This window comes from Eublepharis macularius, chromosome 8, assembly GCF_028583425.1.
Source record: "Eublepharis macularius isolate TG4126 chromosome 8, MPM_Emac_v1.0, whole genome shotgun sequence".
Lineage (NCBI taxonomy): Eukaryota > Metazoa > Chordata > Lepidosauria > Squamata > Eublepharidae > Eublepharis > Eublepharis macularius.
In genome coordinates, this window is record NC_072797.1 from 40,421,997 (window position 1) to 40,494,085 (window position 72,089).

The 72,089-nt window shown below is 43.4% G+C and overlaps 4 protein-coding genes across 4 annotated transcripts; all 4 read right to left on the minus strand.

Moving 5' to 3' along the window:
- Positions 1 to 6,920: 6,920 nt before the first annotated feature.
- S100Z (S100 calcium binding protein Z) lies at positions 6,921 to 10,655 on the minus strand. Its single transcript, XM_054987286.1, has 2 exons — positions 10,515 to 10,655; positions 6,921 to 7,079 (listed from the first exon to the last, which is right to left on the minus strand). Exons 1-2 carry the CDS (start codon positions 10,653 to 10,655, stop codon positions 6,921 to 6,923), a joined length of 300 nt encoding a protein of 99 aa, XP_054843261.1.
- A 7,559-nt stretch (positions 10,656 to 18,214) lies between these two features.
- On the minus strand, positions 18,215 to 31,436 carry F2RL1 (F2R like trypsin receptor 1). The gene is made up of 2 exons (XM_054986863.1): positions 31,269 to 31,436; positions 18,215 to 19,946 (listed from the first exon to the last, which is right to left on the minus strand). Exons 1-2 carry the CDS (start codon positions 31,339 to 31,341, stop codon positions 18,847 to 18,849), a joined length of 1,173 nt encoding a protein of 390 aa, XP_054842838.1. The 5' UTR covers positions 31,342 to 31,436; the 3' UTR covers positions 18,215 to 18,846.
- Positions 31,437 to 47,078: 15,642 nt separating this feature from the next.
- On the minus strand, positions 47,079 to 48,089 carry LOC129335092 (proteinase-activated receptor 1-like). Its single transcript, XM_054987555.1, has one exon. It carries the CDS (start codon positions 47,976 to 47,978, stop codon positions 47,079 to 47,081), a length of 900 nt encoding a protein of 299 aa, XP_054843530.1. The 5' UTR covers positions 47,979 to 48,089.
- An 8,387-nt stretch (positions 48,090 to 56,476) lies between these two features.
- Positions 56,477 to 57,457, minus strand: LOC129335093 (proteinase-activated receptor 1-like). Its single transcript, XM_054987556.1, has one exon. It carries the CDS (start codon positions 57,359 to 57,361, stop codon positions 56,477 to 56,479), a length of 885 nt encoding a protein of 294 aa, XP_054843531.1. The 5' UTR covers positions 57,362 to 57,457.
- Positions 57,458 to 72,089: the final 14,632 nt, after the last annotated feature.

Consider the following 72,089-nt stretch of genomic DNA (forward strand, 5'->3'; position numbering starts at 1 on the left):
AGGTTTCATTCCTGATTGCGAATGTTACTACATAACCTTCTCTGCACTCTGTGAAGATCAAGTTTAACAATCTGCTATTTATTTATTTAACAGTCTGCATAGACGTTTCTCAGGAGAGGCATCTCTGCTAGGATGTGAGGGCCCCGTGGCTGCAACATCTGTCACCCCACTGATTTCCAGGGTTGATTTGGCTAAGCGGGTGTCCCCTTCCTCCCTCACCGCTCCATGTACACCCTTCCTGAAGCTGCACATCACTGCTATCCTATGTAGACCTATGGGCAATAAGTGCCAAGGGTGAGCACCAAAGGTCTTAATGGGTAGGTTGTGAAGCTACAAGCAGCCTGTACTCTGATCTTAGCTGGGTATCATCATTTGGATGTTTGTTTTTTTCTTTTTATTTATTTATTTACTTTATTTATACCACACCCTTGTTCCCAATGGGAACCCAAGATGGGTTCTCCTCCATAATTCTCCTCTCCTCTGTTTTATTCCCACAACAACCCTGTGAGGTAAGTTAGGCTGAATGCATGTGACTGGCCTAAGATCACCCAGCAAGCTTCCAGGGCAGAACAAGGATTCAAACCTGGTTCTCCCAGATCCTAGTCCAACACTCTAACCACCACACAATGTTGGCTCTCTTTTTAAAAAGAAGGTGCAGGGAGTTCAGAGCAACTAGATGCAAAGGAGCACACAACTCCTTTACCTTGAATAGCTATGCAGGAAAGGGCATTTCGACAGTCGCAACTTCTTTTACCTGGGAATGACAATTTGAACTGAACACCATGTTCTGGAAATGACTGAACCAACACTGAAGATAACTCATTGATTCTGTTACTCACCTTTAAGGCCTAATGGCCCAATGAAATATTACACGGCTTCATATAATAATTATAATGTAGGGCTTCTGCTTGTCTCACTGACAATGGAGCTAGTTAAGCAGTTAATGAAGTGTTTATTAAGAAAATATGCAGCACCTGAACATTTTAGGGTAAAATGAGATGAGACACTGGATTATCCATAAATAGGCTTACTAAATAGCATCAGGAAAGGATTCATACTGGGGCTGCAATGTGTGTGTGTGTGTCGGGTGTGTGTGTGTGTGTCTCCCCAGGCCATTTTTCAACCTCAAATGCCTTGGCAGAAGCATACAGGCATTCTGAATGTTGTTCCAAGGAGGGCAAATAATAGTTCTTGAGGACCTTTTGAGGAAATGATGCAGGGGAAAAATCATGCCCTCTTCTGTGCTTGCTACTTAACAATGACAAAAATCCATTGCCCTTCCTTCTGCAGTATTGGAAGGCAGATATAATAAAACCCCTTATCTGGAAAGGCTTTGCTCCAGTCCGCTAAAAGAGGTGGAAACTATAGAGCACATGTTTTTTAGCTGCCCATATTATAAAGGAAGCACATTATTAGGTAAAATCTCTGGTTTCACTGAAAAAGTTAGACTTGATTATCTCCTATCTGATAAGAATGTCAAGATTATTCATCAAGTAGCCAGATATTGTATTGTCGAAGGCTTTCACGGCCGGAGAACGATGGTTGTTGTGGGTTTTCCGTGCTGTATTGCCGTGGTCTTGGCATTGTAGTTCCTGACGTTTTGCCAGCAGCTGTGGCTGGCATCTTCAGAGGTGTAGCACCAAAAGACAGAGATCTCTCAGTTTGACACTGAGAGATCTCTGTCTTTTGGTGCTACACCTCTGAAGATGCCAGCCACAGCTGCTGGCGAAACGTCAGGAACTACAATGCCAAGACCACAGCAATACAGCCCGGAAAACCCACAACAACCATAGCCAGATATTACTAGGTGATATTCAGGTCTTGGAAATTATATTGTACTGTAATTAGATCTTAATTTTAAATTGTTTTATTTGCTCCATTGTATGCCTTGAATTTTCTTTTTTAGTAAATGTGTTATGATTGGTCAAATGACCATAAAGAAAGAAAGAATGAATGAGTCGACTGAAACAAGAGTTGACTGAAACTGAACCCAACAAAGACGGAGGTCCTGTACTTGAGCCACGGGGGACTGGGTTCAGGACTCCAGCTCCCGGCCCTCAATGGGGCACAGCTTGTGCCAGCTCCAAGGGCCAGGAGCCTGGGGGTGATCCTGGATGCCTCCCTGAAAATGGACGCACAGGTTGCAGCGGTTGTCAGGTCTTCTTTTTTCCACCTGTGGCAGACCAGGCAACTTGTCCCCTACCTGTCTACCTGTGATTTAACTACAGTGATCCAGGCAATGGTCATCTCTAGGTTAGATTACTGTAACTCGCTCTATGCGGACCTACCCCTGAGCCTGACCTGGAGATTGCAGCTGGTGCAAAATAAAGCAGCGCGCGCGTCATTATGAAAACACCAAATAGGGCGTATATTACACCAATACTGCACGAGCTGCATTGGTTGCCAGTGGAGTACCAGATCAGGTTCAAGGTTCTGGTATTGACCTATAAGGCCTTGTGTGGACTGGGGCCAGCGTACCTGAGGAACCGTCTCTCCCCGAATATTCCTGGGAGGACCCTCCGATCAGGAGTAAAACAATTGTTATCGGTCCCTGGCCCCAAGGAGGCCCACCTCGCTTCGACTAGAGCCACGGTTTTCTCAGTCCTGGCTCCTACCTGGTAGAACACTCTGTCTACTGAGACCAGGGCCCAGCAGGATTTACTATCTTTCCGATGGGCCTGTAAGACAGAGTTGTTCCACCAGGCTCATGGCCTGAGGTTGGGCCTCCGCTGGCCGGAGGATGCAACATCTACTCCCCCTCCCTGTGAAAGCTGCCCACCACTGTTTGTTTTTCAGCTGCTGTTACTGTGCTGCTATATCTAGTTGTACTGCTGTATTATTTGTTAATAGTTGTATTGCTGCCACCAGGCAAAGAGTGCTGCTATTTTATATGATGTTTTAATGTTTTAATATGGAATGTTTTAAAATGATTTTAAGGTTGTTATTCGCCCTGAGCCCGCTTGCAGGGAGGGTGGAATACAAATATGATATAAATAAATGAATGAATGAATCGCATCTGGTTTGACAAGTTAAATCTAGTCTTGCAAGGCCTTAATACTGAGAGTGAACTTCATAGTACTTTCAGGAAGTTTTTTTCCTTTCCAGATCTACTCCCCCCTCTTGAGCTGATTTCTCTACTTGGGAATTCCAGATACAAATTTACAAAAGATAAATCCACTTTTGGAACCTGTGGCAGTTTGTTGAGGTACAATTAGGAACAGAATGATAACCAGCGGGGGGAACAACTAAACACCCCCACAACTGCTCCATTCAAAATTGGCCTGTGCTGAAGAAGCTGTCAGGGTTTTATTAAACACCTTGCATGTAATGTGTTACTGGGCCCTGAGCTATTTGTTCAAATTCAATGAACTTCCATGTCCTAGAGGGAGGAAATAAGGGCATGTCAAAGTGGGAAATCTTCATTTCTTTACCTTTACTTTCCACACTCTTGCCCTCGTTTCTGAATTGCCACCTCCATGAAGGTTGCTCTACAGTGTCAGCTGTTCCTCTTTTTGAGCTAGGAAGAATCAACTCAAGGAGAAATGTTATAATTACATTTCCAGACTCAACAATAATTGGGGTGGGACTGAAAAAGCCTTCTCCTGTCTTCTTCCCTCGCTTTATCTTTTCCCTGTTTATCTCCCTTAATCTTTTCCCTAGTTACTTCATGCTGTATTCGGTGGGTCATACCCCAGGATTTCCTGCCTGTGCAAATAACACAACAGTATGTTTCCAGGGGGAGGTGTTGTTCAGGGAACATGTTTCCTATATCATTTCTTTTCTCTGCAGTCCCTTAAGCTGCAAAGGAGAGCTTTCCTCACAGGGGACTTAACCTTGGGGATGAACACTGGAGAGCTAATTTCTTGTAAGGACAGTTGCTGCGGCTCCCACAGGCCTCAGACTGAGGAGAAGCAACTTCTGAAAAACCACTCAACAGTTAAGGGCTTAAACCTGGGCATGGTTCTTGGCTGCCAGTGGAGTTGCCAATCTCCAGGTGGGACCTGGGGAGCTCCTGGAATTATAATTGCTCTCCAGATTACAGAGATCAGTTCCCCTGGAGAAAACAGCGGCTTTGGAGGACAGACTCTATGACATTAACCCTACCTATCCCCAAACCACTCTCTCCCCAGGCTCTACCCCAAATCTTCAGGAGTTTTCCAACCCAAAGCTAGCAAGCCTATCTGCCAGTATTCCATGGAAGCAGTATTCCATGGAAGGCAGCCTACTATACACCACTCCGTGTCTGGATGGTTTGGAAACTTGAGTAGGGGAGAGCTGTTTTCAAAACTTGATATCCCTGCGTGGGTCCCCCTGCTATGCAACAGCCCCTTCTTCCCTTGTCTGTGTCCTGTTTTGGCAGTCTCCTTGTCCGCACGCAGCACAGCCACATTTCTGTTACTGAGAAAGATGTCAATCCACGCTTGAACAACATTATTTCTATGAAAACGAACATATTTCGTTCTTGGTTCTTACGGGCTTAACTCAGCTCTGGGCCAAATTACCTGACTACAACACAGAGGAAAAGATTAAACAGCTTGGAATTTAGGCACACCATGAAGTCCACTTCTGCAGAGCAAGAGGGTGGGAGATACAGTTGCCAGCTCCAGACTGAGAAATTCTTGGAAAATTAGGGATGCAGCCCAAGGAGGGCAAGATTTTTGTAGGGGAGGGACCTCAGAAAGACATAATGCCATAGATTCAACTCTCCAAAGCAGCCGTTTCCTCCAGGGGGACTGGTCTTTGTTGTCAAGAGATCAGTTACAATTCTGGAAAGTCTCCAGGTCCCACCTGGAGGTCGGCAACCCTAGCAAACATAAAATAATGTGTTTTCACTCCAAACAAGGAGATAAATGTTGGGTCTTATTCCCGACATGAGTTTGATTTTTTTTAAAAAATGTGAGACAGGTGGAACTGTTTTGAAGCATCTATGATTTTACTAAATAGCCAGAAGCTATAAGAGGAGGAGCAGTACATTCTTAGATTGCTTCCACAGACCTCTACCTTGCCTTCAGAGCTGCAACAGTTCTTTTGAGAGTGTCCACGCAGCATAGGCATCCAGTTGTCCACTGCCAGGTCAAACCTGCTTAGGTGATGTCTTTCTTAAAAGTTCATATTCAAAGTGGGTTTGTGGGAAGTGTGGATGGGAAGCTCCTCCCAGCCAAATCTATTTCCTCTCATATCCACTACACCCTCCATAGTGTGCTTTTTACTGGCCTTTTAAAAAGTATCAGTATTTGTTGTATCATACGCAAACTACCAATAAAAAAGGCAAGCGCCCACTACAGGAAAGGGGAAGGAAGAAACGGGGGACGGGAGGAGAAATTTGCACCAGCAATGAGATCAAACCATCAGGAAACACTCCTGTGCAGAAGAGGCCATATATAGTTATGGTAGCTCATCATATTACTCAGCTTTTTTGTTGCAAGAGTCAAATGATCTTTAAAGCATTTGCCTTTTGAAAGAACAGCTTGGGATATTTTTGTTATAAAGCAGATGAAAATAATTAAATCACTGTTAAAATGAAACATTTAAAACAACTGAAACATTGAAAAGTTAAGTATCCATCCTTTTGTATTTGCTCCTGAAGCAGGGTTGCCAGGTCCCCTTACCCTCATGGCAGAAGGGGGGACCCAGCACTCACCTTATTCTCCCTCTTCACACATGTGTGCTTCACACAGGGCTGATTTGGGCCCCAAATGGGCCATTTGGGCCAAATCGGCCCTGCGCGAAGCATGCTAGTGCTCCTAGGGAGATGCGATGACATCACTCCCGGGAATGTCGTCACTGCATCGCTCTGGGAGCGCACCCTAGAGTCCTGTTCCCCCACCTTCCCCCCTCCTCCCACTGGCCAGGTGAGTGGTGGCAGCGGTTAGAGGATGGGAGCAGGTGATCTGTAAAGATGACTGTAAAGGGGTTGGAAGGGATCAGTTTGGACTGAAGCACTTTGTTTCTGACAGGCTTGAGACATACACAGGCCTCTTCAATTCAAAGTACCTTCTGAGCCTCACCCCACCCGCCCAGTCAAGTACCTTAGGCCTCTTTTTGTGCAGCGATTGTGCACCAACAGTAGGGGGTCAGTGTATGCAGCTAGTGGAGGTTTTAGAATAGGTTTTCCAGTTGCCCACCACTAGTCGTTTGCCCAGTTGTCCACTGATTGTTGGCGATTGGTAGGAGGTGGCAAACCTTCCCGCAATTGCCCGGCACTGGCAGGCAACCTGGGAAAGTGACATTATCGCGCCGGGCGCAGGCATGCTTCAGTGCTTCACTAGGGTCAATTTTGACCCCAAACTGGCCAGAATTAGTCCCGCGCAAAGAATAGGAGCATGCCCGTGGCCGGCATGATGATGTCACTTTCCAGAAGTGATATCATCACACCTCTCAGGGAAGAAACTTCAAAGAGTAAGTCCCCCACCTCCTGCCAGGAGGGCATAAGGACCTGGGAACCATACTCTAGAAGGGTGTCAATCACTGAGAACAAAACAGGCTGGGCTGGAGAAGGGACAGACATAAGAGAGCTCCAAATCAGCTAGGTCATAGCTTCACCATATCTGTTTTGTGTCAAACATTTGTGCCCTCTTCAAAAATTCATCCTAGGTGGCTTCACCCCAGGATAAGGATTTTTTAAAAAAGTTCTACCTTTACTGTCCTCTCTTATGACAAAGGCCCAGTTTGAACAACAGAAGTTTTTATCTGCACATTATATTTTCCACTTTATTTTCTTGTGGTCCCTCATGTTTTTGTAGTTCTGGTGGCTATTTTATACAAGAGGATGGGCCAAAAGCTAAGAAGGTAATATTTCTGCTTGCGCCATCATTTATAAAATCCATCTCTTTCTCACACAAGTGAGTCCCATATGGCCAGATAAGACTGACATGAGAGCTTATACAGCATGGCAAACAAACAAATTTCACTTACCATTTCTAGTCTCCTTTTTTCCTCAGTTGCTCCTCAAAAAAATCATTACATGCAACAGTTAACGCAGCAACCAGAACCACAAATTCATTAAAATCCACTTCATTGTCTTTATTGCTGTCAAGATCCTTCATAATCTTATCAACCAACTGGGGATCCTTTTGACACTTCATAGACAAAAAATAGATGTTAAAATATATTGACACACAACTTGATCCTAGTTACTGAATCTTTTGAGGCAGTGAATTGCTTTAGAGTTCTCCTTTTCTTGTGGATATGCATATATGCTGTTTACAACTCTTAAGGGACTCTGTACATATACCACATGACATTTACCATTGCTACAATATAGCCCGCAGTATTTGCCTCAATAAAAAGATGAGTCAGCTCTACACAACACATTGTTTATTTGTAATATTTTTGGCAGTATAATTAAGAAGCGAAGGGTGGAACTACATGTTATGTATAGTTCTATTATTCTTTTCATGATGGTTTTTGTGGTTTTTTAATGCATCTGGAAACAATGCGATTTGAATCTAAATTAATCAGGTATTCATAAATAATAAGAATAATAATAACAAAAGCCTACAAAAAAGTTCTTTTTAAACATTTGCCTTTGCACCCCCACCCCCCTGAGAAGGATCCCCTCATACCAAGCTATTTTCTCTTGCAGGGGAAAAAAGGTTGAGGGCAATTTTCAGCACCTTCCTCAACCCCCCAACCCAGTTCCTTTAAGCCGAATAAAATCTATACTTTCAGTCCAATCCTCAAAGCTTGGAAGTGAATCTAGCTTTCATTCAGAGCACTGGGCATCTATAGAGACATATTAATAAGGTGGAACACAGGACAAAGAAAATTTAATCCAAGAAAATTGATCACTGGTTATTTTTTTCCTTTACAGAGCTGCTGATTTTTAAGACTGGGTTTTTAAAAAAAGGATTAATAGACCACAGGATACTACATATATCAGATCTTTTTTAAAAAAAATACAAGAATTTCAGTAGTGTGTAATTTAAGAACAAAATACAGGAGCACAAATCATATTGGCACTGATAATGTGTCTTGGAGCAAGAGCTCTTCTCAGCAGACCCTCTGTTTAGTACAGATAGGACAACTATATTTAGCATTTCCAATCAACCTGTGAATATAACACCATGCAGCTTATGGCCTGAAGAATTACTTAAAGAATAAGAACAGTTCCAGATCATGGACCAATGTCAATCTGCATATGCTTGCTCATCTTCCATTGTAATGACTCAAACTGTCAATTCATCTCCTTCTGAACCATACAGTTAACATGGGCAAAAGAGATACCATCAGAAAGCTGCATGTGAAGTGGAGATAATCGATTGTGTCTGGGGGCTTGTAACCTTTCACTTGGATGAGGGAGCCCCCAAATACCCCTTTACCCTAGCAACTGCAGAGCTCTACTTTGCCCTGTTTCAGGGAGATGTCAGTGTTTATGAGTCAACAGCTGCCATTACTCCAGCCACACCCTCCTCTCAGACCTGTTTGGATGCCTAGCAACCAAAACACCTCCTACAAGGAGAGGCAAAAATTGCCGTCCTTAACAGTTACAGGGAAAGAGGAGAAGGAGGGGCTGGTGTAAGGGGCAGTGAACAGAGAAAGAGTCTGAAGAATTCAAGAGGGGGAACAAGTCAAAGGAAAGAAGAAAGCTAGGGCTTGGCTTTGCCCACCTATTCACCTACAAACAATGTTTAGGGATACATTTTTATATTTGCATCACCACCACTTAGTGGGTATCTCTCTAATACATGTATTTGTACATATAATTAAGGCAATTACTGTCTTCTAAAGACCTTTGCATCTCCTGAGTCATAGATTGAATTTGACATTGATGGCTAGACCCATAACAGATTAATCATACTGAATCATCTTTTTAAAACTGTTACTGAATTAAATTCTCTTTTATCATACCATTAATGAAAATGGACATTCTTTCTGAAATTAACCAATACTAACTCAGTTGCCTCTGTGCAGCTATATAACCTGCTCGCTCTTAGCTAACTCTAAGACATTTAGGGATTGTAGCCTACCACAACCCTGCTGTCTTCTTTCCTCGCCTTATCAAAGTGAGGGCAATAGATTGCACCTTTTGCTTATTCCAAAATTTGGAGCTTTTGGACACAGAGGTTCTACTTAACCATTGGATGTGATTACCAAATAGAACCTAACAAGATAGTATACCTGCAAGTATCAGATCCTGGGAACAAACAACTGTGAATTACCATCATCTTCACATGCTGTTTGTGCGGTGCCGGGGGCATCAGATTAGCCACTTTTGGAAAGAGAATGCTAAACCATGTGGAACAAGATCTGATTTGGCAGAGCACGTTAAAGTGAACAATTGTATAGAGCATGGAGAAAGCCACATGGATGCAGTGTGGAAGCAGTGCCAAAGCCAACTCTCTTCTGGTTACATAATTTCCCATGCAGGACCAGAGGAGTTAGCCATGTTAGTCTATAGTTGCAAAATAGTAAAAAAAATCCAGTAGCACCTTTAAGACTAACCAACTTTATTGAGACATAAGCTTTCGAGAACCACAGCTCTCTTCGTCAGATGCATCTTAAAGGTGCTACTGGACTTTTTACTATTTTTTACTATTTCCTGTACAGAGCAAGTGTGTTATAGTGGTTAGTGTCAGAACCTGGGAGACCCAGGTTCGAATCCCCGCTATGTCATGGAAGCTCGCTGGATGTCCTTGAACTAGTCACACTCTCTCAGCCTAACCAACATCACAGGGCTGTTGTGAGGTTAAAATGGAAGAGAGGAGACTTGGGTCTCCCTTGGGGAGAAAAGGTGGGGTATAAATAAATTAAAGAAATGAATAATAAAATAAATGCAGAGCCAGTGGCCAGCCCAAGACCAGTGGCCCATAAATGCAATGGTTTTGTCCAATCTACAAAGACAATCGCTTATTGTTTCATGTTTAGTTTAACACCAATTACATCCGAGCTTTTTAGAACTCAAAAGTGATAGTATCCAGAGGGCTGACAACTTATGATGGCTGCAGCGTTTTCCTCCACAGTGCTTAAGGCAGTTTGAAAGAGGAGGTTTCTCCACTCCTGGGGTCTGCATCAGTGGCGTTTCATCATCTGATGGCCACAACTTCACAGAGTGAATTCTACTAGGCAGTGTAGTCAGGGTGGAGAATGGGATATAACGAGATATATGCCAAAGAGATGATGACCTCTGTAAGAGCTACAGAGGCTGATCAATGGCGTTAGAACTTTCCAAAACTAGCAAGCAATTTGCATAACTGGAAGTGCGATTTGAACCCAACATTCCCACATCTATGTCAGATCTCATTTTTAATCCATTGCACAAGGATGGTCCTAAGCTTTCTAACAACAAAACAGTCCAAAAGCCCTAAGCATTCAAGTCATCAGAAATCAGGCCCACAGACATGGCAAATTATAGTATGTGCACACAGTACAGTGGCTGTTGCAGAAAACACTTGACTGCACATCTGACTGTATATCATATCTGTTTCACAGATCCTTCCATAGTTGTTTCCCTGCACCTTCTTAGGTCACCTCATTAAATATTAAGCAAAATAGATTTAACAGCCCCATCTTACCGAAAGGAAGTCAGTGAGTTCACTGGTGAGGAGTTGTTTGAGTTCTCCTTTATTGAGTTTATATTTATCCCCTTCCTTTGCTGAATAGTGGTGAAAGATCTTGATTAAGGTGTCCATCGCATTCTCCAGCTGTGTCGGCATACTGCAAAGGATAAGGACTAAAGACTGGTGGCAACCGTGCATGAACTGTCTAAAATACAATCATTTCCTCTGTGCAAAGAAATAAATGCAACAACCCAGAAAAACAACACAATAGTGTTAGGTTTCAGGTGGGTAGCCATGTTGGTCTGTATTGGATGAGCAAAGCTTGAGTCTAGTAGCACCTGAAGACCAAAAAAGAACTTCCAGAGTATAAGCTTTTGAGAGTCAAGCTCCTTGATCAGATATAAGAAGGAATCCCATCTTCTGACTGGGAAAAAAAAGAGCCTGGGATCTCTATTCCTATTAATATCTGATGACGGAAACTTGATTCTCCAAACCACATACCCTGAAAACTGTTTAAGGTGCTACTGGACTTAAACTTTGCTTATTATTGCATGTAGCTCTCTGCAGCACTGAATATTGCCATTGGATCAGGTGCCCAAATTGCTGTATACAATGATAAATTAGGAGAGAACTTCCACAGATTTAGTCTGGAACAAAATGTTACGCATTTGTTTCATTGGGTGCAGTGATCGGTTGGGAGATGCTGCAAATTTACTTGGTTGCTTAAGGAAAGACAATGATTTCCTCTCATGCAAAGAGAGAAATGCAACAACCCAGAAAAGCAACAGAGGATAGCAGTATACCATACAGCAAAATCATTCCAACAAAACATTCAAGCATTATTCCCTACCTGTTCCAGCTAAAGCAGATTGAAAGCCAAGTATTTTCTCCAAGTGCAGACTGTATTCAACTTTATCTTAAGGGTTCCACCCTATCCAACCAATTTCCCTTGAGTTTTCAGAAGGAAATCACCAATGACAAAAAGCCCCGACGATGCCTGGCTTTCACTTTATTTGTGACTGCTTGTTACAAATCAACAGGTGTGGAAGTCTTGCCCCAGGTGGCCTTCCTGGGGGTGGCTGACTTTCCTGAGCATTCAGTAAGGAGATGAAATTTACCAGTTCATTAAAACACTGAGGACGGAAATGGCAATTAGTTGCTAGGAAGCCAATAAAAAATAACTACAAATATAGAAATGATGAAGAAGAGAATGCCTTCTCTGGCTTTTGGCAGTCTAGAAGCACACATCTCACTGGGGGGGGGGGAGTCTCCGCCTCAGTTCAGTTTAATAGGAAGTATAATCCTTCAAAAGTGTTAGCAGATCATCAAGGGTTTTCTATAAGATGTTTTGGTGGTATGCAGGGCACAATGGCTAACTAGTTGCATCAATAAAAGGCATGTGATTTCAGGAAACGTCACACAGAAAACTGTATAACAAAAATAGCACACCTCTTTTTCACTAAGCATGCTATTGCTCAGTTATTATTTTGCCAGGAAGTAAAATAATAAATGAGTGGTACTAATGAGCTCCTGGAGATATGATTAAGAAAGCCTGAAGTGGGCCTCACCAAGGAGATCCAGGATTGCTAGAGAAGGCGTAGGATCTTCCCTAACTTGGCCACTTTGGGGTGTGTGTGTGTGCCTATGGTATTAAATGAGGTGTTTGCAGGATAGGTGATTACTCCATGTATAGTCCTTTATTCATTATCCTGTTTACCACACAAACAATAGTAATTGATGTTCTAGGAGGGAGGTGGAAAGTGATATTTACATAATAGCAGCAGTTTAACTTCTGGAAAAATTTATAATGAACTGGCCAGACGACTAGCTGGATCCTCTTGGAGTATTTGAATTAAACTGGAGAATATCATCTGAAGCTATTTCATTAGTGAAGCACACTTCCAGTGGGGGCGGGGGGAAATTTGCCAAGCAAAAAACTATGATATAATATTTAAGGGCATGGAGTGTGTGGTGGTTTTTATGTGAACTGTAAGTCGAAATATTTTTGTTTGGAGTGTGGCTCCCCCTTGTGTGCATAGCTTCCCGGCTACTTTTATTTATGTAGAAATTAATCTCTCATCTTTGTACTACCCAGGATGTACAGTTCAAGGCACCTAACAGGGTTTAAAAATCTAACAAATTAAAACAAGCAAAATAGAACTAGACAAAAACTAAACATTTAAAGTCAATTAATTTAAACCAAATGTTTTTATTTATTTAAAACATTTATACACCTGCCTTCTTCACAAATAACTGGGAAATAACACAGGTAACGACAATAAAAAGTACAAAAACATAAATCTTAAAAAAAAGAATTAAACAACTAGAAGAAAAAAAATTCTAATCAACTGCAAGAGAGAGTGCCGTCAAGGCACTCACAAAGCAGGCATTGTGAAGAGTCAGAGGCTCTTTTATTAAGTCCACTGAACAGCACAAGAGATAAGAGCAAGAATCCAGTAGCACCTATAAGATTAATAAAATTTGTGGTAGGGTGTGAGCTTTTGTGAGTCACAGCTCACATCTTCAGATACCAAGTGGTGCTATAGGTTATTGGTGCTACTGGACTCTTGCTCTTTTCTACTGCTACAGACAAACGAAGTTATCCATCTTTATCTAGCACAAAAGATGCCGATCTTCTCACGTCCTCTGGAAGGTTTTCTCATTGCATGGGAGCAACCACCCCAAATGCCTGCCCGTGGGCTGCAGTGGAATGTCCTCTTGCAGTGCTGAAATGATTAAAAGGCATTGCTGCGCTGAACGGAATTGCCATATAGCTTCATATCAGAAGAAGTGGCCCCAGGCTGCGAAGGGCTTTAAAGATAAGCACCAGCTCCTTGAACTGGGCTGGAAAACCAACAGGCAACCAAAGCACGATTGGCAAAATAGGTGTGATGTGATCCCAGCATCCAACCTCAATAATAAATGTGCTGCTGCATTTTGAAATAATTGTGGTTCCCAAATAGTCTTCAGGAGCAATCTCACATAACACACATCACACTAGTCAAGTCTTGAGGTTACTCCTTGAGGTTACTGTTGCATGGATCAGCATGGCCAGATCAACAATCTCCAAAAAAGAGGAAAGCTTCAAAATAGCCCTAGAACCATAGATTGCAGACCCCAAGATTGGAGGGATAACATGGAACTAGGACACCACACCACCTTGCCCAAAGCCCTGTTTGTTGCACACGTCTCACTAGAAAAAAACAGAAGTCTCAGCCTGGGTTTAGTTTAATAGAAAGTGTAATCCTTCAAAAGTGTTAATAGATCTTCAGTTTCAAAACTTAGATCAAACTGAACAGCTGATCAATATGTTTACATGGCCAATAATCATGATGCTGTTTGGATACACTGCTCTTATTTGTGTGCAATATTAAAAGTCCCAAAGGAAAATGAAGCCAAAGACAACACATTGTCCTGGCTGCATGAGACGGTTAAGGACTGGGTTAAGGCACAAGGCAGTTTCAAATAAGTTAATTGCTGTGGCTTTCTGTAGTGTGATTCTAAAACCTCAACTAGCTGGCATGAACATTGCGGAAAGGAGTCCCCAGGCGCAAGAACAAAGGATCAAATCAAGAATAATACTTTTAACAAAAAAAATCCTGGGACACAAACCATAAGATAACATCTTGTCTAGTTCATTAAAATTTCTAGGTACAGTAGTAAATTTTTTCCTGCTCACTTTTTTAAAAAGTTTTTTTATTAATCTTTGTTGCAACAAGTAACTTACAAGCAATAAACATCATTACATATCTGGTTCCTGCTCACTTTTTATAAACAACATGTAATATGAGAAATAACCAAAAGAGGGAGTCTCAATAGTGTTTAAACTAAATTCAGGATAATGGAAGAATCCAACATACCTCTGACCGCAAAGCAGTACTGTAGATATTCCTAAAATTTGTATGGGATTCAGCATCAAATGTTCTAGGAAAGTAGGAAAACATGATCCAGAGCTTTGGAAAGTACATCAGCAAAATCCTTGCTGTGAAAGAAACTTATGATGGTCATGCCAATCTGTTAGCTCTTTTTAATAATTGGATTTCATCTATTTCTAGTAAGAAAATTTTGCTACTAAACCACATTGATTAGACATGGAAAAAACTGTATTGTAGTACTTTGTACTTCACAAAGGGGTGTACACAGATTGTGTTATAATGCACAGTGGTTATGTAACCTTTGTTGTCCCAGTACCCCAAATATGTTTCAATACTGTACCTGTTATTGCCACATTTGGTTAAAAACCATGTTCCATTTATCCTCTTCAACTTTGAATCGTGTGTGCTATAGTCAACCATGCATAAGATTCCATCATATTCAAACAAGCCATGGGATTGTAAAAATTGGGCGTGCTGACATTAAGAACAGGCATTCTGTAGCAAGAAGCGACAGTAAATCTTGCTCTGCAGCATTCTTGCCACGGCCAGGTAAATCTACACTACCTGCTCACTGTGTATAATTCAGAGTCCACCCATTCCTTCCTACAAGCTGGCAAATCTCTGGGTGCTTTGTTATTCATTACATAACGCCATTGATATGTCTTTATGATATGCTAGACAATTTGCCTGACCCATGCACACAAATATTTTAGAATTATAAAATGAAAGTGCCTGAGCTTTCCCAGTTACACACTTTAAAATAGATGCATGGCCTCCCTAGGGCTGCCCAAGTCCTCAGGCTGTTCACACAGTACTTACTCCCTTGCCACAGATTCAGGCTGGAATAATGACCATGCCAGAAACAGTTGCTTACGTCATGCACACACATGAGTGGGTGGGGAGCTCCATGCATACAGCACAACACACACACACACACAGACTTTGGCACAAAGTACATGTGCAATTTCGCACCTAATGCCTACCCTTAGTCTTATTTTAAGACATTTTCAGAGTAAAATTTGCTTAGTTGATATTTAATGATGTCAGGTAACACAGTTACTGATGACTCAGCTGCATGTGACCCAATAAGGCAAACAGAGGTTCCTTGGGGCTGTTTCAGGTCAGGAAAACAGCGCTGGGAAGAGATGCTTATACCCTTTCCTTTGTGCCACACTCCTAATGCAAATTAAGTCCCTATGTGCCTCAAGGGGGGGGGGGGAGAAGCAGAGTTCAGAGCAAGAATATGGAGGAAAAGGCTTTCAGTTTAACCAAGAACTTTATAGTTATTGCTCTGATAGACACTTTGGAAGACTCTTTCAAGCTGTTTATTCATTTCCTACCTTTCTTCCATGATGGAATACAGGACTCCCTGAAATCCTCCCCATCCAGGAAACAAGCAGACTGACACCAGCAAGGGTGTTGTTTCATGTACCAGATACAACTACACCCTCAGACCTGACAGAATGTCAGGTGCTGCATGCTCCATATTTGAAGACTCTTCACATATGTTTTCAGTCTATGCTACTTCACGTAGACTGGCAAGGATCCATCTTTTCAGCAGTTGTATAAGCTGTCCCTTGTGTTTGAGCAAAACCTAAGGTAAATAGACCACATGAACACTCAAATAGCATCTCACCAGAAAAATGCAGGGGCTCATTTGATGAAGTTGAAAAGGTAGATAACTTTAAAGGAGCTTAACAGTAATGAAAGCAGAACATTAAAACGGATTTTGATCTGTCCAGGGGCGATATTGTCCTGATTGTCCATGGGCAATAAGAGTCTTGGGGATAAAACTCAAAGGGAACTCAAAGAGTGGAACTACAAAAAACCACACAGTGAGTTTTGGGTCACTCTGCTCGCTGGCTCTTTAACAAAGCGCTGAACCAATGCTAGGCAGGTGCATGATAGCCACGTGGCCTCAAGCTGACCAGAAACACAGACTTTATGCCATGTCTTGTGGCTGCACAGGGAGCAACACCCCAGTTTCTTTGGAAATGGAACCTAAACAGCATCACTTGGCCAAAACAAACTGCTCTGACCATTTTTTTTGTCACCTCCTGGAAACAAAAGATTCTTCCAAAGAGCTGATAACTTGTCATTTTTACATCTGCAGGAGAGAGTGCCCTTTTGAAACAGAAGCTTTTATGAACTTGAGCCCACTTTGTCAAATGCACGAGTTGGAACCTCAGCCACAATTGACATTTAAAAATGGAAATATCAAGAAACCAATGGGAGAACATCCCAGAATACTCTGTTGCAGGCTATTGTTCAACAAAAGAATTTCACAAGGAGACTCTGTAACTTATTTTTTTAAAAATGAGTTCTAATTCAACCGCTTCATGCTTATTGCATTTCCCAAGGCTGAAATAAAGACCAGTGATTCCTCAGTCGTTACAAATGTTGTCTTAGCTAAACTAGGGGAAATTGTGTTACCTCTAATTGTGGCTATTGTGAATGGTCACTGTGCTTGTCAGTGTGAGAGAGAAATACCAGAGAAACCCCCAACCTCCCTCCCCCACACTGTTTGTTCATGAGTCACTGCCTCCAAACTGGAAGGAAGTTTCAGAACAGTGACTCAGGCAGCAGGAATAAGTCCCTCTGAGGGTGGGCAGTTCCATTGTGCCTTTATATCTGGGCTAAGAGTGTGATCCAGTCACCCCTGATGCAGAGCTATTACAAAAGCAACCAGACTCCGATTAGGAAGAAGCGAGGCTAGAGCACTGAATCATACAACTACTCAATGACTGACCTTCATTGGGGATGGATACTTTTGGCTGACTAGAGCAGTCATGGTCCATGAATGTGCTCTTAGGACATACAGGAGTGCACCAGCATATGGTTAGAGAATAGCTATTTTATGCCTTGGAATGTCTACAAAAAGTTGGGGAATTGTGTAACCCTATCGATGTAATCTGTTTAAGTATGCTAAAAATGCCATTATCAAAACTTTTGATCCATTTTTTAAAGAACTAAATAAAAATTGAGCATCTCAAGGGAAAAGGTCCCCCTTGTAGGATGTACTTGTTTTCTACATAACAAGGGATAAATAATGGAGGGGGACTCTGAAAAATGTGATCTCACACCTCTAGCCTAAAACGTTGTGATCCATTCCACCATTCTTTGATCCTGTTTCCACCTAATTCTTCTGCATTCCTAAACCAGGCTGCCTTGGGGAATGGAAAGGGTTGCTGAAGTATCATATTAGTGTACAAATGGTGAGAAATTTAAATTTAAAAGAAAAATTGGTTCAGAATAATGTAATACACCCAGACATTGGTTGCAACAAATCTGAAAGCATCAAGTGACGCTTTAGAACAAGAAGTGCCATCACCAAGGCAAATGTGTCTATTACTGACAGCCAATGTGATGTAGGGGCTAGTGTTGTTCAGCCAGGGCTTGATGGGCATCAAAAATCCCTACCCAGCTCTGAGGCTGTTTGGGTGACCATGCGCCAATTGCCCTCTGCCATCCTTGTCAGAATAAAATGGAGATGCATTTATTCCACCCAGAGCTCCTTGGAGGAAAAATAGGATAAAATATAAAATATGTAATATTGGGAAGATACTGTTTGTTATAATGACATCCCCCATCCCTTTCTGACTTAATGCTTATTTGACCAAATATTTCTTAGATTTGAAAACTCATTAATTGAAGCCACCCCATTAGACTCAAGGTTTAAGAGGCCTGGTAAACTGAATCACTGACACTTCAATATTCTCCAAGTTAGAAAATTTCATGGTATATTTAAATGAGACACAAGAGAAATGAAGTATATTCAAGATCCTCTTTATATAAAAAAGTTTAAGCTACTGGAAGCAAAACTGCTACAAAGTAGTTTGAGAAAAGCATATCATTACATGCTACATGCAAAATAAACAATACTAATTAAATAATGTTTAAAATAAAATGGTGTACATGGATCAGTGCAAATGATGAAAACACTATCTTCCAAGTCCTTCATAGATTCCTATATTGGCAACAAATAGGTTTGGCAAACATATGAACAACTGGTTTCCATACTGCTACATGTGTATTGTAAGATACAACTTCGTCTCTTATTAACAAAGAGTACCCTACTAAAGACTGCTTTCCTATTAAACAGGTCAGTGACTATGCAAGACTTCTGCTATCTTCTGATACAATGTACTGGGGTATTAACAATAGTCCACTTGGCTTATCAGCACACACTTGAGGTCTTTTTTTTTTTTTTTTTTACACACAACTGGTCTGCAAAAACAGAGCCCTTCTGATTTCTTTTAAGCACAGCGTCACCATCAGGTCTACTGCCTATGTCTCCACTTGAGAACAAGCATGTTAGCATAAGCCACTGGAGTTCACATAGGGAAACAAAAGCAGCAGTCGCCAGTTCCGACCAAGTTCTAGCATGCTTGGATCTTTGCTTGAGCTCCATTTCAAAAAACAGAAGGCTCTCTGCCATCATGTCGAAGCTTTCCTGCCTTCCCCATATATACTTAGTAGGTCGACTTAGTGGTGTTTGAACTAGATGAGTAAGAGGGGGATTTCCGCAGGTATCTGTTTGAAGAGAGGGAGACTTGCATCCTCTTTGTGGTTCGCACACTTCTACAGCGAAGTGCATTTTTAAGATTGCCCCTAAAGTCTTTTGAAACAAAGTAATAGATGAATGGATCGATGCAGCTGTTTAGAGTAGACAGGCACAGTGCCGTTATGTACAATGCATATACATTGCCAACGTGTTGGTTTTTGATTTGTGAGTAGTGCACCACCAGTAGGATGTTGCTAGGCAAAAAGCAGATCAAATACATGCAAAGTACTGTAATGATGAGCTTGATTGCTCTTTTCCGTTTCTTCCCAATGTTTACATCTGTAATGGAAGCATTCAGAGTCTTGATCATGAGAATGTAAGCAGCAGAAGTAAGAACAGCTGGGAAGAAGAAGACCCCAATTGCTAGAGAAAGGAAGTAATTATACATGTCATTAGCCAAGACCGTCTCAGGCAAGACATCATGACAAGTAGTGATGCCGAGGTCAGAAAGATAAACCGTTTGGTCAACAAGGTATAACGGAATGGTGCCCAGAAAAATTAGTATCCATATTGCAACGGAAATTCCCACAGCAATGTCAGACTTCTTTCTTGAGTGAAGAATGGGGTTCACAATTACCCAATACCTTTGTACGCTGAGGCAGGTCATAAAAAGAATGGAGCAGTACATATTTCCATAGAAGAACCCGACCAGTACTTTGCAAAGGCCTTCACCAAACATCCAGTTATTGCCATTAATGTGGTATGCAATCTTCAGGGGGAACCAGACCATAAAAAGAAGATCTGCCAGTGCCAGGTTAGCCATATAGATCACCGCCGGGTGCTTCTTTTTTGTTCTCACCAAGAAGACCCACAGAGCCATGGCATTGCTTGGTAAGCCAATGATGAACACCACAATATAGATCACAGGCAGGAAAACTGTGGTCAGTTTCCCAGTAAGAACTTGGGCTGCAAAATCATCCACACCATACGCCTCTTTGGAGGTATTGGTTGTATTGATCTCTTGACGAATGAAAGTTCTCCCTTTTGATTTGCTGGTTTCATCTATCCCTGGAGGCAGGGGGGACAAAGGAGAGAGTAAATTGGTACATTCCTAACATTTGTTTCAAAAGTCTAGATGCACTCATTAAACTCTATTTTTATTATCCTCCCCTTTCATTTCCCCCTCATTTAATGTGCCACACACCAAGGCTGGTGTTGGACGCAAGGCTGACCCAGCAGAGAACCAAGGGAAGAAGTTCTCTCATTTCTGCCTCACTAGACAGGCATAATGCGACATATGTCAGGGTAGACCACAGCACAGCACCCAGAAAGAGCAGCTGAAGCATGTGGGGATTGGGAAAGAAGCAATTTGCCCGACAGCCCCCTGACTTACCTGGCTGGATCATAGCAGCCCCAACCAAGCTATGGCATATAACACAGAAAATAGTAAAGAACGAAAAATATCTTCATGTCAGTTAAATCATACCCACCTCCTTCCCCTCCCTCTGCACGGAAGATAATCAGGCAAAGAAATCTGAATATTAATTAATGTTATTTTTTGTTATGATAACATTAAAGTAGCTATTTCACTTAGTTATTCAGTTACCACACCAATTTCTCCATTGACCTCACCAATTAATGCCGACGATGATGCAGCAGTTAGGAACAGAATTGATCAATCTAGCTATGAATCATTGATAGATAAAGGAGGAAACATAAAAACCTGGCAAGAAATCCAGGCCTATGGCAAAAACATTCCTTGGTTGACTTATCACCAAATCATATCAAACTGAAGGATCAAATTCTTAAAGAAGGCGGCAGACTGAGAGAAAAAACACAATATGAACCAGGGCTCATTTCGAGGGGGAATGCAGTTCCGGCAGTTCTCCATAGGGGTCACTTGTCTGGTGGCCCCGTCCACTTGATTTTCAGCCATTCTGGGCCCATTTCGGCCTGGATCGGGCAGTTTTGTCACGAATTGGGGCCAAAATGGCCTTGATCGGGCCACTGCCAGGTGGGAGAACACTCCCCTGTCTGGCAGCAGCTGAATCCCGGCCATTTTGGGCACCGATCCTGGCCAATTTGGGCCCAAAATGGCCAGGATTGGGCCCAAAACAGCCAGGATTGGTCCCGAAACAGTCAAGATCGGGCCTCTGACGGGTGGTGGATCACTCTCCCGCTCAGCAGCGGCCCCATCCTGACCATTTTGGGCCCCTTTCAGCCATTTTCAGCCCCCTTTTGTCATTTTAGGCCCAATTTCAGCCCTGAATGGCCAGGATTGGGTCCAAAACAGGCAGGATAGATTATGTCAGGAGGTGTGGCATATGCAAATTAGTTACACTAATGACACACTTCTGGTGATGGCAAGGGGTGTGACATACGCTAATGACATATGCTAATGAGTTCCTGCAGCGCTTTTTCTACGAAATGACCCCTGATATGAACTATTAATATCTGGAGACTTGTCGCATCTTTTGGGGAAGATTTACAAAATATTACTGCAACACCATACAGAAATGGAGCAAGTTAAAACTTGTTATGATAAAATGGATGCAAATTTTTGGGGAAACTATTCTGTTGGACGTATGGGAAAATTTATGGATTAAGGACATAAAATTTACAGGTTGCCAGGTATTGAGAGAAAAATGGTATAAAATGTTCTTTAGATGGCACATCACTCCCAAAGGTAAGAGCCCCGTGGCGCAGAGTGGTAAGCTGCAGTACTGCAGCCCAAGCTCTGCTCACGACCTGAGGTCGATCCTGGCGGAAGCCGGGTTCAGATAGCTGGCTCAAGGTTGACTCAGCCTTCCAGCCTTTTGAGGTTAGTAAAATGAGTACCCAGTTTCCTGGGGGTAAAGCGTAGATGACTGGGGAAAGCAATGGCAAACCACCCCGTAACAAAAAAATTTGCCAAGAAAATGTCGTGATGCGATGTCCCCCCATGAGTCAGTAATGATTCGGTGCTTGCACAGGGGACTACTTTTACTTTTTTTTTTTTTTTTACTCCCAAAGATATTGCAAGGATTAGAAAGGGTTACAGTGGACATTGTTGGAAATGTCAGAATATGGATGCAACATTTTACCATATTTGGTGGACTTGTAAGGAATCACGAAAATACTGAATAAAAATACATGAAGAGATGCAAAAGATCCTTAAACTCAGATCTGAATTAAATCTGAAAAGTACCAATGAATGTGAGAAATATGGTGACGGCAGCGAGAGTATTATTTGCAGGTAGATGGGAAAATGATGCCTGTCCTGGTCTCAGAGTGGAGAGATAAGATTTATGAATATGCTTCAATGGACTTACAAACTAGATCGATAACTGAGTTCTGGAAACAATGGAAGGATTTCTTCAAATGCTTAGGCTAAACTAATTGACACCGAAGCTTAGAGGGAGGGAGGGAGGGAGGAAGAGAGGGAGGAGAAATGATATGTAGTTAGGTTTACGGAAACTTCAATGTATTGCTTGTTTTCCTTCCAAAGGTATTATACCTATATTGTTTATATGCTTATTGGTTGTATAAGATTGTATAACTTTCAATTTCTCTAATTTAGAATCTGTATAACTTTTATATTATGCACTAACTTTACTTCAATTTCTTTGCTTTAATAAAATTCTTAATTATTAAAAAAACAATTATTCAAATACTCATTGCTCCATAATAGACCATCCTTCATTCCAAAGAATGGAAGAAAATTCTTTAAAAATACCTCAGTTTGGCAACTCTGCTAGAATTCACTTTGCTTTGGAACAGCACATCTATTAAAATAAAGGAGCAATTATTCAAGCTTGGTTTCAGTAACAGGACCAATTAAACATCTCCCCTCTTGTGCCTAACATGTAACTGAGATAAGCTGGATGAATTTTAAAGGTAAACTCAAGCTAGAGACAGAGAAGGCTCTGCAGAGAGGCTATTTAGCTGGGCCTTTCCTCTTTGTTTCTGGAACAGGATGTCTGAACCCACCCACTACGAGTCTCACCACACGAGACAAAATACACTCAAATTACACGGGTAATTGGAGTGAATTTTGTAATTCGAGTGTATCTGAGGGTAATTCAAGTGTATTTTGTTTCGTGTGGTTTGACCCTCAATCTCTCCTCGTCTTTAAGAGGTGATCTGCTGGGAGCATTTTTAAGTTAAACTCACAATAGAAGTGTGAGCTAAAGGACAAGAGCACAAGGCTCTTAGCCTTAGCTGTGTAGCCAGGTGCAGTCATCGCCTACACCAAGAGAGCTCCACCCATTAAGTATCTGGAGACCAGGAACAGCTGGGATAGAAACACCATCTGTTGGACAGCACTAATATAAATATATCATAATTACAGCCCTGGACTGTTGTATGGTTTCTCTGTAGGGTAGCCATCCCCCCACCTGGGGCGGGAGATCACCTAATCCCCCCTCCCCTCCGCACCAACTTACCTGGCTGGTGGGGGGGCGCTCCCTGGGGTGCTCCCTTCCCGGTTGGCGCAGCATGCCCCTGGGTGCGGGACGCGCTCCCATGCCACAAGAGTGGGCAGCAGCAGAGAGAGAACAGGTGGCGCTGGCAAGAGCAGGCTGCTCTCACCGCCGCTGCTGCAGCCACCACGGCCCACTCTCTTGCTGCGGCCGCCCCTGTGCAGCCTGCACCAGCAGGGACAAGGGGCACAGTGGCAGCAGCAGTGAGAGAAAGCTGCCTGCTCTCTCTTCCCCTCCCCAGCATGCGTGACATCGTCACACAGGGCACCCTTTGACCCTGCATGATGACATCACACCATGTCAGGGGAAAGCCCCTTTATCCTTAGATGTGAGTTTGCCCAGTGTAACACAGTTTATAGCATTAGATACAGTGAACCTAGGCACACAGAACAAAAAAATGTTTTTTATTCTAAGAAACTCAAACTTTGCAAGCAACTATAAAATAACAAATCCTTACTAAAAGGCAAATTAGGGCTAACATAACTGAAACAAGTAGATTAGCTGACTAATACTCCCACAGCTCAGCCACACTAACGGACTCCATTGCATGATAACAGGTCTTGCGATGTTTAGATCAAAGTAGTGGTCCAGCAGCATCAATAGCAGGAAAAGCCGCACCCCTCCTCATGGCTGGAAACAGTCCCACCTTAAAGCGAATCCAGCCAATCAGGACAAACCATCACTTAACAATGCGCGCGGTCACAACAGCAGTCCACTTAAACATGCGCGTGGTCCAGTGGGAGACTTGAGGGACCTGGCAACTTTATTTCTCTGTGGTGCAAATGTGAGGTATTTGTGGCATATCTTTATGGTCCTCTACCTGGAGTAGGATGAACAGTGTATGTATTCCTCTCACCTCTTTGCCAATATTATGCAATACCAGCTCGGTGAGGCACAAAACTGCACTCTCCATTGGTATGTTGCAGGAAGAGGGAACTGAGCTGGTTTGCATAACAGAGTCATGGTTGAAAGAAAGTGATACAGTGTGTCTGTCCCAATCAAATCCACCTGGTTATGCAGTCCTCCACCAACCCTGAACAGGGGGCTGGGGAGGAAGGCCTGCTGTCATCCTCTGCGAGTCCTTCAACTTCCACAGACTCCCTGTACAAACTGTAGCTGATATTGACTGTATGTTCCTTACACTGGAAACTAGGGGGTAGATTAGGTATTCTGCTTGTTTAGCAGTTGCCTAGTTCCACAGTAACACCATTTCTTCTTCTTAATTACTGTTTCCAGGACTAATAGCGAAGTCACCGACTAAAAGGGAAACCTAGAGTTTACTGTCAGAGTTACAACATGGTTTTACTACAGCTGTCAAAACTTTAGCCACACAAAAAGTGTGTTTATCTTCATCTCTGAAAGAGCCAAGAAGATTTAGCTTGAAGAGAGGTAAAATCCTACTTAAACAGAGGAAGAATCAATTTAGCTCTCCAATCTAGAAATTCAGAATATAGAATCAATTTTGTTAGTGCCACATCTACAGAGTCTGTTAGAGTATGGAATACCACAAAACCTTCCAAACAGCACTGCCAACAAACGCACAAGCATAAATGTCCCTCTGTACTTTGGGAGAGTTAAGTCAAACAAATAGTTTAGCGTTTTAATCGGAGGAGAGATACCAACTGAAAAAGAAGTACATGCTCTGCAAGATCTAACCAACATGCTCTTATAATCAAGATCCCTCAAAAGGCTTTTGATTAACTTAATTCACTACTACTCAAAGTTTCTCTCATATCATGGGCGATGTCCGTACATCATCATTTGTATTCCAAATATTCATCCTGAACACTTGTATGATGATCCAGCCTAACTAATCCTAGAAGACCTGGTTCTAAGTTTGATTTCAGGATCCTAATTTTTAAGTAAGCACCCTTACTGACCTAGCAGAGGTGCCCTCAGATGTGCTGCTGGAATCACCTAAACTGATTGTTCTGGGTGACTTCAGCTTTCATGCCGAATGCTCCACATCAGGGCTGGCCCAGATTTTATAGCTTCTTTGGCTGCCCTGGACCTCTCTTAAATTGTGTCAGGAGCAACACATGAAAGAGGCCACACCTTGGACTGCGTCTTTGAGGGAAGGTCTTCTTTCAGGAGTGATTCGGCCTGAATCATAGTCTGACCATTATCTATTAAAAGCAAGGGCCCCAACTCCTGTGAAAGAGGTCTGCTCATAGAGGCTCATGGATTCCACAACACTCTGTGGGGGGGAAGACTTAGAACATGAAGCTCCTTGAAACCACTAACAAGATTCCTCCTTGTCAACTGCTCCTGATCTTGGGGCAGAAGTCAGCCATGTGATTGACCAAGGAATCGGGTGACCTAAAGAGGGCTGGAACATGTCCAAAGTCAACTCTGAGACTCCAGCTGAGGCAGAACACCGTAGCTCAATTATTATCCGAAGCTAGATAGAGCATGCACATTACTTCCATTTTGCAGTCACTTCACTGGCTACCCATCAGTTACTGAGCTTAGTTGAAGCTTTTGGCTATCACATACAAAGCCCTTCATGGCCTTGGTCCTTCATACATATGGGATCGCCTTTCCCCCTATATTCCACCATGGCAGCTCCACTCATCTGAACAGGGCTTCTGCAGACACTATCCTGCCAATGGGCAAAATCAACCTTGCCCCGTACACCTTATGGAACTGCCAGCCTGAAGAAGTCAGAAAAGTTCTCACTCTCCTGGCTTTCCGTAAACTATGCAAAACCAAATTATTCAGGAGGGCTTTTTTACATAGGTAATAGGGCTGTGCTGTAAGAGAGCCAGAGGGATGCTCTGGTAAAGGGAAAAGGACAGCAGACTACACTATTGTGTACTGTCTGTTGCTGTAAGTAGGTTCCTACTAAATAGTTTCTGCATCATTTAATATGTTGTCTTAAATCTCTTATGTTTTGTTTCAGCATTGTTTCAGCTCAGTATTGGATTTCTGCTTGTTTCCCCCCCAAAAAATTTCTGCAATCCATATCCTTGTGTATTGTTTATTGAATTTCCCAGCTGTCACATTGACTTACACTGTGAGTCTCAGTGAGAAAGGCAGACTATAAATAACATGCATATATAATTAAAAAAAACATTCTGAACTCCAGTCACAGGTTCTGTTCCCTACAAAGAATATAGGGCTTGTGTGGTCACTTGCAAGTTAAAAGTTAAAGCCAACTTTTAAGTCAATTTATTTTTTAAAAGGACTATTTGGTAGTAAAAGAAAAACTGACACGAGCAGCACTCCTATTGAAAAAAGATTCTTCTTTTCTAAGAGAATGAGTGTCCTGCCTGTTGCCTGGTGGTGATCTGGAAGAACTGTTATGGAAGACTAAGACACAGAAATGTGTGGCACACGCTACTGCCAGAGTGGAAAAGGCCTAGTCCACACTGAGGTGCTACGACTACACTGCATTGGTCCCATCACAGATGGGGGCATGATCAAATGTTTCCAAAGAAAGGAAGAAAACCATTCCTAGACATAAGAAAGTAGTACAGAACCAAGATCTTCTTCAGTGGTAAAATATCAAGCAATACTTGATGATAATATGCATGTGGAAGCAGAGCTATGGGGTCATTTATAAAAGAGAACCAGAAGGCAGGAGTAGAGGGGCTTTTTGTACCGTCCACTTTTCCCCTTCCCTCCCCAGACCCAATTTCCTCCATGGTCATTCCAATGAGAATGCTGCTCCATTCCGCCTCCTCAACCATGGTGGGAAGGGGCGGGGTTTGTGGGGAGCCCCATGTATTGGGAGGCATGTGCCCATCCTGACACTTGTGGGTGGAGCCATGCTGTCATGGAGAGGCAAGGAGGAAGAGAGGGCTCTTAAAGGCCTACTGGATCCACCCTTGCCCCTTTTGTCCTGCATGAAAAAATAAAAGTACCATTGGGAACACACTTTCCACCCCATAAACAAACACAAGGATGCTGAAAATTGGACAAAATACTTTTTACTGTCTGCTGTTAACGGAGTTCCCAGGTGCCCACCAGTGGCAGGCAAACTACTGGGGGTTTGCCCCCTTGCCCGCCGATCCACCAGCGATTGGCGGGAGATGGCAAGCCCTTGGAAGTCACTCGCCACTGGCAGGCATTGCATAGGTTTTACTTTACAGTTAATAGGGAATGAACTCTGCAACAGCAGGCCTCTTGTTACATGGCCAAATTCATTACATTTCCAAATTGGCTAGACTTATTACTACCAGATGCTAACTGGGCCCAATGACTAGAGGCTTACTCATTGAATAGTTATTCATGCAAATCCAGGGCCTTTTCGTTGTTGCTGCTGCTGCTCAGGACAGGCCATGCTGTGTGCAGCATATACTTGAAACTACTTGAAAAACCAGAATGAAAAAGGTCTCTGTTTTCACTTTGAGTAAGAGTGTATACAAATAAGAGAAGGAAGTTGAAGGCGAGGTAAACTGAGACCAAATTATAGCCATACCGAATCTTATCCTCTAGAAATCTAATCCCCCAGCCTTGCCCAGGAAGTCATAGCCAGAACTCCATTCCCTCTAACTACATTTTAAATACACTCTGTTTTAGTTCCCACCGTAAGTAACTTAGTGTTCCTCTTTTTTAACTATACAGACTAACTATAAAAGGAATTGTTGGCTTCATCCATGCTGACAAAATCAAACATTCATATTACGGCAGTTCCTGAAAAACACCTGCCTACAATAACTGATTTAGGGTCCCAATGAAGCATAGATAGGACCACAGTATCAATCTACTTGCCATTAGCGGATGCAATATATGATGATCAAACTGCATTTTTTTAAAAAACAGTGTCAAACATAGTAGAGAAGTTGCAATGATAGTATAGAATCACTTTGCATGATATGTTCAGCCACTGACTGAAGTAGCTGTTTTCTGACCTGAAAAAATGAGATCATTACAACTAGTTTTCATAGAATCTGCCTCATGCGAGTAATAACCACGGCCAACCTTGCTTAGCTTTCCAAGATCTGATGAGATTGGACTAGCCTGGGCCATCCAGATCAGGGTGTTATGCAAGAGTGCTACCTTTATAGCTGCAACAGGGTCTAGTTTCTCAAGAATTTCCTAGGAGTGGGATGATGTTATTTGTTTACAAGATTCAAAAAAAGATCAAAGTGATACAGAACAGTCAGTTTCCATTAGCCAGAACACAGATAAGTTATTCAGGCTGGAGCTGCTGAGCGACCCCAGGCAGGGTCCCAGTGCAGGACAGTAAGGCATGCCTGTTCCCATCAAGCACCTTGTGCTCGTTTTGGTCACTGTGAGAGGACCCAAAGGGAATCTATGTTTGGGAGCCCACACTGGCATTGAACAGCCCTGATTCTGGTGTTACTAGCTTCTTGTGCACACAGGAATCAGGAATCTGAACAGTGCCCTAAACCGTGGGTCTTCAGATTTCCAAACATGGGGCCCAACTTTCATCCCAATGATATCATAGTCACATGGCAGTCTCTGTATTGTCTATGCTAAAAAGAATTCGCCCCACTGCTGAGTGACCGACTTCTCTTTGCCATGCTACTGGTGCTCAGCATGCATACAAAAAGACACAAGATGTCCTTGCTCTCTATGCATGTGTACTAGCAACAGGTCTTCTAAAAGGCAGCGAAAAAAAGTTTGCTCTATAGGACTGATGCAGCAGGTAAAGCTCCACAGCCCACCAGAGAGTCCTACTGAGTATGAAGATAGGGTTGCCAGCTCCAAGTTGGATAATTCCTGGAGATCTGGGGGGTGAAACCTGGAGAAAGTGGGGTTTGGGGAGAGAAAGGACCTTGGCATGGCATAATTCCATGGAGTCTACCCCCCAAAGTAGCCATTTTCTCCAGGTGAACTGATCTCTGTGGCCTGGAGACCAGTTGTAATTCCTGGAGATCTCCAGCCACTACCTGGAGGCTGGCAACCCTATTTGAAGAGCAAATTTAAGATTTCAAGTACTGAAGAAAGCCTTGTCCCCATGGCATATGCCCCATGGCATATTTATTTATTTATTTTTAGCCCCCCCCTCCCTGAGAACAGGCTCAGGGTGGGGTACAATAAAATGCTAAATGAGCATTTTATATATAAAATATATAGATTTTAAAATGGCAGCCCCCTCCAGTTTCCCGAATCATAGTATAAATGAACCAAGAGGAGTGGGTGGGGGGCATAGTTTAATAATATTCCGATGGCTGCGTGTATAGGGAAGCAGATGACTTTGTCGCCCCCTGGAGGGAGACCAGTAAGGAGGGTCCTAAACCAATCAGAAAATCAAAGACTGGCCTCAACCACATGCCTGGTGGAACAACTCCGTCTTACAGGCCCGCAGAAAGGACGTAAGGTCTTGGCCAGCCTGGGTGTCCTCTGACAGAGATTTCCACCAGGTTGGGGCCAGGACTGAAAAAGCCCTGGCCCTGGTCGAGGCCAGCCGGGCCTCCCTGGGGCTGGGGACCACCAGCAAGTGGGTGGGGGCAGGCAGGGGAGGAGTAAACAGACTCTCCCATCCCTCACTCACAACTGAGCATATTGGTTGTTCCAGGTGCACTTACCTCACATGGGGACAGCATCCTATGCATGTAGCACTCCATTCCTGAGAATGTTCAAAAACCACATTCCCAGCCACAGGGACAGAGCCAACACTTGCATAGTTGGCCACTGTACCATATGCACACAGAAGCAATGGGCCAGTGTACTTGGTCACGAGTGCAGTCAGCATGCTCACTCTCACTTTCCTGCAATGCACATTGCCCCTTAAGACGTGCATATCATTTGTACAGGACTACATAAAAACTTTGAACTGAAATGTACAGGTGCCTTCAGAGATGTTAATCTGATTTTTGAATTGCATTCTGCCCCTCCGCCCCGCCCCTAAGGTTCTTTGCAAGCTTATCAGGTGTTCATCAATGAAAAGATCAACAGTGTTGGGACATGGTGCCCCAACACTCATTTTCCTCCAGTATCGATCCTCCCCCTAACAAACAGCAGTGCGGAGGGTGTATTCCAGGGCACACTCACTTCGTAGGGGGGGGGGGAGAACTATGAAATGCAACAGGCGTGGTCAGTTCTCCATGAAAGCTGTGTGAACACCTTCTAATCCCGCCCCAATCGTCTGTAATTTAGAAAGCAGATAAATCAACGTGGAAAGGCTTTAACAAGAAAATCTTACAAACTCTTACTTTCAAACATGTGAATGCCAGTTATATCTACCCAATAGTGAAAGAAGAGTACTCTGCATATATTCAAGAAACTTCTTTATTTACTTGACATGCTTTTAAGGGATAGCCATGCTCTGAAAATAAAGACTCTAGGTCTGATTAGCAGGATTTGAGTCCAGTGGCACCTTAGAGAGAAACCAACAAGATTTTCAAGGTCTGAGCTTCTGAGAGTCAGAGCAATCTTTTTCAGCTATAGTATCTGACCAAGGGAGCTTTGACTCTCAAAAGCTCAAACCCTGACAATCGGGTTGGTCTCTAAGGTGCCACTGGACTCAAATCCCGCTGTTCTACTGCAGTCCAACACGACTACCTACCTGAAACTAAGTCTGATTAGTATTTCGAGATAAGCCTTTTAACATTCTTCTTTATTTCTTAGAAAAGGAGAACTGAAGCTGAGGTACAGAGTTTCGGAAATAAATTGCGCTTATTGACAACATCCCTAAACCTCCACTCTGACACTTACTCGGGATCAAGCCCTTTCTCAACCCAGTGGGATCTGCACCTACGAAGAGCTCCGCTTAGAACCGCGCTGCGCTTCTATGCGAGCCGCTCGGGGAACTCGGCCCAGAGAAGTTCGACTTCCGCTCTGAGCAAACACGGGCAGAACTCCTGCGGCCAGGACCAAAGTGCGCCCTCCCCAACCTGCCGAGGGCAAGGGCTAAACGAGGCGGCGGCGGCGGCGGCGGGCAATCGTTAGACCCCGCGCCGCCTCTCCTCTCGCCGCTTCGTCCCCACCCAGGTTCGTCCCCATGCTTCCTTCTCACCTGCGTCCGAAGCGATCGCCAACGTGACGCTCGCGACCAGGAGCCACAACCGCGCCGGGCTGAGGCGCCCCATCTCCGCAGCTGCCGCCGGAGCAGCGACAAGAAGACGCTCAACGGCTGTTTCTGCGGCCGCGGCGCCTCCGGAGTTTCCCCGATACCTCGGCGGGAGAGAGGGGCGCGGCAGAGGCGGGGCCTGAGCGCCCCTTGGTGACGACAGCCGTAACAGCCCCGCCCCGCGTAGCGTCATCACAGGTGTGCTTCGCTTCCCGGAGGAGCCCGCGGCAGGGGAGCGGGGCTGCTTCCGACCTCGGCAGTCTGCAGCGAGGCGCTGCGCGGGTGGACTTTTGCAAGCGAGCGAAGAGGAAGGCGGGGAGACGGCGCCGACGCGGCTGTCCTTGATAACAGCGCAGATGGCGCCGTAAACTTCTAGCCCTCAGAGGAGTACTGGCTTGCGACTGGGGAAACCAGGCTTTGAGGGGCCCCTCTACCTGGAACTCAATTTCGGCCGGCCAGTCTTCTTTTTTTTTTAAATCATGCCTACCTCATAGAGGTGTTGTGAAGATACAATGGGAGGGGAAGAACAGTCCAGTACACCCCAACATCTCCTGTACCACCTCGGTGAAGTCCAGGATGGCAGCAGCAATATCGGTGGAGGAGCGGGGTGCCTTCTGCCTGTGGCCACCAGGATGGGCGCTGGAGGCAGCCCCTTTGCAGCTGGCCCTGGACCCAAGTAGCAGCAGCATGGGTCTGGGAGGTGATGTCTGTGTATTTTAATCCTGTCGTTCCTCCATGGAGCTCAGGGTAGTAGTGTGCATGCCCCTCAAAGTGTTTTGTCTTCACAATAGCCCTGCAAGTTAGGCTAGCTGGAAGTCACTTACCGGGTCAGTGGGGATTTGAACCCAGGTCTCCCAGGTCCTAATCTGGCTGCTATACCATCACCACCTCTCATGTTTTAGGTGGGCCTGCAGTAAAAGAGCAGGACTTAAGAGTCCAGAGGCACCTTAGAGACCAACAGGATTTTGAGGGTATGAGCTTTCGAGTGTCAGAGGTCCCTTCTTTAGAGCCTGGACTCAGATCCTGCTGTCTTCTCATGTTGTTGCCCTCTGATGATTTGGCACCCTAAAAAGCTGCTTGGGGTACTTGCATGGTGTGCCTGACCTATATGAGAACCTTATATAGCATCTTGAGCTCCTTGGAACAAGGATCTGATAAAAATGCCTGTGGTCAAGTAGTCCAGACCTGGCCGCTGCCTGCATAGGAGACTTCCTGGGAATTCAGAGCGGTGTGGTGCAGTGGTTAGAGCGGCGGAAACTTGCTGGTTAGTATTATACTAGGATCTAGGAGAACCAGGTTCAAATTCCCACCCTGCTGTGGAAACTTGCTGGACGGTCTTGGACCAGTCACACACTCAGCTAACCTGCCTCTCAGGATTGTTGTGAGCATAAAATGGAGACGGGGAGATGTTGTAAGCTGCTTTGATCACCAGTGTGGAGAAAGGAGGAACACGCATGAAGTAAATAAATAATATAAAAATAATTCATTTGAAATATGTGCTGGAGGAGAGTTTTGCAGATACCGACTAATAAGTGGATTTCAGATCATATCAAACCTGAATTCTCCCTAAAAGCTAAAATGACAAAACTGAGGCTATTGTAGTTTGCGCACATCATGGGAAGACAAGATTCTCTGGAAAAGTCAACAATGCCTAGAAAAGCAGAAGACAGTAGGAAAAGAGGAAGACCTAAAATGAGATGGTTTGACTCAATAAAGGAAACTTTGTCCTCCAGTTTGCAAGATCTGAGCAAGTCTGTTAACGATAGGACATTTTGGAGATCTTTCATTCATACAGTCACCATAGGTTGGAGGTGACTTGACAGCACATAATACACAAAAAATAACAGATAAATAGTACATACATTTCCTGATTTTGATTTTTGTGTTCTGATTAAATGCAAGTTGTTATTTTTTAATTGTAGAAAAGTGTTGTAACAGATCCATGTGGATTAACTTTTCAACACAATGAGTCATAAAGATAATGTTGAATGTAGTACAAGGATGGAATAGAGACAGGCAAGTTTCTACAAGCACAAACTTAGTCAATAACTCCAGTCTGTATGAGTCAAGAGCTAGCGTCATTAGTGTTTTAATCCCTTAGCCAGAGATAATGTGAGAGACCTGGCAGTTATATGATGCGCATGCACACACAGGCTAGGCCACCCAACTCCCAACAAGTGCGCTGAACAGCACGCAGGGGCCATTCTCCCAAGGGAATGAGGCTAGACAAATAGGACCCCACATGCACTGGTTTGTTTGTTGGCACACGGACATCTTCATCAGTAGATTTTTTTGGAGGGGCACTAAGACAAAAAGTGTTGCCTACACCCTTCTCTAGCCTATTTTAGAGCTTCATACACTTTGCCTCCCATTCTTTATTTTTTTTTCTCTCCTGAGAATTTATTCAGCAATAAAAAGTGGTTGTATGTGGGGAAAAGCTTTTCCTGGAACTACAGGTTATACTGATATTTTGCAAAGATATATGTACCTCTTTGGAGACCGTGATATACCCTTATTTGTATTAACCAAATCAACATTAACAAACCATTAGTGTAGCACTCTTCAAAACCAAGTGGATTCAGCGAGCAAAATGTAGCTAGGCTTGCCGCTAAATACAGTACGGGCATGATTTCCCATACACTGTGTGCGCTTTCAGGATTGTGGCCTTAATGGATACAAAGAGATTAACCACCAACTGCAAACTGGAACCAGATTTAAAGAAATCAAGTCAAGTTGGCTGGGACACTACAAAAACACATTCTGGAAGTCAAGGCCGCACAGTGTTTTAACTTGTATTCTTTTCACCAAACCCACAAGACAAAGAGTTTCTCAAGTAACAGTCCCTCTGAAGTAGCAAGATGAAAGCCTTTAGCTAGCTGGAAGGCATGGTGGAGCTGTCACCATATGATAACACCTAAATTATTTTGAGGCAACTATGGCTCAATGACTAAAGCATTGAACTTGGTCACCATAAATCTTTTCAAATCCTGACTCAGTTACGAATGTCACTAGGCAGTCATAGGCAAATTACAACTTAGCTTAACCTGCCTTACAGCATTATTAAAGAGCTGAAACGGAAGAGAAAGGGAAGGATACAAAGGCAACTAAATAAACATTGGCCATGAAAATGCTCTTCCATTAGTACGTTTATTACTATACACTGATAAAGTCCTTGGTTCTGTAAATAATGCCAATGGGATTTGGTAACACCCATGTTATCTCCTCAGCGCTGTAACTGCTGTCAAAATGGTTGTACAAATAAAGCTAGGAAATGGAATGCAAACCTGATATAATTTTCCTTTTCAAACTTCAGTTTTTCATATCTTCCCGTTACCATACTCAAGCAAAAGTAAATGAGAGTTGGAATTTCTTTATCCTTCATGATCAGGCATTTTCACAATATGTAGAATATTCTAAATCCTTGAGAACACTTTGAACTTGAACAGCGGAACAGTAAGAGAAAGGAAAGGAAAAGGAGAGCTACCTGACAGGCAATTCTGTGGTTCACTGGTTTTAGTCAGTAACAAAACAACCTTCCATCTGGCTGAGAATAACACCGTTTCATGAGTGAGGGCTGTAAATGCATGCACTGGAACATGGATGCAAATAATTATCTTCTAAATAACTGGTCCATGTTGTATCAGATTAGACTTCCTTCTCTCTGTATATAGTCTACTCAATAATGGCCAAACCTGTCCTCTCCCTGATGTAGTCACTGCCTCCATCTTTCCTGTTACTATGTATGTCCAGATTTCATCAGTTTTCTTTTAAAAATCTTATTTTTTTCCCAACCACAGTGTTGTGATTGCTTTTTGGAAAATAACTTCTAGTGTCTTGTTGGAAGTGGTAACCACATGGATTTTTCACATTAAGTGAGAGGAGTAAAAGAAATGGCCCGACTCTTCCCAACCCATATTGTAAAGATGTGTAAAATACTACCCTCCTTTTAAAAATTAATGAAAGGAGCTGGGCTGAACCTGTATATAATGCACATTTTTTTTCACTATAAAGATTCCTGTTACTGGACTGAAAAGTAAGTGAGCCTTATGGTAAAAGTCAACCCCCAAATCCATCAAAAGGTATCAAATTTCAACAAAAGTATTGTGTAGATTTTGTCTTTGCGTTTTGATATAGACCAGCTTTTTAATATTAAAATACTTTCTGAGAACCACAATATTTGTTTGATCCACATATACGGCACTACTCATCATCAGCTTGCTCTTTCTCACTCCCATCTCACCAGTCCCACAACAGTATAGTAGTCATTCTGTTTTAGTAATGTAGTCTTACCAGTATTCCCATTTCATACACATTTTGGATCACACTACTATCATAGCTAATAATTTTTATTAGATGTGCCTTTCTGAAACCTACCCAAACCAGTCATCAGTTATATAAAATGTAATTTCTTAAATTTAGTTTAAAGATTTATATACACCATTTGATCAAATGTTTACAACAGATTAAATAAAACAACCCTACCCCTTTAAAAAAAACCAACTTTACTCGCTGCCGGCAGAGGCCAGAAGGGACTTGTCATGAACAATTAACGAATTGTGTGTAGAAGGGCTTTTTGGCCATCCTGAATCAACAGCCAATCAATTTCATTTCGTAGCCCTAAACTCTGTTGTTATAAGAGACAGAAATTCCCAGTCTCTGTTATCCACACCATGAGTAATTTTATAAATCTCTATAATTTTCCCCATTAATTGTCCCTTTTTTCTATACAAAAAAGACCTAAACATTTTAGCCTTTTTTCAGCCAAGATACTCCAACAACTGGATATTTTCTGCAGTTTTTTCCCCTCTCTGAGATCACACTTTCAATATGTTGAACTAGATGGACCCTTCTGATATTTGTATGTCACCATGGATACTAGAGATGATCAAATATTGCAGGCAAATGTGTTGGTCTTCAGACAAATTCCAAAAATGATAGTCATGTAATACCTTTTATTAGGGCCAACCAAAATGCCACAAAATGGTGTGTACATGCATATTTCAAATTCTTAGGTGGAAGGAGGAGAGGAAGAAAGGATGTTGTCCTAGGTCCTGGAGACAAAGCCCCAAGTCTTCCATTAAAGTCTTAAAGGAGAATATAGAATGTGCTGTAGATGAAAGTGGAGGCATTGGTTCAAAATTGGTTCTCAAGTTGCACCAATAATTGTTGGTACGAAGGAGAGACGGCAGTTAAATAAATGTCTCTCCAGCACTAAATGAGGCACAACGGCCCTCTTTAAGGCATAGAAAAATGGGGAAATGTGGTGGTCACATATTATCAAAGTTGTCATATATTATGAAATGTTTTATTAGGTAAAGAGTCAACAAAAGTAATTTGTAAGTCATGAAGAGTTCTATGGGAGTTGAAAGCTGCTTTGTGACACACATGGTTATATGATATTTTGATTGGTCCTTATAAAAGGTATTACATTACTTTGTGTTTGGTCATGGTCGTGACCTCATCATTTCAACAATATGTGAAATGGCTCCAAAAAGACAGTGAAAAATCACAAGATGTATTCTTTGTAATACTGAATGACTTGACTTTACATCAGTTAAAAGAAAACACTGAATTACCAAAACATGATCTATTCAACCTAGTTATATATTTTTCCAAGAAAAAACATGATTGTGTTGATGACAGGGCAGAACACAATGAAACCAGTGAAAAGGACTGTGGAATTATGCAGCTGGGAAGTGGACCTTTTTCAGAGTTAGTGATGCTTGAATCCTGTTTCCCAATGCCTTATAAGGGTATTCTTAATATGCTAGGCTGAAAAGCACAAGAATTCCTGTGAATTACTTACAGCACAATCCAAAACAGAGTACCTATCTAAATCCATTGAAGTCAAGAAGGCTTCTGTTTGGGATTACCCTGTTAGGATTACAGCTTCTTTATAGTACTTTGCACTCATCTAAATAATATTTACTTCAGTTAAAAAAAGGGTTGTCTGGCAATCAATGAGAGGACTGGGGTGGGGAGATGGGGGGGCATGATGTACACTGCATCCCTGTGTCACTTCCAGGACATAGTATAGCTCTGGGAATCATCAGAAACTTTATGGTAAAACAATATAGTTTCTGGCAATGCCTAGAGCTATCCTCTGTCACTTCTAGGTTTTTTTTTTCCTGGAAGTGATTTAGCTGAAATGGTCTATTAAAAAAATTTCCTGGTGGCAGGCAACAGAACCTTGGGGCAGTGAAAGAACTGGCAAGCCTAGTTAACAAACAGAAATTTGATTAAATGCAATGACTTCACTAAATGTGGTGCAGTTATTAGGGCGCTGGACTAGGACTCGGAAGTCCTGGTCTTACTGGGTGGCCTTGGGCAAGTCACATGCAGCCAAACTAACCTCACAGAGTTGTTCTAAGGATAAAATGGAAGAGGGTACGCTGCCATGAGCTCCTTGAAATAAGGGCAGAATAAAAATGCTCTGTATAAATAAATAGATGAAGATCAAAAAGGGGAAAGGTCTTGCTCTACTGAAGTCATAATACAAGCTGAGGATTTGTGGACCTGTGAAAGAATTTGACTTTGCAAATAATGCTCATTTGTTTACCTTTGAAAATGTTATACAATGACAAAGGATTTCCAGCAAGGAAGAAAGCAAAAATATTCATATGCCTCTAATATAAATATTTAAGACTGGAACAGACAGAGCTTTGTAGATGAGAGAGGGGACGTTTGCTGCTTGATTAACAGTGAAATCCCAAACAGAGTTACTCCATTCTAAGCCCATTGATTTCACTGGGCTTAGACTGGAGTGATTCTTCTTAGGATTTCACTGTAAGAAGCATTAAATTCTTTGTACTATCAAAAAAATGTAAATTATGATCCTGTGGGGAGAACTTCAATACATAACTAAATACAGAACAAAACAGAGTATGTTTGATGTTTTTCTTATTGCTATATATATTTTCTACTCCATGTCTCTTTTGGAAATTCCCTGCAAATAAATACCCTCTATGCTTGAGAAAAATATTTCAACTATTGCCCCATATAGCTGCAACACTCCCTTTTGTTTTTTGTTGCAAGGGACAACACTGCTACCCCAGTAGAAATTTCAGTGAAATCCTAAGCAGAGTTAACTCCAGTCTAAGCCCACTGAAATCAATGGGCTTAGACTGGAGTAACTCTGCTTAAGATTTCAGTGTTTATATCTGGTGACTATGGGTATAGAATGCCCATAATCCTCACCAACTCTAAGAAATCAGATGCCGTTCTTTCTTAATCTGGTTGTCTCTATTGCATTGACCGCAGAATAGGTAATGCAATCTCTTTTATTATTGAGTAATTGCAAATACCAGTTATTGGCAGGGATGTGGGGGGGGGGAGTCACCACTGGTTCTGTTTGTGGGCTTGCTGGAAGCATTTGTTTGGCCGCTCTGGGAACAAGGATGCTGGACTAGAGGGACTTTGATCTAATCCAAGAAGGCTCTTTTTATGTACTTAAGAGAATCTAAACAGCTTCAGATGGTTCAGTGCAGCACATCTTAATATATGGCCTAGTCCTATGCATGTTTATCTTGAGTTCAGTGAGGGTAATACTGAATGCCAGGAGCACAGCGTTGACCCCCACCTGCCTTTCTTATCACTACAGAAGATGTAGTGTTTGAAGGCCTATTTGTAATGTGAAAGTGATGAAATGATTCCCTTGAGGTCACTTTTGTGGCTGCATTTAGAGTATGGAGAGCTAACAGCAAATCCGTAAGTAGGGAACTGTTGCCCAACCAGCTTGTAATCGTCTCCATAATTTATGAAACTATCGAGAGAATTCATACTTCTCTTGCACAATTTTGGACCAAACATACATTTAGAGAGATGTCTGAAGAGCACCAAGAAATAGTTTTATTTAGAATGAATACTGAATTTCCCAGGACACTGTTATGTGTATACCTAATTCCAGATCATCATTCACAGAAATGAATGGCCTTTTCTGCATGCAGTTTTTTTGCCATCTCTGACCTCATACAGCTTCAATGTCTTCTCCAAGTTCTGCACGCACGGTCAAAATACCCCAGTTCAGTCTCCAAACAGCTTCCCAGACCTTTTTTTTTTTTTTTGCATTCTGCACAGTGAAAGGCTGCATCAGCTGCAAAATTAGTTTCCCCCTGGGTTTCTGGGTTTTTTCTTCCTGCACACATACCCTGATTTTTTTTAAAAAAAACCAGTGAAGTTAAACAGCAGCTTTTTTGAAGGGCAGAATATTTTCTCTGGTGTCAGCCCTAGTCCTGCCTTTCACCTTTGTCAAGACAGGATTGTGCAGGAGGGTGTTGCGATTCCAGCTTTTAAAAAATCTGGATAGTTTCCCCCCTTTTTAATAACTGTGTTGCTTAGCCAATCAAAACAAACTTTTCTTTTAATTTTTGGAGCTCAAATGGGGTGAAGTGGAGGTTAACCACAACTCCTCTAATGTCCAAATGTTGCATTGTTGCAATGTGCAAAAAAAAACAAACAAAATCCACAGGGATGAAACTACTAACATTCGTCTTCCCCCAGGAATCCATAGCAGAAGTGGAGCATTTTTAAAGTGCAGAAATAAAAGCTAGACACCCCTTCATATCATCTTCCTCAAGTGTAGAATTATAGAGTCCAAAAACGGATCCAGAAGACACCACAGTGTGTGTAGTCATGATAATTTTCCAAGATAATTTTCCAGAATATCTAACATGGTGGTACTTTTCTCAGCGTTTCCTTTCCTGTGAAGCCTTTGATTTTAACGCCCCCCCCCAATTCTTCATACTCAACTGAAACAAATCATAAGGAAATGCAACATTTCTGTTAATGCTTGTTGCTTCTCTGACTTGCCAAAAGAAACTCCTTGCTTGGGTGGGAAAGACAACAATTTTGCTCATGAAACTATACTGATGTCGCTGTATATATATTTATAACAATCTCATGAGAGATGTGGTTTCACTTTCATGAAATGGACATGAGGGTTTTATGTTCCAAAGTGGGACAGTCGTGCATTTTATTTATTTTTTTACTTACTTCCTCTTCCTCTTACTTACATATTTAATGTATCATCTACCTTTCTTGCTGAGACTCAGAGCTGATCACACCAGTGCAATAAGAACAACATAAAACATACAAGCAACAGTGAATAAAACTGGATTACAAAATTAGAGGACAGAGTACTAAATGCATACAAGATAATATAGCTTTCTTTCTTTTTTTCTGGGAAAAAGGCTTTTTCAGGGCTTTTTTCTGGGAAAAGAGGTGGTGGAACTCAGTGGGTTGCCCTCGAAGAAAATGGTCACATGGCTGGTGGCCCCGCCCCCTGATCTCCAGACAGAGGAGATTTGAGATTGCCCTCCGCGCCACAGGCACAGAGGGCAATCTCAACTCCCCTCTGTCTGGAGATCAGGGGGCGGGGCCACCAGCCATGTGACCATTTTCAAGAGGTTCTGGAACTCCATCCACCGCGTTCCAGCTGAAAAAAAGCCCTGGCACTAACAAATACAACACAGCTGAGTTGCAAAACTAGAGGACAATGCAGTAAAACAAGTATAATGTACACAAGGAACAAAACAATTGAAACAGCTTATATTTCACAGACATTATTTCTTCTCTATTATAAATATGCTCTCCTGAACAATTCTGTTTTACACATTCTGTGAAATGATTGAAGTACGGAGGCCTCCCTGACCTCATCAGGGAGGTCATTCTGCCAGGTGGGAGCCACCAAGCCAGGCTGCTGTCAATTTTGCTTCTTTGCAGGGTGACACGTTCAGGAGGCTTCACCAGATGAGCAAAGGAGGATAAAACGAAGCTTTATGGAACCTGCAAGGCAAGCCCCAAACTGATGACAGCCAGTCTTTCCAACAGCAACTCTCTGGATCTGTTCCATAAGGAGTAATTTAAACTCATCCAAAGCAGATCCCTTGATGTCTTCTTCTGCCTCGAAGTATCTCAAAGGCTGCCAATAAATCCAGTAACAACAACAAAGAAGCACAGCCCTTGATCATTCGACCGCAGATCAACCACTAAAGCCTCCAACACCATCTCTGTCCCATAGTTTAGCCTGAAGCAGACTGAAAGCAGATATATTTTTTATTTATTTTTATTTATTTTCATATTTCTATTCTGCCCTCCCCGCAAGCGGGCTCAGGGCAGATCACAACCCATTAAAATACAATAAAATTCATTTCCATAAAACATTTTAAAATATCATTAAAATAAAAACATATTTCTAATTATGCAGTCAGCTTTACATACTAAAACAGGATGGTTGACAACCTTCGCAAGGAGGGTTAGATTTTATACACCCCTTGTTGTTTCAGGCCAGTGGAGGCCCAGACCTCAGCCAAGTGCCTGGCAGAACAGCTCTGTCTTACAGGCCCGGCAAAAAGATAATTGGTCTTGCCGGGCCCTGGTCTCAGTAAACAGAGCATTCTACCAGGTGGGAGCCAGAACCAAGAAGGCCCTGGTTCTGGTCAAGACTAAGTGGGCCTCCTTGGGGCCAGAGACCACCACCAGCTGTTTATCCCCTGATCGGAGTGTCCTCCGAGGAATATATGGGGAGAGACGATCCCACAGATATGTTGGTCTCAGTCCGCATAGGGTGTTATAGGTTAATACCAATCTGAGCCGGTACTCCACAGGCAACCAATGCAGCTTGCGTAATATTGGTGTTATATGTACCCCATTTGGCACTCTCATAATAACACATACCGCTGCATTTTGTACCAGCTGTAATCACCGGGTCAGGCTCAAGGGCAGCCCCGCGTAGAGCAAGTTGCAGTAATCGAGTCTAGAGATGACCTTTGCCTGGATCACTGTAGTTAAGTCACAGGTTGACAGGTACGGGACAAGTTGCCTGGTCGGGCGCAGATAGAAAAAAGAGGACCTGACAACTGCTGCAACCTGTGCCTCCATTTTCAGAGAGACATCCAGGATCACCCCCAGGCTCCTAACCCTCGGAACTGGCACCAGCTGTGCCCCATCAAGGGCCGGGAGCCGGATTCCCGAACCTAACCCCCTGTGGCTCAAATACAGGACCTCCATCTTTGGTGGGTTCAATTTCATCCAATTCTGTTTCAACCAGTTGCAGCTGCAAAAGCACATTCCAGGACATCTGGGGCTGAGCCAGGCTGGCCGTCCATCATCAGATACAACTGGGTGTATCTGATAGCACCCGAGTCCAAAACTTCACACCAACTGGGCAAGGGGGTGCATATAGACATTAAACAGTAATGGGGAGAGTATTGCTCCCTGCAGGACCCCACCACCAAAGGGTGGTGGGATGACAATATCTCTCCCCAAGCACCGCTCTCTGTCCCGACTGGGGAGAAAAAAGACAAGCCACTGCAAGGCTGTCCCTCGTATCCCCACATTGGTGAGGCAGTGAGTCAAAAGATTGTAATCAACTGTATTGAACGCTGCTGACAAATCCAGTAATATCAGCAACGTTGAGCTGCCTCAGTCCAGATGTCTGTGAAGATCATCTGTGAGGGTGACCAGCAACATCTCCATTCCATGTCCCTGGCGGAACCTGGACTGGAAGGGAACTAGGGCTGAGACATCCTTCAGGAAGCCCTGCAGCTGTTCCGCCACTGCCTGCTCAATCACCTTCCCCAGAAACGGGAGGTTTGAGACCAGGTGGTAATTGACCAGGGCTGAATCCACATTACCTCCGGGCATCCCGGTGTTGCACTAAATGTTTGCAAAAACCCTGGAAGTATAGCTTCTTTCTAGCACGATTCAGAAATCGTGCTTGAAAGACGCTATACTTCCGGGTGTTTAGCGAACATGTAGTGCAACACCAAGACGCGCGTAGGTAATGTGGATTCAGCCCAGGTCAGTGGGGTCCAGTGATGGTTTCTTTAAAAGAGGCCTCACCACGGCTTCCTTTAATGGCTCAGGAAAACCCTCGGAGCCTAAGGATAGATTAACAATGGCCTCCAATGAGGACCGCCGCCCATCAGCACTGGCTTTCACCAGCCATGATGGGCCACGGGGCCCCACTATTTGTTCCTTTGGGGAAATTTACATGTAGTTGACAAAACATGTGGTTTCCCAGATGGGGCAATATTTCTTGTTCCCGATGGAAAATAGCCACAGAAGCTGTAGCTTCAAATGTGTCTGGGAAGTGTGTGACTCCCTGTATGTGTCTAATTGAAAGCTGTCATGGCTAGAGCAACGACTTTTGTGCATCAGCCTTCAGAGAGATTTTTTCCTATATATTTCGATTATTCTTGGGGCCAGACTTAATGTTACTCTTTGCCGTGCAGAGGAGAATCAGTGGCAGAAAGAGGATCTTAACCACTTCTGCATCTGTCAGTTTTCCCCAGTAAATACCCAAAGCAAAAGGCATGTCGTAACTTTTATTGAAGTTATTGAATCACAGTGTGCAAGCTTTGGAGTTTTGTAAAACTCCTCATCAGACTGGGTGTTAAAAACAGTTTTAGAAGGACGTTTATGGGGGGAAAGGGGAAAGAAAAATACACTTTTCAGATTAAAATGTTTAAAGCCTCTTTGTCTACATCTCATTGTATGTCTATAGGATGCTTAGCTGACTTCAGTGGACACAAGATGTTGGCTAGCTGATATCAGCTTGCGTCCCTGGCTGCTGGGAAGAAGACACAAAAACTGCAAACTGAAAATACAAAAACCAGGAGGTGGTCAAACGTCCCTGCAAATGGTGCTTCTCAAGGTTATTTTTATCACATCTGGGCTGGTTTCAGAACCTGGGCCAAAAATATTAAAAACTTCTGGTGGGAAGGAGTGTCTGCAGGGGACATTCAAGGGGCACCTGGTGGACCTAACTAATCACAGGGTCCTGTCAATCCCCTCCCCAGAGAGTGGGTTGAAATGATCAAATATTGGCCGTGAAGGGGTCTCTAAGGTGTCTCTAGCTCATTTACAGAATCAACCGTGGCTGGCAAGTCACAGCAGAGAGACAAGATTTTATCAGCAAAAAAGCTCCCAAAAGCTTCACAGCTAATGTCTGAATTCAAAATTTGAAGGCCTCCCTCCGGCAGGGAGACCAATGACCGAACCACATTAAACAATTTTGCTGGGCATCAGCTAGCTGACGCGATGGAGGCTGCATAAAAATCTTTCTTCACAGCCTTCACCACCACCTCAGTCTTTCCTTAACGTCCTATAGAATGATCTTGCCTCTTCATCTTGAGATCTTTGCCACACTCGTTCAAGCTGTTTTAGCCGTTTCTTCCATTGGAGCTCCTCTGTATACCAGGGAGCCCGTCTGGCATGGGGGCAAAGAGGGCGACAGGGAGTGATTTTGTTGATGGCTTCGTAGAGCTGGGTCTGCCAGTCTTCCGCCAGCTCATCTAATGAACCACCGTGGAGCATTGGATCCTGCAAAGCATTCTGGAATCCAGTAGGGTCCATATGTCTCCACGGGTGAGCATAAATCAGCTTGCTGCCCTTGCGAGGGGAGGGTGGTATCCCCAGCCGAGCCTTCAGAACCAAGTGGTCTGACCATGGCACCAATTCTACTGCTTCCAGATCCACATTCAACCCCATCCTTTCCCACCTTCCATGATGAGATCTCCTGTCCATGATTGAGGAGAAAATCAACTAGCATTCACAACTCCAGGGATTCCTAGAGGTATCACAACTCTAGATTCCTATAGTTGTTCTGCAACCATTTTTTTCTGAATTACTTTGATCAGAAAGGGCAGACTGGACAACCATGGAATGACTCTTCACACATTATGGAGAGCATGTCTGGGGTCACCACCCTATGACAAATTAATACAATAACATGTGATTCCTGTATATGCAGCATCCAAATTGTAAGCAGTTGGCCGGGCCTCTGCCATCTTTAATGTTCATTAAATATGGCTACCTGTGATATCAAATGTCACAAGGCCCCTAGATTTAAAATGGCAGTTTGAATTGCAGCCCGGGGAATTCTAGCTAACAGTTGCTGAGTCCCACCCGGGAGATCCAGGCATCCCTGGATCTCATCCATGATGAGATCTCCTGTCCGTGATTGAGGAGAAAATCAACTAGCATTCATAAGTATTTATAATTCATTCCTGGGAAGGTACATTCTCCAACTAAATTCATCAACTTAGCGCCGGTGGACTTCATTAACAAACTGCCCTTTTGTGCAGAGCCAGGACAAGTTTTGCATTCTCTTTCACATGCCCCGGCAGCTACCAATCAAGGTAATCAAACCTTTTGTTACTCTCAGGAACTGACCGTTGGAGTCTTTGTTCTAACAGCTAGGTGGGCTATCCCACCTCAGAGCATGTTTTACCCTATAAGAGTAGTGCCCTGGCCCCATTCAAATCGTGCACACTTTCAGGACTCCTGCGTCCAGGACACTGCTCCCTTAGGGTCTCTTCCCTAAGACTCTCTTTCTGTACACCTTACTGGATCCAAAGCGCTGTTCCCTTGAGGTTTGCCCAAGCCTCTTGCTCTCCTGGCTGAGAAGCTACCCTCTTCTCCCATGGACTGGACTACTCTTCAGGATAGGTAGATATACTTTGCCCCTCACTCTTTTGCCTAGTTTCCTAGAACTCTGAGTGTGTGTAACCATTTTTGCTATTCGCCCTGTGTGTATGTGCATGCATCTTTCTCTTTCAATAAAAGTTTGCTCTTTGACTTTAAGCACCAGTCTCATTTGCTATAATTGGAAGGGACCCCGTAAAAATTGATGAAAAAGATCTTGTAGTTACCGACCTCTCGCATAGCTGTCTTCCTTGCTTGCTAATTCCCCCACAATTCTCTTACTTGCAAGGAGACTGATTTAGGTAACAAAATAGGGTCAGAACTGAAGTATACATGGCATAGGGGCTTCAACTGTCCTTCTACATCATTTTCCCAACATGAAACAGTCCCAAGGGAGCATTGATGGACCTGCAGGGGAAACTCACATCATCCCAGGGAAAGTGAGCTTCCCCAAGTAGTGCTCAATAGAGCTAGAGATTAAGGTTCAAGAAACAAATACCCTAAAATGCCCTTTGGACATGGAGTGATATAACTTTTCTATCTCAGTAGAATATATTAACGAACTCTCGACTAATGACAACTAAGTGAATATTTGACTAAAGCAACATATTATGATGACAAGCATCACCCACTAATAAAGTAATTTTACAAATACAGAGCATATTTATATTCAGGGCTTTTTTCAGCTGGAATGCAGTGGAACGGAGTTCTGGCACCTCTTGAAAATGGTCACATGGCCAGTGACCCCGCCCTCTGATCTCCAGACAGAGGGGAGTTTAGATTGCCGGAGAGCCGCTTGGTGCAGAGGCAATCTAAACTCCCCTCTGTCTGGAGATCAGGGGGCGGGGCCACCGGCCATGTGACCATTTTCACTTACGGTGATTTAAACTTTAAAAAAACTCCCCCCTTGTTCCAGCTGACCCAAAGTGACGTCATTGTGTGGTCCTGGGAGTTGAGTTCCACCACTTCTTTTCCCAGAAAAAAGCCCTATTTATATTGATTTTTTCTACAAGCACGTCATTGGATGGAGATTCCTTTGATTTTAATTACTGCTGTAGAAAAATCACATTTTTGTAAATAGTGGAGAAGACCTTCTAGCATTCAATATTCAGTATTTCCCTTTGTACATTTCATGTCCATTCAAGACAGAAGATGGCATGGTTATGATTCATAGTGATGTGAAATAATGAGAAACAGTTAAACACTAGTGATATTGCAGAGTAATATGTGAACATTAACGTCAGCTGAAACAGACACGTATTTGTGTCAATGCCATGCAAGACCTATGTTCAAGAATAAGCTTATTAGTTCAGAATTAATTGTAAAATACTATGGATGAGAGAAGTTATCCAAACTATTAGAAAAGGCTGCCACATTACTGCTTGTTGTCCGATTGCTTTTTTCAAGATCAGTACTCTTTTTCTGACACAGGAGATTTCTCATCTGGCTTTGACACTTTGAGGAAGCATAATAATAGATCAAAGGGTCAACGCAACAGTTAATGGTACCAATGCAGACTGCTAGGATGTAGGCAAAGGTGAGACCCTCAAGCTTTTGATCAGGCGAGAGAAATAAGTTTTGCACCAATGCCAAGACATTTGTTGGACCAAAACAAAAAATAAAAGAACACAAGACACATGCAGACAAGAGTACACTGCGCCTCCTCTTCCCTGGCTTTGCAGCAACGGCCTTAGAGGAACAAAGATTTCTTATAATACAAACATAACAGGAGACAGAAATTATTAACGGCACAAAGAAGAAGAAAATAGCTGATGCAGAAAAATAATAACGAAATATCTCCATAACAACAGAGAAATCGAGCACATCTTGGCAAGTAGTAATACTTAAGTGAGAGATTCTCTTTGTTTGTTCCATGATAAGCAGAGGTATAACTCCAGCTATGGCGACAACCCAGATGACAAAGCACACCACAGAGGCACGTCTGACAGTGCGCCATGACAAAGCCTGCATTGGGTACACCACGGCCAGAAAACGGTCAAAGCTTATTACCATCATCAGCAGTATGGAGCAGTACATGTTGCAATAGAAGGCAGCAGTGACAAAGCGGCACATTTCAGGTCCAAACATCCAGTTGTGTCCAGAAAAATGGTAGGAAATCTTAAAAGGCAGTATGCTCACAAAGAGCACATCAGCGGAAGCCAGGTTGAGCATGTACACAACTGCAGGTGTCTTAAGCTTTAATTTGACCACAAACATAAGGATTGCCATGATGTTCAGAGGAAGGCTCAATGAGACTACAAGAGTGTAGACTGAAGGAACAAACCAGGCCAGCCATATACTAGTCAGGTATCTTTCAGTGTCATTTGAAATAACAATGTGCTGTTTGCTCTGGTTGGTGATGCCAGGCTCATAATCAAAGTTGTCTATAGTGAAAGTGAATACTGCAGAAAAAAGTTCTATATCGTGATCTGAGGATGAGTCTGAAAGATAAAGCAATATATTAATTACACATATATGCTATAATTTAATATTAATTTGTTATATCTGATAAATTGTATATAACTCATTCAACAAAGTGCTTAGTGTAGTTTCCAATTAAAGCTCACACAGTGCAGCATAAAAACAATAAAAAAGCATAAGTGTCACAAAATATTTCCCCCTTCTAAAAAGGCAAGTTTTTTTTTTTAAAAGTGATAAATATGCACAACTGTATTCACGTCTTCAGGAGATTGGACAAATGTGATCCAATTTACTGGAAAAATTGGGAGGGGGTGGGAGAGCCAGTTTGGTGTAGTGGTTAAGAGCTCAGGGACACTAATCTGGAGAACCGGGTTTGATTCCTCACTCCTCTGCTTGAAGCCAGCTGGGTGACCTTGGGTCAGTCACAGCTCTCTCAGCCCCACCCACCTACCACACAGGGTGATTGTTGAGGGGATAATAATAACATCCATTGTAAACCACTCTGAGCAGGCATTAAGTTGTCCTGAAGGGTGGTATATAAATTAAATGTTGTTGTTGTTATCTGAAAGAGGATCACAAAGTATTGAGAACTTAGCCAGAAAGAGGAAGATATGTGACTTTACTCATAAAAAATAAAAGATTTTTTGAGGCATTATAAATACTAAGAGATTTGTCATGGCATAAGCTTACATGAGCTGGTGCTCACGTCATCAGATGGATGAATAGTTATATTCAGTGTTTGTGTATGTGTGAGTGAGTGAGTAAGAGAGAAAGAGAAGTACCTCTTTAATAATTTTGTGTGAAAGAAACCCCTGTGAAGGAGAGTATAATAAAAATGACAAATTGTGGATATTGTACAAACTATATTTCTTTTTGCGCAAATATCAGAGATGCATTGTGCAAAAAATTGGTTTGGATTTTAGTGATTTATGGCTGGAATAACATCTTTAAAGGTTAAATACTAAGTAAATTATTACATATACTCAAAGACATCCACCAAAGGAAAAAAAAATCTTCCCAGAACACGAGTGTTGTTACTTCTGTTCTCTCCTTAGTTTCACTCTCCTAAATTCCACAACAAAGAAACCATAATGATCAAGGAACATGGTGCCCCCCCCCTTCAAGTGACTGGTATTAAAACCATGCTAAGTCACACTTACTGTTTGCTCTTGCAGTGCTGAATAAGGTGAAGAACACACTGAGCACAGTCAACAATACCAGGAGAGAGGGCTCCATTTCTTCTCCAGAATCAGCACTTCAACTTTGATTGCCCGGACTGGAAGGCTGCAAGTATGAAAAGCTACTCCCCGCTGGTCTACTAAAATGTTTATTTCCAGATTATCCACTTCTGTGCTTGTAAATAAAACTTAGACCCAGTACTAATCACACAATCCAAGAAGCATCCCAACCGACTAAGAAAAAGACAAGAATAAGAAAAAGGAGGGGGAAGGCTTTTTATGTCTCCATCTTGACTGGTTTAAAAAATCTCATACTGACACCCTGGGACAAATCTGCTAATTTATTTCCTTCCCTAGAGTAATGTGCAGCTTCTTGATACTAAAGTGACATGTCTGTGATCTGTTGCCTGGGGAATTAAAAAAAAGATACAATCCAGATGTACTCTTGACTGCATAGCCGCTGATTGGCTTCCTGTGCTATAAACGGTTTTTTTCTCTATTTATCAGAGCAACTAGTGCTTCTTGTTTAAACCATAACATTTACTGAGGCCCATTTTGTGTTACAAGAGAGACCATTTCCCTATGGCATTCTGCAAGCTCCCAGTGACCATCACGGAGCGGATGTATTTATGATATTAGACTAGGAAATCCAGCTGCTTCGGGGGAAAGGCTGAACCTTTGAGGCTCATGATGCCCATTTTCTGCTGGTTTTCAGATATGATGTGAAATAAAATGGCCATAAAAATAATTCCTTTGTATTACGAGCGCCCATCTGAGTACCGTGATTTGAGCATGAATTGGTCAATGTTTTTGACATTTGATGGGAATCAGGGCCCTTGACCAAACAGTGGCTGTGGATATTTCCTAAGTGGAAACTCCTTGTTAGGAGACGGTCCCTGAAAGCAATGTCTTCTCAAATGAGGTCCCCCTTGCATATTAGAGAAGGAGTCACCCCTCCAGGGTAAGGATGTATGGAGGACGTTTGAAGAAACACTATTTGAAGCGAGAAGCTGAAAAACCCCCTCAGGATCTGTCTGTCCGTCTGACATGGAGTTCCAGACCTGCTGACTTGTAAAAGTGCTTCTTGCCCCTACCTGTGTTCCACTCATATACTTGTAAATAAAACAAACATAAAGATGTTACAAGACTCCAATGTGTTCTCATCCAAAAAAAGAAAGAAAGTAACCTCACTAGTACTATTGTCCCTGGAATTTCTAATTCCATCCATCCATCCATCCATGGGGCAGCCACATTTGAAATAAGCTAATGAAAATGTGGGTAAAAGACAATCAAAATGATTTTTTTTCCTACAAAGGAAGTCTGTATGTTTGGAATTTTTCATTTAGAGGAAAGATTACTGGGATGGGGAACATGAGTAAAGGTTTATAAAATTATGTATGGCATAGAAAAAATAGACAGGATTTTTCTGTTTGGTCATGAACAGAAATTTACCATTTGATTCCCTTCCACCATATGTGGTGGCCTTAAATATCTGAAAAGTCATAACATGTACAGGACGGATTGGCAGATTGGCCATTGGACTTCATGCTGCCATTGCTAGGCAGATTAGACTGCCTCCCTGCCAGGGCCACTATGGCCCCAGAGTGGGCCAGCATGAGGTGAACATAAGCAGTGACTACGGGTGCTGGCCCTTACCTTGCCGCACACAGCAGCCACCACCATGCACAAACTATGTAGCAGTCACCACGGCCGCAAGGCAGATACAAATTGCTAGTGGTCCCTGCCTGTGTAACGTGGAAGCTGCATCAAACTGTGGCTCCAGACTCACAGAGGGCATGATCCACAGTTAGTAAAATTCTTCCCTCCTCCGTCCTGGGGGTAGGGACTGCCGACAGTCTGCTCCTTCCCTTTCTCTCTCCATGGGTGGGTGAGGGGCAGAAGCAGGCAGTTTTGTGCAGTGGTTAAGAACGGTGGGACTCTAATCTGGAGAATCGGGTTTGATTCCCCACTCCTCCACTTGTAGCCAGCTGGGTGATCTTGGGTTAGTCACAGGTTCTCTCTGAGCTCTCTCAGCCCCACCCACCTCACAGGGTGTTTTGTTGTGGGGATAATAACTACACACTTTGTAAACCGCTCTGAGTGGGCGTTAAGTTGTACTGAAGGGCGGTATGTAATTTGAATGTTGTTGTTGTTATCTTCCTCCTTTCTTCCCTCTCCATTGGGGGCAAGGCAGGGGAAGGTTGAGGAGTGAAGCCTTTTGCCAGGGCCATTTTTGTCTCCCAATGTACCCTGGGTATTCCATATGGAAAGATAGTTACTTTTTAAGAACTGTTTAATATTATATTCTTGTCTCAAGAAACAATATGATTACGTTGAACTACATGAAAGAGATAATGCATCTAGAGAGTCAGAATGATGCAGCTGGCACATAAAAGTGCAGTTGGCAGATGTACTAAGTTTGCGTTGCTTGCTTCCTGTTTTCCCTGATATGAAGAAGATACTAAGCTTGTACTGTGCCGGGCTGAAGAGCATAAACACTTCTCAGCCTTTCCCTCAGTCTAGGACCACAGTTTCTGCAGTGTTTGCTGCACTCACACAAGTAGCTTTAAGTGACTTACAGCTTTAAAAAAAAAGCTAAAGTTTTAAAAAATGCAGTTTTATTGCAGGTTGATCATGTGTGGCCTTGAGAAAAAACTGATTTTACAAATAGCCTTGAGTTGTTCTCCCTTTTAATTGTCCCTACTTGAAAACATCATAAATGATCCTAGAGACTCAGTCACCAAACCCCCCATATTCCTCTAAAATTGAGTACTCAGCCTTGTTGAACCTATGAGCACATTAGTAATTCTGAAAACAGGTTAGTAAGCATCACCACAAAGTGACTGCCATTTGTAAGTGTATGGCCAAGTACAGAAATGGCTGCCATGGGGGCTGAGGCCAGTCACAAAGTGCCGGGAGGTTCCAAGACAAGCATCTTCCTCCAATGGCGGCAGCTGTATCCAAATGGGTGCTCTACAGTCTTCAGACACAAAGGCCTTGTGTGCTCTTCTGAAGCACCTCCTGATCCAATGATTTGGGGGAAAACCAGGATTTAGCTTTGGAAAACAGATGCTTTGGAGAAGAAGAAATCGGGTGCCCAGGAATACATCAGTGGGCACCATGGTACCCATAGGTTCCATGTTAGGAATCACTGTTTATTTTTTTAAAGACTGGGCCATATAGATACTTGAATCTTTAGTCAGAAAAAGAGAGTAGAGATATAGGTGCTTAAAATACAATGGGTTTCCAATTCCTAAGTGTTATTTAAAGAAAATCATATTACAGCATTTTAGGGGAGAAATCAACTATGCAAACAGAAGGTAACAGAATAGGAGCCTAATTTACTGATCTCTTATAGCCACTTACATAAAATACACAAAACAAGGCAGAATAGGAAAGAAGATTGCTCAATATGTTACCCTTTCCATTTCCTCTTGCAAATTCATTACAGAATTTGTGAATGCATGTCAAAATTTTGGACTATTTGATCTCATCCATATTTTCCAGCCAAGGACACCGAGAATCAACACATCATCTCCAAGAAATCAGCCACTATGCCTCTGTGTAGCCAGTCCATCTTATGTTTCCCATGTTGTCTTTATGGGGTTGTTCTCTTAGAACAGATTCTGGCTTGGATCTGTCAGATCTATTCTACTGGCAGAATTACTTTCCTCTGGCAGAAGGAGCAAGAGGCTAGTGATAGCATCGGAGGAAGGATCCTTCAACCAAAGAATGCCTCTGCTACCAGATCCAACCAAATGGGGATGTTTGTTATTGAACCGTATTTGTAAAGGCACATAATAGCAAATGTAAGCAAACCTGAGATATGGTTCAGTGAAATATACTGTATTGTATGAAATGATGGTACATGCATTCTGATCCCATGTAGGTTTACTTTGAAGAAAGCCCCACTGACATATCAGAGCAAAAAAGGAACAACACAGTAAAACATTTTATTTGAACTAAAATATCATAAAGTAGTAATCGAGTTTTTGAGTCAAAACTCTTATTCAGGCTAGATGGTCATTAACTCCTCACATCAAAGGGTAAGAAAAGGTTATTTTGGGGGAAAACCGAAAAGCTACATGATCTGAAGTTTGCAACCATCTTAAGACGGAGTATGGAAGGGATGTTATACAGATTTAATTTATTAGTTTACGCTAGGTTTAAAAAAAATTCAAATTATATCAAGGTTTTGTTGAGACAGAGAGGCAGATGTTCAGGGGCCATCTTAGCAGAGTTCTTAAATGTTTATATACTTTAGTCTGACCTAGCAGAGGTCTTCTTATGTTAATGTAAACAACATGAGGTGGTTCAGTGACGTATACTCAAAGATGCAGCTTTATTCAGTGGCAGTGCATGTTTGCTGAAGTTCAGTGGCAATTATGCCAAGAAAATGTGCACAGGACTGTAATTTTAGTATTCAGGTGCCATCTAGTGGCATTCTTAAATCCTTGCATTCACCAGGAACATGAAGGGAGGATCTGAAGAGTAACGTGCTACGCTTCTGAACTTGCAGCGCAGTAAATACTGACAAGTCATTCAAACAGCAAAATGGCAAAATGATTTCCTTGCAGTCATTTACATGCCTCCATTTTAGATTACATGTGGAAGAAATATCACAGAATTCCCCACCTGCAATCTATGGCTCAATCAAATCCACAACTTACATGAAGATTCTATCACATCATTCTGTGGTATGTGTAGACCCAGAATAAAATAAAACCACACAAAGTTTTGGATGCTATTTAGGTCTTGGACACTTTCAAATTGAAAGTAGTCCTTGAGAAGCAGGAAAGACAGTCAATTTGCACTCAACTTGTAAAGCTTTTCCAGAGCCTCGAAGCCTTTCTTCAACTCACTAGAAATTCTGCACAATTTCAGGTAAAATTCTACATTCCAAAGAAATCTATCAATAAAATGTCATTAGCAGTCCTGTTTATTTCACTTTGATCTTACATTTGCAATGAACTCTTATCGCGGAGACACAGAAAACAGTTTCAAAGTATTAATTTCAGAATGTTTTTTAGGGATTACTATTGATTAAAGCAATTAGTAGAGAAATGGTAATAGAAACCCAAGCACACCTTAACTCACATTCTGTCTATTGGAAATCTTTTTCAGCACAATTCTCCCGTTATTGAAATATCTCCAGGCGTTGGCCACCCACTTTTAAGCATCTCTTTGCAACCCTATGGACTAGAAATTTAACAATTCCTACTCTTGTGTGGTGCTTGTGTAGAACACAAACAGCCTTGTTTGTTGAACAGTAGGAAAGTATTACGGTTTTTACACCTACCAGCTTTCAAGCATCAAAGCCACTAACACAGCAAAGACTCTGCATGGTCATTGCTTGAGTACTCCTAATAATTGTATTCCAAATCTCAAGGAGTTTCATATGTGATGCTCTATGATGAAAGACTAACAGCATATTAATTACAAGAGTAGCTGCTCATGCAACATGCAAGTTACTCCACAGCTTAGCAAATAGCTGAGTTGAATACTTGTACTGCACAACTTTGAACCAAATGTAAAATTTAGAAAGCTGAAGAATCTCCAAATAGTTTTCATTTAAACTATGTACTGAATAACCCAGAACACTGGTGTATGTGCACATAATTCCAGATCATCCTTCTGACAAAGTGTAATGACAAAGCTCATAAACTAGGAACTGGGCTGGGACTGGGTCAAATCTCACCTCTGTCATGAATTCATTAGGCAGCCTTGGGCTAGACGCTCTCTCTCATCCCCCACCCCGACCTCTATTTACAATATCAAGAGGATAATACTGGTCTAACTTACAGGGATCCTTTAATAATAATAATAATAACATTCGATTTATATACCGCCCTTCAGGACAACTTAATGCCCACTCAGAGCGGTTTACAAAGTGTTATTATTACCCCACAACAATCACCCTGTGAGGTGGGTGGGGCTAAGAGAGCTCAAGAGAACTGTGACTCGCCCAAGGTCACCCAGCTGGCTTTGTGGAGGAGTGGGGAATCAAACCCGGCTCTCCAGATTAGAGTCCCGTGCTCTTAACCACTACACCAAACTGGCTTATGGATGACACACGGGAAGCAAAACGCTGCATCAGAGAGATGGGGGTGGGGTGGGGGGAGAGCCTGTAGTCTAAGGTGCCTCCGCCAATGCATAGCATATCCTCTGTCTGCTTCTCTTTCTCTCTGCTTCAAACATAAGTCTAGGTAGTGGACTTGCGTTTTATTTTGCTAACATGGCTTCTCATCAGGTATTATAAACCAGGTACCTCATTCTCAACCTATTACATAGTTATCCTGCCCTGGAAGCATACATTGTTTTCCTCTCCTCCATTTTATTCTCATGTCAAACTTGCAAGCTAGTTTAGGCTAACAGAAACTTTGGTTCGAGGTCACCCAGTGAGTTTTTTGGCAGAGTGGCGATTTCAACTCAGCCTAATCCTCATGTTTGTTGGGGAACAAGAGGACCTTGAATCACATGTGTGATGGGAATTTTATGCCTTCCAGATGCACATGAGCCCTTTTCTGTCTCCAACTGCAGCATGCTGGGAAAAGCCTACCCCCACTGCTGGTTTTGCCTCTGCTAATCACCCCATGGAGCTGCTATCCACTCCATTCTGAAACTTATGTTTAGTCAGGATTTTTATAATGAAACGAATAGTGGCTCCATGGTATGGTTTGAGGACACAAGGTCAGCAGGAAGGGGGGAAGACTACAGCCACTTCTCCCTGCATGCTCTAGTCACAAACAGAAAAGTGCCAGTGGGTTTCTAGGAAGCACAAATTCTCATCCTACATATGATACAAACATGAGGACTTCGTAATATATAGATGGATCCTAACTGTTAAGCTGGGAGGCTTAACTTCTCCAAGCTCACAGGAACAGAATCAGAAGACTATCCTCCTCACAATTAGTACCTATTAAAGAAACAACCACAATTATTAAAGGACATTAACATTTTTGTCATATCCCATCTCCACCCCACCTATAGTTGCTTTAGGCACAGTAACAGGCCCATTCTAAGTAATCAGACAACAATATTAATTGAAGACATCCACTGTATTCACATCTCAAACATGCTTTAGAATGAGAGCGTTGTGTCAGAATCAACTTAAGCACACACCTTCCCTTAATGATTCAAAGCGCTAGAAGAGGTCGTCATGTGACTGCTGGTTGTCTGACTTCCTTTTCCATGACCAGAATGCACTTTATGGCATAGGAGCCTCTTGACCTTCCTTTGACACTCAGAACAAGCATAATAATAAATCAAGGGGTCAATACAACAATTGATAGTGCCGATACAGACTGTCAACATAAGGGCATAAGAGAGACTCTTCAGGGGTTGATCAGGTGGAAAGCATAAGCTTTGCACCAACATTAAGACATTTGTTGGACCAAAACAAAAAATAAAAGAACACAAGACAGCAGCAGACAGGAGTATAGCCCGCCTCTTCTTACCTGGCTTTGCAGCAATAGTTTTACATGAGCTAAGATTTTTTATAATGCACACATAGCAAGTGGTAGAAATTATAACTGGTATAAAGAAGAAGAAAACAGATAATGCAGAAAAATAATACTGAAACATCTTCATAACAGATACATCTAGCACATCAAGGCAGGTAGTGATATTTAACTGAGGGATTCTCTTTGTTTGTTCTGTGATAAACAGAGGTATAACTCCAGCTATGGCAACAACCCAGATGACAAAGCACACCACAGAGGCACGTCTGACAGTGCGCCATGACAAAGCCTGCATTGGGTACACCACTGCCAGAAAACGGTCAATACTTATTGTCATTATCAGCAATATAGAGCAGTACATGTTGCAGTAGAAGGCAGCAGTGACAAAGCGGCACATTTCAGGTCCAAACATCCAGTTGTGTCCAGAAAAATGGTAGGAAATCTTAAAAGGCAGTATGCTCACAAAGAGCACATCAGCGGAAGCCAGGTTGAGCATGTACACAACTGCAGGTTTCTTAAGCTTTAATTTGACCACAAACATAAGGATTGCCATGATGTTCAGAGGAAGGCTCAATGAGACTACAAGGATGTGGACTGAAGGAACAAACCGGGTTAGCCATAAATTAGTCAGGTAACTTTCAGCATCTTCTGAAATGCAAATGTTCTTTGTAGTTTTATTACAGTTGACTGATTGATTTCCAGACTTCATTTCAATAACAGTAATTACAGAGTAGAAAACACGGTTTGAGGATGAATCTAAAAGATAAAGTACTGTATACATTAATTATATAAACATTTAAGTTTTAATTTAATCCATGTTAATAAATTGCTATACCTCCTCGGTTTGGGTTTCTCTACTGTTAAGGAGAGGAATGCATGTGAATACTGTGTTCTATATTCCAAGCTTTTTACATCCAGAAAATTGAAAGGTTTGCAAATAAGAAGCAATGTAAATATCACAAATTTAGTTGCTTGAGAAATTTTGTGGCCAGACTGTCTCAGTGGAAGAACACATATCTTGCATTTATTAGTTCCCATGTTCAATATCTGGCATCTCCAGTGAGTAATCATGCATGCACAGTTCCAAATGGAGCAGGGTGGTTTTGGCTGGAAGAATGGAATGGGGGAAGGTGGGAGCCCCTCCTCCCCCCATGTCATGGTCCTGAGCCAAATTGGGACCCTACAGATCTCAAAAATGCCATTCTGCACAGCTGCTGTGTGGCTGCAGAGAAAGCAAACCAAGTCCCAGAAAATCAGTCCTGACTTGTTATAAATCATATGGTTTGGCACACAGGTGGCAGCTTTTGGTGAAGACCTTTTTCTAACTGAGATGCCTGGTGCAAGCTGGAATGGAAATGACTGAGCTAGATGGATCAATGGTTTTACTTGGCATAAGGCAGCATGCCTGTTTAGTTCATTTAATGTCTCTTGTGCCTTCCATTTGATTTCTGCATATTAAAAAGTCCATTGGCAGTACAATCCCAAACAGAATTATGCCCTTCTAAATCCATTGACATTGATGTACTACAAAGAATATAAGTCTGCATAAGATTGCACTGTAAGACACTTACGTTTAGACTCACATCCTTAAGCCAGGCTGTAAGCAGGATGTAGTACACGCAAGCTGGAGATTAAAGCTATTGATTCAGTGATCAGAATATAACAAAATAAAGCTATGCCCAGATCATCACAGGGCACATTTCATTTTAGTTCTGTCTTTCAGTGTTAGAGGACGTCTTTGCTTTTTACTCCATGAAAATTCCTTCCTCCTGAAATTGTACACATTTTAAAATAAATGCTAAATTTGCACAATTGCATTTATAGCCCAGTTTGTACAGAGCAGGGGGAGGAGTAGGAAGATCTTTCCTCAAGGCTGTCAAACAACCAAGGCTTTGCCAGGAAGAGAGAAATGTGCAGACCAGTTCTTCCCAGCCTTGTGACAAAATCTCAATGATGAACTACAATATGGGTTCTGGATGTTGTGTGGACTCCACTCCTTGTCCAAATATCATACAAAAATAGGGCTTTGCTACATCCTAGTTGATCTGAGGGCTGCAAAGATACAATTTAGGGTCAAATTCTGAGTATATTATACATACAGATTTAACACACTGAGACATAAACATTCTTAGTAGAGGAATATTCTTTTTTATGGTCTCTGCTTTCTCTTTTAGCGTCCTTGTCATTCTGCAGCACAATCATTAAAAGACATAAAGAGTGAAATTCCATCCAAAGAAAAGCAGAATGAAGGAGAACCATGGTGGAAATCCCCTCAGCCACCCATGCACAAAACCTACAGATTTTAACACAGACAAACTCTATTGGGTGGCACTTACTGTTTCCTCCTGTTGTGCTGAATGATGCACAGGATACACTGAACACAAGAAACAATATCCACCGAAACAGGTACATTTCTCTCCTGCAAAGCTGCTCTTCAGCTTCCGTTAATAGGACTGGAAGAACAGGATGTAAGGAGTGGTTTCAAAAGGAACCCTCTGTCCATCTAAACACGGATACACCAAACTCTAATTCCGCTCCTCATTTTATCATCAGACTTGGTTCGGACTATTAGCTAAAAGGAACAGTAGAATTGGACCTAACCCCACTACCAAAAAAAAAACATCCCAAAGTGCTGTCAAAGTTAAGGGTTTTGAATTTATCCTTTCTGGCCGATCTCCAAATCATCAACCTAACTCTCAAGCAGTTCTGCTAATTTATTTCCCTTTGCCAGTATAATGAATGACATCATGGTTGTAAGTGAAAATAACACTGTGATTTGCTGTCTTTGCTGATGTTTTTCCTTAAAAAGCACTTTAAATAATTCTTGAAAACACATTAGCCATGTAATGGATTTTTGTTTTCGTTGTGGTTCAGAAATCTTAGTGGCCTGGATAGCCTGGTTTCACCTGAGCTTGTCTGGAATTTGAGATGCTAAGCAGGGTCGGCCGCAGTTAGTACTTGGATGGAAGACCACCAAGGAAGATGGAAGTTAGGTGGACAAAGGCAAACCACCTCTGCTCCTCTCTTATCTGGAACACCCCAGGACTAGGGTCACCATGAGACAGTTGTCAGCTGTCTTCTGCAGAAAACTTGATTTTCTTAGTTGGGGGGACCTAACACTTACACTTAAGTTAATAACATTATTTATGATTTTGCAATATCCAGAGCTCTTTTTTTGGTGCACAAAGCTTTTTATTATTAATCTCATTGAGCATTACAAGGATGTTGAATGAAACCAACTAGTACAAAACCACCCATACTCTACATGTCTGAACATTTGAAAAGAAATCTTCCTAGTCTCACACAACCACCTACATTACATACCACACCAAGACTGAATTGGAATATCTTGTAAAATAATCTCACCATTATATAAGAAAGAAGGACAACAAAGATGGTGAGAGGTCTGGACACTATCCTATGAGGAAAGGCAGAAAGAGTTAAATACATTTATTTAGCCAGGAAAGGAGGTGACTGAGAGGTGATATGATAGCCCTCTAAGTATTTGAAGGGCTGTCACATAGAGGATGGAATGGAGTTGTTTTCTGTTGCCCTAGAGAGTTAGACCGGAACCAATGGGTTAAAATTAAATCAAAAGATTTTTCAGCTAAACATTAGGAAGTACTTCTGACAGTTAGAGCGGTGCCTCAGTGGAACAGGCTTTCTTGGAAGGTGGTGTACTCTCCTTTGGAGTTTTTGAAGAAGAGGCTAGATGGTCACTTAACAGCAGTGCTAATTCTATGACTCAAAATGAATTTAGACAGTTTATTTATTTATTTATTTATTATTTCGATTTATAAATTGCCCATCCTCAGGGGCTCTGAGCGGTGAACAAGTTAAAATCAATAAAAACAAGAAAACAATAATTCTAAAATCAACATACAATAAGCAATAATAAAATAAATTAACCAAGTACATTAAAGTGCAATGGTGGGGAGAACCTCCCACCCCAAAGGTAGGAGGCCGACATGGAACCACCCCCTTCAACCACCAAACGCCTGGTGGAACAGCTCTGTCTTACAGGCCCGGTGGAACGATAATATGTCCTGCTGAGCCCGGGTCTCCATTGACAGAGCGTTCCACCAGGCTGGGGCCAGGACTGAAAAGGCCCTGACCCTGGTTGAAGCGAGGCAGGCCGGGGACCACCAGTAAACATTTATCTGCTGGTAGAAGCAGTCTCCGGGGAACATACAGGGAGAGGCGGTCCTAAAGATATGCCAATCCCAACCCACTCAGGGCTTTAAAGGTAAGAACGGAATTCAACCGGAAGCCAGCACAGATGGCGCAGGACAGGTGTGATATGTGACTGGTAGGATATACCGGTCAGGACCTGCGCTGCCACATTCTGGGCTAGTTGTAGTTTCCAGATCAGGCCTAGGGGTAGCCCAGTGTAGAGTTAGTTACAGTAATCTAGCCTGGAGGTGACCGTTGCATGGGTCACTGTAGCCAGGTCCTGGGGCATCAGGTAAGGGGCAAATTGCCTGATCTGATGGAGATGGAAAAATGCAGACTTGGCATCCACCGTGACCTGGGCCTCCATCAACAGGGAGGCATCCAGGAGCACACCCAGACTCTTCTCCACTGGCAAAGTTGCCAGTGGTGTCCCATCCAGGGCAGGGAGCTGGATCCCAACATCTGGCAGCCCCCGTCCCAGCTGCAGGATGTCCGTCTTCACCGGGTTCAGTTTCAGCCTGCTTTGTTTCAACCATGCTGTCACAGCCTCCAGAGCTCTGGCCAGATTGTCTGGGGCTGTGACTGGCTGGCCGTCTATCAACAGAAAAAGCTGGGTGTCATCCACATATTGATGACAACCCAGCCCAAACCTCCACACCAACTGGGCAAGGGGGTACGTGTAGATGTTAAATAACATCTGGGAGAGTATTGCCCCTTGTGGAACCCTGCACACCAAAGGGTGACGGGGTAATAGATCTCCCCCGAGCGCCACCCTCTGTCCCTGACCCTGAAGAAAGGAGACCAGCCACTGTAAGGCTGTCCCCCTAATCCCCACATCGGCGAGGCAGCTGGCCAACAAGTAATAGTCGACCATGTCAAATGCTGCTGTGAGATCGAGTAATACAAGCAGTGCCAACCCGCCTTGATCCAGATGCCTACGAAGGTCATCTGTGAAGGCAACCAAGGCCATCTCCATCCCATGGCCAGGACAGAAGCCAGACTGGAATGGGTCCAGGACTACAGCATCATTCAGGAATTCCAGCAGTTGTACCGCCACCGCCTGCTCAATCACCTTGCCCAGGAATGGGAGGTTCGACACTGGGTGGTAACTGGATGGGTCGGTGGGATCCAAAGATAGTTTTTTCAGGAGGGGCCACACCACCGCCTCCTTTAACGGTCTGGGGAAAACCCCAGAGCTCAGAGAGATGTTAACAATGGCTTCCAAATGGTCCTGTAGCCCCTCCGAGCTGGCCTTCACCAGCTAGGATAGGCAGGGGTCCAGAGGACAGGTGGTTGGCCTCATACCCTGCAGGATCCTGTCAACTTCGTCCTGGGAAAGCAGCCTGAAATGATCTAATACAGACCCAGAAGACGGCCAAGGGGTCTCCAGTTCCCTTACTGTATCAACAGTGGGCAGCAGGCCATGGTGAAGGGACAATATTTTGCCCACAAAATAGCTCGCAAAAGCCTCGCAGCCAATAGTCAAATTAAGATTTTGGCAGTCTCCCTGAGAGAGGGAGACCAAGGACCGAACTGTTTGAAACAACTGAGCCGGGCGTGAGCTAGTGGATGCAATGGAAGCAGCAAATAAATCCCTCTTTGCTGCTTTCACTGCCACCTCATAGGCTTTCATAAACGTCCTATAAGATGTTCTTGCCTTCACACTCGCTCTAGTCATCTCAGAGACCACTTCATCTGGTGAAGCTCCTCGGTGAACCAAGGAGCTACCCATTTGCGGGCTCGGAGAGGGCGGCAGGGGGCAATAACGTCAATGGCTTCGGAAAGTCAGCCATGCCAATCATCCACCAGCTCATCTAATGTATTGCCAGGGGGCATCAGATCCCTCACAGCTGCCTGGAAACCAATTGGATCCATATGTCTCTGCGGGCGAGCGTAAATCCACTCACCGCCTACCCAGGAAAGGAGCGGCATGCTCAAATGAGCCTTCAGAACAAAGTGATCCGACCATGGCACTGCATCACAGGCATCCAGGACCACCATCATCCCTGCCCCCAAAATCAAATCCAGCATGTGACCTGCTTGATGTGTGGGAGCCGAAACAAACTGAGAGAGTCCTAGGGCCGCCATGGAGGACACCAGGTCAATGGCCTGTGTGGAGGCATCGTCATCAGCATGGACGTTGAAATCCCCAAGAACCAAACGTCTCGGGAATTGCAAGGCCCAGCTGGCCACTGCCTGCAACAGACCAGACAGGGAAGATGCAGGTGAAGTAGGCGGTTGGTACACCATGCATATTGCCAACCTCTCCTCGGAGTCCAATGCTAGGTTCACACAATCAATGCCAGTAATTTTTGAGGTGGGGAGTGGTCTGAAGGAGAAAGACTCCCGAATGAGCAAAGCCACGCCTTCCCCCCGACCACTTGTCCGGGACTGGTGGAGGACTGTATAACCTGGGGGGGCTAGTTCTTTCCGAGCGACCGTCTCACCCTCCGTCACCCAGGTCTTGGTCATGCAAGCCAGGTCCACATTCAATGCTGCAAGATAATCTTATTGGTTTTATTATTTATGGCAAAACCATCAAAAGGACTGGTCTCAACAATCTGAAAATACAAGGGGACCGCAGGTCCCAGAAGACCACACTAACAATACAGAATTTTATTGTTCAAAGTGCTAGTGCAAAGTGAATTTTTTTTCAATAACTTATAATCTACTCCATGCATAGGTATTCAGACCCAATGCTTGTAAGGAAGACTCTTGCCAGTGCTGATGTAGTGAAGATACTCGTTGAAAAGGATGTGTTAAATGATGGCTTGATAAAGCGTAACAATGTGAAACGGGCTGTTACAACTGCTGGTGCTCCTGTTGTCAACTGCCCAGGAGACCTATATTCCATCCTGTCTCCTGTGGGGATTTCCTTGTCATCCTCCATTGACGGCTTTTGCCTACAGAAGAAGAAACAACAGATTTCATATTGGACATTGCATCATATGAATTCAGTACTCTTGTTGCCTATCATCATTTAGGAATTGGAACTGTTATATTGGACTATTGAGCATTGGGTCTGAATACCTATGCATGGAGTAGATTATAAGTTATTGGGGGGAGGAAATTCACTTTGCACTAGCACTTTAAACAATAAAATTCTATATTGTTAGTTGGTCTTCTGGGACCTGTGGTCCCCTTGTATTCTTATTATTTATGGACCTGGCATTGCACAGTGCCAGTCTCGGAGAGTGGTTCAAGAGAGGGAGGGCAGGAAGGTGCTAGGGCTTTCGTGAATTTCCTGCATTTCCTGTAGAGACCTGGACTAGATGACCCCTGGGATCCCTTCCAGCTCTATGTTTCTATGCAAGAAACATAAGTAAGATAATGCCATGTAAAAGTCCTTTGAGCAAGAACAAATCATATGAAAACATTCATGGCTTTGCTAACTACATAGGTGTTTCTTGATGGAAAAAAACCCATTTTTTAATTCTTAAAATGGAATACAGTACCATGTTTATTTAATTTTCAGTTCCAAATTCTCTCAAAATTTTCCCTTATGCCATGTTGTATAACATCTTGCTGCAGCATGACCAAGGACCAGAAACTGGAAAGATGATCTTGTGCTTAGGATGAAAATAAAAGAAATGGAAAGAAAGGATGTGCTTCTGTAAGAACACTCAACGTGCAGATAAACAGGAGACATGTTTTTAAAGGGAACATGTCAGATGGGTCAGGATGCTCTATAAAGAGACACTTCACATCATAGTAGTGGTTAGAGTGTTGGACTAGGATCTGGGAAACCAGGTTTGAATCCCACTCTGTGGTTGTGACCTTGGGCCAGTTACACCCTCTCAGCCTAACCTGCCTCACAGGGTTGTTGTGAGGATAAAATCAAGGCGAGGAGAATGATGTGAGCTGCTTTGGGGCCCCCATCGGGGAGAAAGGCAGGGTGCAATAAACAATGGAAATTCCTTCTCCAGATAATCTAGTGGCCAGTCATTTCCTAGTACCATGTACTACAAGAGATAAAGCTATTAAACTGTAAAGTTTGCACATTTATTTTCATGCACATCTGTAGAGAATATGGTGCAATATCCTCTGAATTATATTGTTGCCCTGTGGCACAGAGTGGTAAGCTGAAGTACTGCAGCCCAAGCTCTGCTCATTACCTGCGTTCGATCCTGGTGGAAGCTGGGTTCAGGTAGCCGGCTCAAGGTTGACTCAGCCTTCCAGCCTTCCAAGGTCGGTAAAATAAGTACCCAATTTCCTGGGGGTAAATTGTAGATGACTGGGGAAGGCAATGGCAAACCACCTGCAACAAAAATTCTGCCAAGAAAACATCATGATGTGACGTCCCCCCATGGGTTAATAATGACTCAGTGCTTGCACAGGGACTACCTTTACCTCTTTAAAGAAATACAGAAATGCATTTCTTTACATTTCCCATCTCGCAAAGGTTAACACTTGTATATGTAAAGGTAACCATTTTGCCCCTCCCATTCATTTGTATTTCATATTGATTGCAACCCGTTATGCGCAACATTTCTGAACGTTCTACTGAGACAGAAATAGGAGAAGTCTGTTGCTTCAATTATGTCTTCATTAAATTTGGTCCAGACAGAAGATCACGAAAGATTGCTCCAACTAGACTGCTAAGTGGCATCAGACCTGGAGTTCACTTCATTATCTGTTTTCTACCAAACTAAGATGGCAAGTGGTTCCCAAATGGCACCATTCCCTCTTGGAATCTTTAATCACGCTACCTCCTGCTTTGAAAGAGATATTCACAAATTTTAACAGCTTACCAATGGAGAATGCTCTAAAATGCTAAGAAGCAGCTCAAAAAACAACAGTATTTCATGGCTGCAGTGACAGCTCTTAGGAAAATCTCCTTTATTAATTGTATTGTTGTCATCTTACCACAGTGACTTAATTGATATTTAACTGACCAGTAACAGAAGATGGTGTTGGGATCAGTTGCTTGGACATGTGACACTTGTGCTTTGGGTCTTATGTGGCTCTTTAGATGCTTGGGACTAATGGCTTGGGACCAACATACCATATGGACTAGCTGCTTTCACATGAACCTACTCCACCACTGCGGTCATCTTTAGGGGCCCTTCTTTAGGGGCCCATGCCTTATGAGGCTAGATGGACAACAACATAGAAATGGCTTCTTGGTCTTGGCACAAAAATTACCTAATTATGTGTGCTACCTCTTCTGTGCAAGATCAGGAGGGTGGACACCAGAAGAAAGGAACTATAGCCAATGAAATGGGATCAGAACAAAGCTTGCAGAATGGGATTTACCCATCAGCCCCTACTGCAGCAATCCACTAAGGTCCTATAATGCTGTTCAGGTCAGAAAGCCTTAAAGATACTATTTATCAAGACATTTTCTTAATGTATTTCTGTTCCTTGTTCAGAAATGCCCTCCCACTTTGAGCTATATCACTCTGTTGGGAATTTTGGGGCTGCATAATCCCCACATTCATTCCAAGAAGTTTCTCTGTTGGTAAACAGACAGGAAAAGAACATATAAGTGCAATGGGAGAGGCAGGTGCTAGGCAGAGTCTGTAAAAAGCAACATGGGTAGAGAGCTAGGAGTGCTGGCCCTCTTAACAGGAGGAGATACTCTAAATGATCAGCTGGCGGCAGCATAGATAATCAGAAAGAAGTGAAAAATCCCTCTGGGAGTCAGGTGGGCTTGTCCTGTGGTCTGCAGTTAGGCCAAGTTAAATTTATTATGGCCCTAAGACTGGCATACAATCAAGCATTAACCAGCATTAATCATGCGAGAATACAATGAAAAGGAAAAAAAGATCGACTTTAAGAACTTTTAAGATACAATTCCCATAATTTAAAAATTGAAGCACAAAATTTAGCAACTTGACGTGTAATCCTAATATTTTTATTAGATAAAGAACAGTGGAGCCTTGCATTATTGGTAGTTATATGACCGGAGATCAGATCAAGTAATGGGGTAATGAATCTGCGATGGACCTTTCTATAAAATGGACAACTAAAGAACATGTGCTCAACAGGCTTGACCTCTCCTAGGGCGCATGAGCACAGCCTTTCTAGGTAGGGGATTTTGTTGTACCTGCCTTCAATAACCGCAGATGGAAGAGCGGAGCACCTAGCTAGAGCAAACACCCTTCTAAAATTATTTGCTTCCACAGAGGCCAAGTACACTGCCAGCTCAAAAGTACCTTTGACATTTAGCAGCACCCCAAGTTTTGATGCATTGGAGATGTCAGACTGACGCTCAATATCCTCTATTCTTTGTTTGATTAACCCTTTTGCTTGTTCTGCTGCGTATGTTAAGAGAACTTGAGGCAGAAAGCGTAATCTATTAATAAGGCTATAAACAGCTTTGAGCCTGCTGTATTGGAAGTTGTCTTGAAGGATCAGGGGGAACAAACCTTGTGGGTTAAAATGGCCTCTCAGCCACATATAAATGGATTGAATGCATACCCTGGCTTTAAACCTAAGTCTACCAGACTCCAATTGTATCCAGGCATGAGATACGTAGTTTGAAACTTGCAGAGCAGCTCTGAGAAATTTAGATTGGACTCTTTCTTGTGGAGCAAAGCATGTCTGCCTTGAGTTCGAAAAAGTTTCAAAATAGCATTTGCCCATCTTTCCCCTTGATCAGCAGCATAATGGCTGTGTTTAACCCTAGAGCCGTTGGCCTGTATAACTACAACCAGGTATTTAAAACTATCAACTTGTTCAATCTAATGGCCATTAATTGCCCAATTCCTTGATTTCACTCTGTTCCCAAAAGCTACAGTTTTAGTTTTCTGATAGTTAATTGTCAGTAGCTTGGTTTCACAAAACGTGGCAAACTTTCTAAGGGCTCTCCTTAGGCTGACTGCAGATACATGCTGGTTTGCAAGTTTGGGGGGATGAAGATTGGTGGTGTCCAGGGCCGGATCGATGGGGGGGCAGGGGGGGTAGTCTGCCCCCGGCACTACCAAAGAGGGGGCGCCGGGCACAGCTGCCAGCCTTTGGGAGCGCACCGGTGGAAGCGCGAGTGGCTGAGCAGCCGCCCGTGCACTCGCCTGCCCTGCAGGACAGGGAGCGTGCGGCAAGCTGGCCGCCCCCTCAACAGGGCAGGTGAGTGGCATGGAGGGCTGGGAGGCCGCCTGCACCATTTGCCTTCCCCGCAGGACAGGGAGCACGCGGCAAGCCGGTTGCCCCCCTCAGCGGGGCAGGCAAATGGCACGGGCGGCCTCCCAGCTGCCTGCGCTGCTGCCGCTCTGCTGGTGGCACGCTGCCCCTGCGTGATGACATCATGAAAGTGATGACATCACGCAGCACCAGGAGCGCGCGCACGCACAGCATGCGGGGGGGGGGGGAGGGTAGTTGAAGGTAGTTGAAGTGAAAAATAAACAGAACTGGAGCTAACAGGCATCCTTGCCTTACACCTCTAGAGGTTTTAATGGGGTTGGTAAGATAACCAAATCTACTGCATCTGATTCTTAGAAAAGTATTGTCATGCAGAGCCCATAATAAAAACAAAAGTCTTTTGTCTATATTTGAATTTAAGAGCTTGTTCCAGAGCCAAGGTCTGACTACCAAGTCGAATGCAGACCTAAGATCGACTAAAGCAGCATATAACGAGGTTGCTCCCCTGGCCAAATATTTCCCAATCAGGTGTTGTAGTGTCAGACAGCGGTCAAGTGTAGACCTACCTGGTCTAAAACCCGTCTGTTTAGCGACCAGGAGATTTTCTTGATCTAACCAGTCTAAAAATTTGTCTAATATGTGACCTGCATAGAGCTTACTTATGATATCTAACAGACTGATCTGTCTATAATTGGATGGTTCCCCCTTCTTGCCCTTCTTATAAAAAGGGACTACTATGGCCATACCCCAAGTCTTCGGGATATGGCCCATATTATCAATATGAGTGAAAAGGAGGGGTTAAAAAGGAGGCCCACCAGTCCTTGTACTCTTTCAAGAGTTCAAGAGGGATACTATCTACTCCTGGGGCTTTAGCATTTGTCAGTAAGAGAATCAATCTCACCAGCTGTTACAGGAGGCCACTTCGGGATATTTTCTAAAGATACCACTGGTGAGGAACTAATATCATCATCATACATTTCTCTGAAAAGGGAGACCCATCTATCCACGGGAATACAAGCAGTTATTTGAGACTTGGCTCCGAGCCCCGAGTAGAGATGGGCACGATCCAAAAAAAATTAACGATCCAGCTGATCGTGGATCAGCACCGGCGACGATCCCAAATTAACGATCCACACCGAGCATCTCCCATTCCCAAGCCGTGGATCGTGGATCGTGGAGGCCAAAGCGGGCCGCGCTGCTATTCCCAGCTATGTGGGAGGGTGGGTGGTGGCGACGGCCGCCAGGCCTGGCGGGCACGGGGAGGCAGTGATCAGCTGCCTCCCCTCAGGTCCCATTCAGCAACACAGGAGGTATGTGTTTGGCCGTCAGAGCTGCCTATCAGGTTTTGCAGGGATGAGATTGGAGTGCCCGTGGCTACAGAACACCCCCTTCCCCCTCCCTCCCCTGGGTGTCTTCTCCCAACTTGTGACTGCTTTACTGCTCTGTGGTTGGAAGGAAGCCCTGCTGATCAAGGAAAGCTGGGCTTCCATTCAGGTTTCCAGGGCGACAGAAGGAGGGCAGACAGAGCTCAGGCATTCCCCTGGCTCCGTTGCCAGGGGAATAGATTGCTGGTGCCTGAGTGTCTGGATTCCCGATCCAAGCCTGATCGCCCCGATCCAGGCCTCTCCTGATCGCCGGATCATTGGCCTTGGTCGATCACGGTCCGCTGATTTACGATGGTGCAATCGCCATTATCGTGGGGTTTTTTTGATCGTAATGCGGATTGTGCCCATCTCTAGTCACGAGCCTCTACAAGAGACCAGCTTTCAGAAAAGGGATGTATTTTTTCCTTTGGCCATATTAATAAACTCACCCCACAATTCCTTGGTGTAGCAGTTTATACTCCTTTTTTTGAAGTAGCAGTTGGGAAAGGGCATCTTTTTTGCTTCTTCATCGGCATTCTGATATTGATGGTAGGCCCTGTGTAGAGCAGTTTTACCCACAATGCACCTTTGATTGAACAATGGTTTGGATAAGTTAAAAAGTTTAACACGCTTATCCGAGGAAGAGCGGAAAAAGAAAAGGATGTAAATTTTGAATTAGATTTTCATACACAGCTACAGGGTCTTGATTCTTGAATCATTATCGAACCCCCTGATAATTGACAGGAATTCAGTAAGTTTCCAGCATTCAGAAGTTCTTGCAAACACTGTGCTAACTTGGGGGACCATCTCACTCTGCAACTGAACCTTGCCATGGTGTCATGGACCAACCTGGCCCAGCGGAGCAGAGAGACTCAGAGGACTCTTCTGAGGAAGAGGCAGCTGGTGAACCTGACCCAGATCCACAGCCAGTGGCAGAGGCACTGCAGGAGGAGGCAGGCCCTGAAGGCTCAGATACTGATCCACAGCCAGGTCCCAGCACATCGGTTCCTCAGCTTCCAAGCCCTGGGCTGGCAACAGAAAGCCAGGTGCAGGCCAGCTCTCCCCCTTCCTCACCAGAGCCTCGGGAGCACTGCCAGAGGAGGGTTAGAAGAGCCCTCCAAGCCAGAAGGCGCAGTGCCAGGCTAGCAGCACAGCACCGGCCCAGCATCGTTAGTGATGATGAGTGCTCGCAGGAGCAGGACTGAGACAGCCGGCAGGTGCTTGCTGTAGCACAGGCAGCTGAGCACTGTGAGGGTTAAAAGCAGCCGAAGAGGGAGTGGCTGTGTGGAAGCAACGAGTCTGCTTACTACTGACCTTGCTGCTGTGTTTTGAACTGATTCTCTTGTCCCTGACCTTGGCCTGTTCCTGTGGATGTGTTTCTGGAAGCCCCCTTTGGACTTGAAGCTGTGAGTGTGCCCAATTGGTGCCTGAACCTTGGAACTAGGTGCTGCCCTGCTCGGACAACTGGGGAGTTTTCCCTTGCCTGCTGCCAGTGTGAGTCTGCATCGGGACACACGGGTTGCACAATGATGGAATATCTAGAAGTCAGAGGGAGGTTTTCAGGATCTAAATGTACCCACAAAAAAAGCAGGAAATGGTCACCCTCCATATAAGGGAGTACTTGGAATTTCTCAATCAAGGGAGCTAGAGTTCTACAGGTCAAAATATAGTCAATTGTACTCGACTTGGATCCTGCCATATAAGTGCATTTACCAGGGAAATCATTTTCAATAGACCTGTTTAAAATAAAGATTCTTAACCTAAAGGCAAACTTAAAGACACAAGCCCCCGCATAGTTTGCTTGTTGATCTTTAAACACTCTTTCTTGGACCAGACTCCCCAAAGATTCCCCTGATACGCTTAAATGCAACTTGAATTTGGCTGTCAAAAAAGTATCATCTGGGCCCAATTGGGCATTCAGGTCACCATCTAGAAGTAACATGGCCTTGGGATACTCCAGCATTAAGGCTCTTGCATAATTTTCTGGTGACAACTAATTTTCCTCTACCACAGATTTTCTACTTAAGGGGGCTAGATAGCTATTTACAATAATTAAATTTCTCCCTCCCCAGGATAGGCTCACGGCCATCTCTAATTGCCCCAAAGGAGGTTTCACTAAATATTTTACTTTTAGGGAGGTTGATATTAAAATACCCAGCCCCCCTTTCAGTCACCCTGGTACTGCATTCACTTTAAAAGAGTTAAAACCCTTTAAAACTAGGTCAGCATCCAACCAAATCTCTTGAACAAGAATAATATTGTAATTCAGGTGAAAAAAAGGAATAGATGCATCGTGTCCAGGGCCGGTGCTACCATTGAGGTGGGCGCCGTGGGTGCTGGGGCGCTGGAGGGGGTGCTGGGGGCAGAGGCGCGTGCCACGGAGCTGGCATGCCTGGCCTGCAGCTGCAGCAGCTGGCCAGCCCTGCACTGCCACCGCTGCCACACGCCCCCGGCTGGGCGCAGCAGCCGCGGGCCATGCACGGCAGGTGTCCGGGGCAGCGTGCAGAGCATGGGCAGCCTCTGCGTGCTGTCCCAGCTTCTCGCTGGCCAATGGGGCTGGCTTTGCTGCATGATGACATCATCATGCAATCCAGGGGTGCGTGCCCACGTGGGGGCAGCCACGGGTGCCAGAGACTCTGGCGCCGCTCCTGACCGTGTCCACCC

Bases quoted from the DNA above. Each gene is read 5' to 3' on its own strand.
- F2RL1 (XM_054986863.1), bottom strand. From the start codon at position 31,341: ATGGGGCGCCTCAGCCCGGCGCGGTTGTGGCTCCTGGTCGCGAGCGTC. The intron at 19,947-31,268 runs GTGAGAAGGAAG...CCCTGCCTCCAG, and splicing joins GGCGATCGCTTCGGACGCAG to GGATAGATGAAACCAGCAAA.
- LOC129335092 (XM_054987555.1), bottom strand. From the start codon at position 47,978: ATGGCAATCCTTATGTTTGTGGTCAAATTAAAGCTTAAGACACCTGCA.
- LOC129335093 (XM_054987556.1), bottom strand. From the start codon at position 57,361: ATGGCAATCCTTATGTTTGTGGTCAAATTAAAGCTTAAGAAACCTGCA.
- S100Z (XM_054987286.1), bottom strand. From the start codon at position 10,655: ATGCCGACACAGCTGGAGAATGCGATGGACACCTTAATCAAGATCTTT. The intron at 7,080-10,514 runs GTAAGATGGGGC...TTGTCTATGAAG, and splicing joins AACTCACTGACTTCCTTTCG to TGTCAAAAGGATCCCCAGTT.